Genomic DNA, 69,255 nt, shown 5'->3' with positions numbered 1-69,255 from the left:
TGGGAGTGTTTGATGGGGACAGTGTAGAGGGAGCTTTACTCTGTATCTAACCCTGTGCTGTACCTGTCCTGGGAGTGTTTGATGGGGACATGGTAGAGGGAGCTTTACTCTGTATCTAACCCCGTGCTGTACCTGTCCTGGGAGTGTTTGATGGGGACAGTGTAGAGGGAGCTTTACTCTGTATCTAACCCTGTGCTGTACCTGTCCTGGGAGTGTTTGATGGGGACAGTGTAGAGGGAGCTTTACTCTGTATCTATCCCCGTGCTGTACCTGCCCTGGGAGTATTTGATGGGGACAGTGCAGAGGGAGCTTTACTCTGTATCTAGCACCGTGCTGTACCTGCCCTGGGAGTGTTTGATGGGGACAGTGTAGAGGGAGCTTTACTCTGTATCTAACCCTGTGCTGTACTTGTCGTGGGAGTGTTTGATGGGGACAGTGTAGAGGGAGCTTTACTCTGTATCTAACCCTGTGCTGTACCTGCCCTGGGAGTGTTTGATGGGGACGGTGTAGAGGGAGCTTTACTCTGTATCTAACCCCGTGCTGTACCTGTCCTGGGAGTGTTTGATGGGGACAGTGTAGAGGGAACTTTACTCTGTATCTAACCCTGTGCTGTACCTGTCCTGGGAGTGTTTGATGGGGACAGTGTAGAGGGAACTTTACTCTGTATCTAACCCTGTGCTGTACCTGTCCTGGGAGTGTTTGATGGGGACAGTGTAGAGGGAGCTTTACTCTGTATCTAACCCTGTGCTGTACCTGCCCTGGGAGTGTTTGATGGGGACGGTGTAGAGGGAGCTTTACTCTGTATCTAACCCCGTGCTGTACCTGTCCTGGGAGTGTTTGATGGGGACAGTGTAGAGGGAGCTTTACTCTGTATCTAACCCTGTGCTGTACCTGTCCTGGGAGTGTTTGATGGGGACAGTGTAGAGGGAACTTTACTCTGTATCTAACCCTGTGCTGTACCTGTCCTGGGAGTGTTTGATGGGGACAGTGTAGAGGGAGCTTTACTCTGTATCTAACCCCGTGCTGTACCTGCCCTGGGACTGTTTGATGGGGACAGTGTGGAGGTAGTTTTATCCTTGGAGCATTAGGTCTTAGGAAGAGGGGGAGGCCATTCAGCCCCTCAAGCCTGTTCCTCTGTTCAGTGAAATCCTGGCTGATCTGTGACCTAACTCCACATACCCGCCTTTACCCCATATCAATTAATCCCTTTGGATAACAAAAATCTATCAATCTCTCAATCAATCAATCAATAACAATTGATCTATTGCCATTTGGGGAAGAGAATTCCAAACTTCCCCCACCCTTTGTGTGTAGAAATGTTTCCTAATTTCACTCCTGAAATGTCGGCCTCTCATTTTTAGACTCTGCCCCCAAATCCCAGACTCCCTCCCAACCAACGGAAATAGTTTCTCTCTAACGACCCCGCTCTGTTCCCCATAATATCATCAAAACTTTGATCAAATCCCCTCTTTACCTTCTAAATTCCAGGGAACACAATCCCGAGTTTGTGAAATCTCTCCTTGTAACGTAACCAGTGCTGTGATACGGGGCTGTGTGGTACCACCGGTGTGCACTCTAAGGTCCACAGAGGAACCAGCCATGTCAGACGCAGCCTGTGAGAGGCCCCATGCTGGGAGGGGTGCTGCCATGGATGGGTTATGCGTGTGTCATGCGTGTGCCAGAGCATTAGAAGGGGTCTTTAAAGGGCCAGGCACCAACTTGAGTTGAGGTGACTTTGTTCCTGTTGAGGCAAAGGGAGGTGCTGTGGTTTAGTGGTCGCAAGTATTTTGGGGTTTTGCTGTAAATATTCGGGGAGACAACACCATCTGGGGACCCGCTAACTCTGGACACCATCTGGGGACCCGTTCACTCTGGACACAGCATGAGGGACTGCCTCTGGGTCTGCAACAAGACAGAGGGTCCGAGCGAAAGCGTCAAGAGAGAATCCAACCATCGCCCCTTCACGTTCAATGGCCTCACCATCGCTGAATCCCCCGCTATCAACATCCTGGGTGTTACCATTGACCAGAAACTGAACTGGACTAGCCATATAAATACTGTGGCTACAAGAGCAGGTCAGAGGCTGGGAATCCTGCGGTGAGTAACTCACCTCCTGACTCCCCAAAGCCTGTCCACCATCTACAAGGTACAAGTCAGGAGTATGATGGAATACTCTCCACTTGCCCTGGATGAGTGTAGCTCCCACAACACTCAAGAAGCTTGACACCATCCAGGACAAAGCAGCCCCGCTTGATTGGCACCCCATCCACAAACATTCACTCCCTCCACCACTGACGCACAGTAGCAGCAGTGTGTGTATCATCTACAAGATGCACTGCAGGAATTCACCAAGGCTCCTTAGACAGCACCTTCCAAACCCACGACCTCTACTGCTAGAAGGTCAAGGGCATCAGACACATGGGGAACACCACCACCTGGAAGTTCCCCTCCAAGCCACTCACCATCCTGACTTGGAAACATATCGGCCGTTCCTTCACTGTCGCTGGGTCAAAATCCTGGAGCTCCCTCCCTAACAGCGCTGTGGGTGTACCTACACCACAGGGACTGCAGCGGTTCAAGAAGGCAGCTCACCCCCCACCCTCTCAAGGGCCTGGTTAACAAATGCAGGCCTTGCCAGTGATGCCCACATCCTTTGAAAGAATTTTAAAAAACTGTTTGCTTGAGTGGTAGAGTGCGTCAACAACTGGAAGCCACAGCAGGGTAGGCAGGTGGTGATCTGCACTTACACCCTCTTCCCCTTTGCACCAAGAAGAAGAGATAAGGTTTTGAGACACTGTTTCAGATCCGTGAGATTTCTCTGTGGGCAGTAAGGTGGGCCTTTGACCATCTCCATTCAACCAAAAACCAATGCTAACGCAACACAAATCTCCAACACGAATTGCTGTTGTGATCTGGAAGGCGCTGCCTGAACCTGATTCAACAGGAGCTTTCAAAAGGGGGAGTTGGGCAAATACTAGAAGGGGAAAGAGCAGTGGGGGGGAGAGAGTGGGGGCCAATTGGATTGATCCTTCACAGAGCTGCCACAGGCCCGATGGGCCGAATGGCTGACTCTAAGCCAGCAGGTGTCTAAGAAAGACCATAAAGGTGGGGCTCCTGTTGTTTAATTAGGCATTGAAACACTTCAAACGCCCATGTCATTATCATCTAATCTCATCCCAATCCTCTGTCTATTATAAATGATGTTGTTTGAGGGATAACTTTTGGCCCCAGGACCCCAGGGCAGAACTCCCCCCTGCTCTTCTTCCAAATAGCGGCCGTGGGATTGTTTACATTGACCTGAAAGGGCAGGTAGAGGCCCTATTCAATCTATTGCCCGAAAAGCAGCACTTCCAACAGTGCAGCACTCCCTCAGTACTGACCCTCCGACAGTGCGGCACTCCCTCAGTGCTGACCCTCCGACAGTGCGGCACTCCCTCAGTGCTGACCCTCCGACAGTGCGGCACTCCCTCAGTGCTGACCCTCCGACAGTGCGGCACTCCCTCAGTGCTGACCCTCCGACAGTGCGGCACTCCCTCAGTGGTGACCCTCCGACAGTGCCACACTCCCTCAGTACCAACCCAACCCTCCGACAGTGCAGCACTCCCTCAGTCCTGACCCTCTCACAGTGCAGCCCTCTGTCAGTACTGATCCTCCGACTGTGTAGCTCTCCCTCAGTACTGACCCTCCTACAGTGCAGCACTCCCTCAGTACTGACCCTCCGACAGTTCAGCACTCCCTCAGTACTGACCCTCTGACAGTGTAGCACTCCCTCAGTACTGACCCTCCAACAGTGCGGCACTCCCTCAGTGCTGACCCTCCGACAATGCGGCACTCCCTCAGTACTGACCCTCCGACAGTGCAGCACTCCCTCAGTACTGACCCTCCGACAGTGCAGCACTCCCTCAGTATTGGCCCTCTGACAGTGTAGCACTCCCTCAGTACTGACCCTCCAACAGTGCGGCACTCCCTCAGTGCTGACCCTCCGACAATGCGGCACTCCCTCAGTACTGACCCTCCGACAGTGCAGCACTCCCTCAGTACTGACCCTCCGACAGTGCAGCACTCCCTCAGTATTGGCCCTCCGACAGTGCAGCGCTTCCTCAGTACTGACCCTCCGACGGTGCTGCACTCCCTCTGTACTGACCCTCTGACAGTGCAATACTCCCTAGTATTGATCCTTTGACAGTGCAGCACTTCCTCAGTACTGAACCTCTGAAAGTGCAGCACTCCCTCAGTACTGACCCTTCTACAGTGCATCACTCCTTCAGTACTGACCCTCCGATAGTGCAGCACTCCCTCAGTACTGACCCTCCGACAGTGCAGCACTCCCTTAGTACTGACCATCTGACAGTCAAGCACTCCCTCAGTACTGACCCTCCAAGAGTGCGGCACTCCCTCAGTGCTGACCCTCCAAGAGTGCGGCACTCCCTCAGTGCTGACCTTCCGACAGTGCGGCACTCCCTCAGTGCTGACCCTCCGACAGTGCGGCACTCCCTCAGTGCTGACCCTCCAACAGTGCCGCACTCCCTCAGTACCAACCCTCCAACAGTGCAGCACTCCCTCAGTCCTGACCCTCTCACAGTGCAGCCCTCTGTCAGTACTGATCCTCCGACTGTGTAGCTCTCCCTCAGTACTGACCCTCCTACAGTGCAGCACTCCTTTAGTACTGACCCTCCGACAGTGCAGCACTTCCTCAGTACTGGCCCTCCGACAGTTCAGCACTCCCTCAGTACTGACCCTCTGACAGTGTAGCACTCCCTCAGTACTGACGCTCCAACAGTGCGGCACTCCCTCAGTGCTGACCCTCCGACAATGCGGCACTCCCTCAGTGCTGACCCTCCGACAGTGCAGCACTCCCTCAGTACTGACCCTCTGACAGTGTAGCACTCCCTCAGTACTGACACTCCAACAGTGCGGCACTCCCTCAGTGCTGACCCTCCGACAATGCGGCATTCCCTCAGTGCTGACCCTCCGACAGTGCAGCACTCCCTCAGTACTGGCCATCCGACAGTGCAGCACTCCCTCATTACTCACCCTCCGACAGTGCAGCACTCCTTCAAGTACTGACCCTCCGACAGTGCTGCACTCCCTCAGTACTGACCCTCTGACAGTGTAGCACTCCCTCAGTACTGACTCTCTGACAGTGTAGCACTCCCTCAGTACTGACCCTCCCACAGTGCGGCGCTCCCTCAGTACTGACCCTCTGACAGTGCTGCACTCCCTCAGTACTGACCCTCTGACAGTGTAGCACTCCCTCAGTACTGACTCTCTGACAGTGTAGCACTCTCTCAGTACTGACCCTCCCACAGTGCGGCGCTCCCTCAGTACTGACCCTCTGACAGTGCAGCACTCCCTCAGTACTGACCCTCTGACAATGCAGCGCTCCCTCAGTACTGACCCTCCGACAGTGCAGCACTCTCTCAGTACCAACCCTCCGACAGTGCAGCACTCCCTCAGTACTGACCCTCCGACAGTACAGCGTCCCTCAGTACCGACCCTTCGACAGTGCAGCACTCCCTCAGTACTGACCCTCCGACAGTGCAGCACTCCCTCAGTACTGACCCTCCGACAGTGCAGCACTCCCACAGTACTGACCCTCCGACACTGCAGCACTCCCTCAGTACTGACCCTCCGAAAGTGCAGCATTCCCTCAGTACTGACCCTCCGACAGTGCAGCACTCCCTCAGTACTGACCCTCCGATAGTGCAGCACTCCCTCAGTACTGACCCTCTGACAGTGCAGCACTCCCTCAGTAGTGACCCTCTGACAGTGCAGCACTCCCTCAGTACTGACCCTCTGACAGTGCAGCACTACCTCAGTACTGGCACTGCATGCATCAAGCTGGATTATGGAGCTCTTGACTCTGGAGTGGGATATGAACTCATGACCTCCTGCGTCATAGACTTGAGGCACCCACAGAGCCACAGTGAACACACAGTGGTGGGTCTATAGGCCAGATAGATCACTGAACGGAAGCACTAGCTGCTGCTGTGTCTACCTAGAGAGCAGAGAAAGACGCACATCCTGAGTTCATGCTCATCTGTGCAGACTGGACAGAATCCAGACCCAACGAAACTAATTTTATCGTTTAAAAGTGAGATAAACCCACAGATTATTTAGATATGCACTCATCACACTCACACACTTTCAAACCCATTTGGTTATGTCTGAACAAGATTTTCAGGTTGATATGTCTAATTGCGCATGTTTTAGAGTTTGTGAGAGTTGGGGCGTGTGTGTGTGTGTGTGTGTATATGAGTGCGTACATCTGAGAGTGTGTGGAGAGTGTGTGTGTAAAGGCATGTGTTTGAGGGTGAGTGTGTGGAGAGTGTGTGTGCAAAGGCATGTGTTTGAGGGTGAGTGTGTGCAGAGTGTGTGTGTAAAGGCATGTGTTTGAGAGTGAGTGTGTGGAGTGTGTGTGTGTAAAGGCATGTGTTTGAGGGTGAGTGTGTGGAGAGTGTGTGTGTAAAGGCATGTGTTTGAGGGTGAGTGTGTGGAGAGTGTGTGTGTAAAGGCATGTGTTTGAGGGTGAGTGTGTGGAGAGTGTGTGTGTAAAGGCATGTGTTTGAGGGTGAGTGTGTGGAGAGTGTGTGTGTAAAGGCATGTGTTTGAGGGTGAGTGTGTGGAGAGTGTGTGTGTAAAGGCATGTGTTTGAGGGTGAGTGTGTGGAGAGTGTGTGTGTAAAGGCATGTGTTTGAGAGTGAGTGTGTGGAGTGTGTGTGTGTAAAGGCATGTGTTTGAGGGTGTGTGTGTGTGTAAAGGCATGTGTTTGAGGGTGAGTGTGTGGAGAGAGTGTGTGTAAAGGCATATGTTTGAGAGTGAGTTTGTGGAGTGTGTGTGTGTAAAGGCATGTGTTTTGAGGGTGTGTGTGTGGAGGGTGTGTGTGTAAAGGCATGTTTTGAGGGTGAGTGTGTGAGAGTGTGTGTGTAAAGGCATGTGTTTGAGGGTGAGTGTGTGAGTGTGTGTGACTTGTCCTCATTTGTTCATGGGATATGGGCGTCACTGGCCAAGCCAGGGTTTATTGCTAATCTTCAATCGCTGCTGAATCTTCTTGAAATGCTGCAGTTCATGTGGTGTAGGCACACTCACAGCCCTGTTAGGCTGGGAGTGCCCCTCTGTGTGTGTGAGTGTGTGTGAGAGTGTATGTGAATATGAATCAGTGTGAGTGTGCGTCAGTGTGTGCGAAAGAGTCTGTGTGTGTGTGTGCGTGTGAGAGTGAGAGTGTGTGTGTGCATGTGAGAGTGAGAGTGTGTGTGTGCATGTGAGTGTGTCTGCGTGTGAGTGTGTGTGCGTGTGAGTGTGTGTGTGTGTGTGTGTGAGAGTGTATGTGAATATGAATCAGTGTGTGCGTCAGTGTGTGCGAAAGAGTCTGTGTGTGTGTGTGCGCGTGTGAGTGTGTGTGTGAGAGTGTGTGTCTGCATGTGAGAGTGTGTGTCTGCGTGTGAGAGTGTGAGAGTGTTTCTGCGTGTGAGTGTGCGTGTGAGAGTGTGTGTGTGCGTGTGAGAGTGTGTGTGTGCGTGTGAGAGTGTGTGTGCGTGTGAGAGTGTGTGTGTGTGAGTGTGTGTGTGCATGTGAGAGTGTGTGTGCATGTGAGAGAGTGTGTGTGTGTGTGAGTGTGAGTGTGTGCGTGTGAGAGTGTGTGTGTGTGAGTGTGTGTGTGTGTGTGTGTGTGAGAGAGTGTGTGTGTGCGCGTGAGAGTGTGTGTGCGCGTGTGAAAGTGTGTGTGTGCGTGTGAGAGTGTGTGTGTGCGTGTGAGAGTGTATGTGAATATGAGTCACTGTGAGGGTGCGTCAGTGTGTGTGAAAGAGACTGTGTGTGAGTGTTTGTGAGGGGTTCTGTCAATGTTACCATTATAAAACCCTACTTTAATAACAGGAACTGCTGATGCAATTTTTCACCCTGTAGTTATGTTTTACTTCCACTAGTGGGAGTGTTTGACAGCAGTGTAGAGGGAGCTTTACTCTGTATCTAACCCCGTGCTGTACCTGTTCTGGGGGTGTTTGATGGGGACAGTGTAGAGAGAGCTTTACACTGTATCTAAACCCGTGCTGTACCTGTCCTGGGAGTGTTTGATGGGGGCAGTGTAGAGGGAGCTTTACTCTGTATCTAACCCCGTGCTGTACCTGTCCTGGGAGTGTTTGATGGGGACAATGTAGAGGGAGCTTTACTCTGTATCTAACCCCATGCTGTACCTGTCCTGGGAGTGTTTGATGGGGACAGTGTAGAGGGAGGTTTACTCTGTATCTAACCCCGTGCTGTACCTGTTCTGGGGGTGTTTGATGGGGACAGTGTAGAGGGAGCTTTACTCTGTATCTAACCCCGTGCTGTACCTGTCCTGGGAGTGTTTGATGGGGGCAGTGTAGAGGGAGCTTTACTCTGTATCTAACCCCATGCTGTACCTGCCCTGGGAGTGTTTGATGGGGACAGTGTAGAGGGAGCTTTACTCTGTATCTAACCCCGTGTGGTACCTGTCCTGGGAGTGTTTGATGGGGATGGTGTAGAGGGAGTTTTACTCTGTATCTAACTCCATGCTGTTCCTGCCCTGGGAGTATTTGATGGGGATGGTGTAGAGGGAGCTTTACTCTGTATCTAACCCCATGCTGTACCTGTCCTGGGTGTGTTTGATGGGGACAGTGCAGAGGGAGCTTTACTCTGTATCTAACCCCGTGCTGTACCTGTCCTGGGAGTGTTTGATGGGGACAATGTAGAGGGAGCTTTACTCTGTATCTAACCCCGTGCTGTACCTGTCCTGGGAGTGTTTGATGGGGACAATGTAGAGGGAGCTTTACTCTGTATCTAACCCCGTGCTGTCCCTGTCCTGGGAGTGTTTGATGGGGACAGTGCAGAGGGAGCTCTACTCTGTATCTAACCCCATGCTGTACCTGTCCTGGGAGTGTTTGATGGGGACAGTGTAGAGGGAGCTTTCCTCTGTATCTAACCCCATGCTGTACCTGCCCTGGGAGTGTTTGATGGGGACAGTGTAGAGGGAGCTTCACTCTGTATCTAACCCCGTGCTGTACCTGCCCTGGGAGTGTCTGATGGGGACAGTGTAGAGGGAGCTTTACTCTGTATCTATCCCCGTGCTGTACCTGCCCTGGGAGTGTCTGATGGGGACAGTGTAGAGGGAGCTTTACTCTGTATCTAACCCCGTGCTGTACCTGTCCTGGGAGTGTCTGATGGGGACAGTGTAGAGGGAGCTTCACTCTGTATCTAACCCTGTGCAGTATCTGCCCTGGGAGTGTTTGATGGGGACAGTGTAGAGGGAGCTTCACTCTGTATCTAACCCTGTGCTGTATCTGCCCTGGGAGTGTTTGATGGGGACAGTGTAGAGGGAGCTTTACTCTGTATCTAACCCTGTGCTGTACCTGCCCTGGGAGTGTTTGATGGGGACAGTGTAGAGGGAGCTTCACTCTGTATCTAACCCCATGCTGTACCTGCCCTGGGAGTGTTTGATGGGGACAGTGTAGAGGGAGCTTTACTCTGTATCTATCCCCGTGCTGTACCTGCCCTGGGAGTGTCTGATGGGGACAGTGTAGAGGGAGCTTTACTCTGTATCTAACCCCGTGCTGTACCTGTCCTGGGAGTGTCTGATGGAGACTTGGAAATATATCGGCCGTTCCTTCACCGACGCTGGGTCAAAATCCTGGAACTGTCTCCCTAACAGCACTGTGGGTGTACCTACACCATATGGACAGCAGCGGTTCAAGAAGGCAGCTCACCAGCACCTTCTCCAGGGGCAATTAGGGATGGGCAATAAATGCTGGCCCAGCCAGTGAAGCTCATAGCCTATGAATGAATAAAAAAAAAAAATCACATTACTCTGGGTTTCATGTCACATGTCGACAGAATTCCTTCTCTGAAGGGGTGGTCAGGGGTTTCTGCATTACTAGTCCAGTCAACATTCCCACTCAGCCACCCGCCTGTAGCAACCAGTCATTTCATTTACCGCAGAATGGCTACAGAACAGAAGGAGGCCATTTGGCCAGTCATGTCCATGCTGGCTCTCCGAATGAGCAATTCACCGTGTGTCACTCCCCGCCACCCCACCCCCCTCCCCAACATAACCCTGTACATTCTTCCTTTTCAGATCATAACCCAAATCGCTCTTGACTGCCTCAGTTGAATCTGCCCCCATCACGCCCTCAGGCAGTGCATTCCACACTTGCTGCATTAAACCTTTTCCTCATGTCACCTCATTGCCTCTTTTGCCAATTAATTTAACTCGTTAATCAAACCAATTTAATTGCCATAAACCCAAGCCCTCTTGTACTTGACCTTTCCACCAATGGGAACTGTTTCTCCCTACCTACGCTCATGATTACTAACACCTCTGTCAAATCGCTTCTCAATCTTCTCCTCTCCAAAGAGGACAGTTCCACCTTCTCCAGCGTATCCACGTGGCTGAAGTTCCTCATCCCTGGAACCGTTCTCGTGAATCTTTTCTGCCTCTTCTGTGATGCCTTCACATCTTTCCTAAAGTGTGGTGTCCAAAACTGGACACAGTACTCTGGTTGAGGACCAACGTGTGTTGTATACAAGTTTAACATAACCTCCCTGCTGTTGTACTCTCTGCACCTATTAATAAAGGAGCAGAACACTGTATCCTTTATTAACCTTTCTCTCACCCCATCCGGCCACCTTCAATGATTTATGCACGAATACGCCCACATGTACTGGGTGTGACTTCAACAGAACGCTGAGAGTTTGGTGAGTTGAGGGAGTTCTGTGAGGAGGTGGGGGGGGGGGGAGGTGAGGTGTTCCTTTGCTTTTTGTAACTTTTTCACCCTGTAGGATTCGGTTCCTGCTCTACTAAAGGGTAACAAGCTAGCTAAAATCGAGAGAGAAAATGCTGGAAGAAGTCAGCAGGCCCGGCAGCGTCTGTGGAGAGAGGAACAGAGTTAATGTTTGGAGTCTGTATGACCCTTCTTCAGAGTCCTATGGACTCGAAACGCTAACCCCTGTTTCTCTCTCCAGAGATGCTACCAGGCCTGCTGACTTCTTCCAGCATTTTCTCTCTTGATTTTAACCAGCTTGTTTACCCTTTAGTAGAGCAGGAACCGAATCCTACAGTGCCTGTTTTTTATTTCAGATTTCCAGCATCTGCAGTATTTTGCTTTGATGGAAGGAGCTAGCTGTTTGGTGAATTTCTGGTAAGTATCTGGCCAGCGGTTAAGGCCTTTCTATTCCTAAGGTTTAAAATAGTACAGGAGTTTGCGGTAAGATTAACGAAATACATAAGAGAAGATAAATAATTGAATAATGAAGTAATTAATTCAAACACAGAAGGATGGCAGGGCAGGTGTTGTGCCACGGCTGCAGCATGTGGGAGCTCCTGGATGCTGGTGCGATCCACTACGCCTGTAGTGAGTGTCTGCGGTTTGAGAGGCTTCGACTCAGGGTCTTTGAGCTGGAGGCCGAGCTGCAGACGCTGCGACACATCAGGGAGGGGGGGGGGGGAAAGTTACCCGACGCTTTGTACCAGGAGGCAGTCGTACCCCTTAGGGTAGGGTCTCCCGATTTGGTCAGCGGTCAGGGGGCAGGAGGGTGTGGCTGCCGCTGAGGCAGGGAAGGGGACCCAGGGGGAAGGAGTGCAGGTGTGTCAGCCTCTGCAATTGCCCGACAGGGTTGAGGTTCTCTCGGTTTGTTTGGACGAGAGTGAGGGCTGCAGTGACCTTGGCACCGTGGTACAGGAGGCCATTCAATTTGTGGAGGTGGGGGAGGGGGGGTCGGGGCGCGCGGGGCCCGGTGTGGGGCGGAGCCAGAGCGCACGGGCCCGGTGTGGGGCGGGGTCGGAGCGCGCGGGGCCCGGTGTGGGGCGGAGTCGGGGCGGGCGGGGCCCGGTGTGGGGCGGAGTCGGGGCGCGCGGGGCCCGGTGTGGGGCGGAGTCGGAGCGCGCGGGCCCGAGGGGCGGGGTCGGAGCGTGCGGGGACGGAGGGGCGGAGTCGGAGCGCGCGGGGGGCGGGGTTGGAGCGCGCGGGGAGCGGGCGGGGGGGGGGGGGGGGGGCGGAGTCGGAGCCGGATCGCGCGGGGCCGGGGGGGCGGAGTCGAGGTGGGAGCGCGCGGGGGGCGGGGTTGGAGAGCGCGGGGGGCGGGGTTGGAGGGCGCGGGGGGCGGGGTTGGAGCGCGCGGGGGGCGGGGTGGGAGCGCGCGGGGGGCGGGGTGGGAGCGCGCGACGGCCGGGGGGGCGGAGCCGGAGCTAAGATGGCGGCGCCCGGGCGGCGGTGAAGCGACGGTTGAGATTCGGCCCAAACACAAAGCGGGAGGAAACCGAGTGAAAATCCCGCCCGAGGGGGGACCCGCGGGTGAAGATCCTCAGCCTCGGCCTCGGCCTCGGGTACGGACAGAATCGGAGGTAAATCCCGCCGCGGGAGGAAATCTAGGCGCAGGCTTGGCCCAGGGAGACCAGGCCCCGGCCCCGGGACACCAGGCCCAGGGAGACCAGGCCCCGGCCCCACGGAGACCCCAGGCCCCGGCCCCAGGGAGACCAGGCCCCGGCCCCAGGGAGACCAGGCCCCGGCCCCAGGGAGACCAGGCCCCGGCCCCAGGGAGACCAGGCCCCGGCCCCAGGGAGACCAGGCCCCGGCCCCAGGGAGACCAGGCCCCGGCCCCAGGGAGACCAGGCCCCGGGAGACTCTAACTTATTAAATTTACACCCGTTTCAGAAACGAAACTCATTTTATTTCCACCTCCCAGTTTAACTGGAGCGTCGATACCTTTCAAACCATCAATAATCAGTCATGTTAAACCTGCGATCAACAGTTAGCGAAACTCCTGGAGCGATTTCCCTCTCCGCCCCCCCCTCCCCCCATGTGACTCCCACCCTGGATACTGGGTGTAAATACTCACCTGGGACATTAACCCCCACTCGGGCCCGGCTCCCTGTTTCAGAGATGTGACCTCTGTGGGCTGGGATCTCTGGGGCCTCCCCTCCGCTCACTTGTCCCATCAAACCTCCTCCCACCCGGCCCCCAGGGTTTGTGGGCTCCCAGCTCCACACACCCGGGGACTGGACAGCTTGGGTCAGAAATCCCCAGCTTCTCATGTCCTTTCACTCTGGAGTCCGGCATCTAAACCTCCCTCCCTCCCTCCCTCCCTCCCTCCCTCTCTCCCTCTCTCTCTCTCTCACTCCCTCTCTCTCACTCCCTCTCTCTCTCTGTCTCTCACTCTCTCTCCCCCTCTCTCTCTTCCTCCCTCCCTCTCTCTCCCTCTCCCTCCCTCTCTCTCTCACTCTCTCCCTCCCCCTCTCCCTCCCCCTCTCCCTCCCTCTCTCTCTCTCTTCCTCCCTCTCTCTCCCCCTCTCCCTCTCTCTCTCTCTCTTCCTCCCTCCCTCTCTCCCTCTCTCTCTCTCTCACTTGGTTTGGCTATCTCAGAAGTTCAACTCACCATCAGTGTGGGGACTGGTTTGGGGGGGGGTTGGTGATCAGTGTGGGACTGGTTTTTGGGGGGGGGGTGGTGATCAGTGTGGGACTGGTTTTTGGGGGGGGTGGTGATCAGTGTGGGACTGGTTTTTGGGTGGGGTGGTGATCAGTGTGGGACTGGTTTTTGGGGGGGGGTGGTGATCAGTGTGGGACTGGTTTTGTGGGGGGGCGTGGTGATCAGTGTGGGACTGGTTTTGGGGGGGATGGTGATCAGTGTGGGACTGGTTTTGGGGAGGGGGATGGTGATCAGTGTGGGACTGGTTTTGGGGGGGATGGTGATCAGTGTGGGACTGGTTTTGGGGGGGGGGGTGGTGATCAGTGTGGGACTGGTTTTGGGGGGGGGGTGGTGATCAGTGTGGGACTGGTTTTGTGGGGGGGGATGGTGATCAGTGTGGGACTGGTTTTGGGGGGGATGGTGATCAATGTGGGACTGGTTTTGGGGAGGGGGATGGTGATCAGTATGGGACTGGTTTTGGGGGGATGGTGATCAGTGTGGGACTGGTTTTGGGGGGGGTTGGTGATCAGTGTGGGACTGGTTTTGGGGTGGGGTGGTGATCAGTGTGGGACTGGTTTTGTGGGGGGGGATGGTGATCAGTGTGGGACTGGTTTTGGGGGGGATGGTGATCAGTGTGGGACTGGTTTGGGGAGGGGATGGTGATCAGTATGGGACTGGTTTTGGGGGGGATGGTGATCAGTGTGGGACTGGTTTTGGTGGGGGGGATGGTGATCAGTGTGGGATTGGTTTTGGGGGGGGTTGGTGATCAGTGTGGGACTGATTTTGGGGAGGGGGATGGTGATCAGTGTGGGACTGGTTTTGGGGCGGGAGGGTTGGTGATCAGTGTGGGACTGGTTTTGGGGGGTTGGTGATCAGTGTGGGACTGGTTTTGGGGGGTTGGTGATCAGTGTGGGACTGGTTTTGGGGGGAATGGTGATCAGTGTGGGACTGGTTTTGGGGGGTTGGTGATCAGTGTGGGACTGGTTTTGGAGGGGTTGGTGATCAGTGTGGACTGGTTTTGGGTGGGGGGGGGGAATGGTGTTCAGTGTGGGACTGGTTTTGGGGAGGGGATTGTGTTCAATGTGGGACTGGTTCCTGTTGTGGGGGGTGATCACACTGGGTGCTGGGGTCACTGGTCACTCTGGTACTGGGTCTGTGCGGTGGGGCGTACTAGTCCCTCTGGGTCCGGGGAATAGCGGTCAATCTGGGACTTCTTCTAAGGGGAAGGGGTGCAGTGGTCACTCTGGGTCTTGGTCCTGGGGGCCACTGGTCACTCTGGGACTGGGTCCTGGGGGCCACTGGTCACTCTGGGACTGGGTCCTGGGGGCCACGGGTAACTCTGGAACTGGGTCCTGTGGGGCACTGGTTACCCTGGGACTGGTTCCTGAGGGGCACTGGTCATTCTGGGTACTGGGGGGCACTGGGCACTCTGGACCTGGGTGCGGTGATTGCCCGAGCCTGCGATTGGGACACTCCTGGCCTGCCCTCCCCTCCTGACGCTGTGATTGTTTGTTGACCTCTCTCCACTCCCCTTCCCACAGAACCCCAAACCCCTCGGAAAGATGCGTCTCACCACTGCCCTGTGGATCAGCCATGGCAAGATTGCCCGTCGGATGGGCCTCGGACCCCAATCCCGCCTCAATATGTTACGGAACCTCGTGACTGCGTTAGTCCGGCACGAGAGGATTGAAACCACACTGGCACGGGCCGACGAGGTGAAACCCTACGCTGAGAAGGTAATTCCTCCCCTTGTTCATCTCCAGACGCCCTGCTGTGCGCACAGACTGCAGCTGCTCTCCTCCCCTCCCAACAGCAATATGGTATTTCTCTAGGACCTTGAATTAGTAAAACATCCCAAAAAGCTTCACAGGAGCGATTATCAAACAAAATTTAACCCCGAGTCACGGAAGGAGATATTAGGGACAGGTGACAAAAAGCTGGGTTAAAGAGGGAGGCTTTTGAGCAACATCTTAAGGAGGAGGGAGAGAGAGAAACGGGGTGTTGCGGGATGGAGAGGTTTTGGGAGGGAATTCCAGAGCTCAGGGCCCCCACGCAGCTGAAGGCACGGCCGCCAGTGGTGGAGCGATGGGAATCGGGGGATGGTCAAGAGGCCAGAATTGGACGAGCGCAGAGATCTCGGAGGGTTGTAAGGGGCAGGAGGAGGTTACAGAGAAAAGGAGGGTTGTAGGGACAGGAGGAGGTTACAGAGATAGGAGGTTGTAGGGCCTACAGGAGGTTACAGAGATAGGGAGGGTTGTAGGGGCTGGAGGAGGTTACAGAGATAGGGAGGGTTGTAGGGGCTGGAGGAGGCTACAAAGATAGGGATGGTTGTAGGGGCTGGAAGAGGTTACGGAGATAGGGAGGCTTGTAGGGGCTGGAGGAGGTTACAGAGATAGGGAGGGTTGTAAGGGCTGGAGGAGGTTACAGAGATAGGGAGGGTTGTGGGGGCTGGAGGAGGTTACAGAGATAGGGAGGGTTGTAGGGGCTGGAGGAGGTTGCAGAGATAGGGAGGGTTGTGGGGACTGCAGGAAGTTACAGAGAACTCAGGCGTTGGGCATTATGAGTGTCTTATTTAAAGTAGGGTAAATAAAGATTTCCAGCGGCAGGAGGGTTGGTAACCAGAGGGACACAGATTGAAGAGAATCGGGAAAAGAACCAGAGGGGGAGATGAGGAGAATTTGTTTTTTTACACAGCGAGTTGTTGTGATCTGGAAGGCGCTGCCTGAAAGGGCGGTGGAAGCAGATTCAATAGGAACTTTCAAAAGGGGGAGTTGGAGAAATACTGCAAGGGGGGAGAATTTGCAGGGATATGGGGAGAGAGCAGGAGCGGGTGGCGCAGTGGGACTAGTTAGCGACCTCGTTCAAAGAGCCGATACAGGCACGATGGGCCGAATGTCCTCCTCCTGTGCTGGATGAGTCAATGACTTTAATAAATCACCCCCTCAACCTTCTCTGTTCGAAGGAGAACAGTCCCAGCTTCTCCAGTCTCTCCACGTGAACTGAAGGTGCTTCGAGGCGATTGAAGTCGAGGCCATTGCGCCTGAGGGTGGAGGAAATTAGTCAAACGCTTCGAAGTGGGGGTGGGGTGTGCAAGAGAGTGGGATCAGTTCTGGGATTGCTGTGGGGCAGAGCGAGGGTGGGGCTGATGGGCTGAGTGGCCTCTTTCTGTCAGGGAGAGAGAGAGTGAGGGAGAGGGGGGGAGTTTGCGAATGTTCACTGACCTCCCGTTTTGCTTTCTAGCTGGTGGACTATGCGAAGCGGGGTGACACGGACGACAGGGCCATGAAGATGGCTGACTTCTGGCTGACGGTCAGTATCGCCCCCGCGCGGGGGCGTTGCGAGGTTGGTCCGCGGGGAGCTTGCTGTGTGCAGAATGGCTGCCGTGCTTTCCTGGATGGCCACAGCGACGAGCCTTCACGGAAAGGTGGCCGCCAGGGTGGACGATCCCTGCCGGCTCCGTTCGAGAGGCCGTGCGAGGGTGTGATGCCGCACTTGGAGGATCAGCCGCATGCCATTCCATTTACCCAGGCAGAGCGTGTTCCCCCTCCCTCCCTCAGCACGTCCCAAAGGCTGGGTTGTGACTGGCTTCAACCGGAGGACACTCTCTCTCTCTCTCTCTCTCTCCCCCTACCCTGTCCTGCAGCCATGTGCAGGGGCACGGGGCAGTCCCAGGCTGCTGACCACCCGGGGTAAGTTCCGCGCCGTGTGGGAGGTTTGAAAGCCGTGTCCATGCCAGTGGCTGAGCCGTCCCGCTCTGATTCGGCCTTGGATGGCAGCGAGCGGGACTTTTGAGAGGAGTCAGGATCCCCTGAAGCAGCCTCACAGTCAACGGAGGGTTTTTCGTGGTCACTGGGGCTGGCGATTTATGCACAGCAAGCTCCCACAAACAGCGATGGGACCATAAAGCCCGATCATCTGGTTTTTTTTTTAGTGAGATGGTGATAGGTGTGGGACACTGGAGGGTTGGGGGGGAGGGGATCTTGCTCTGCTGCTCTTCCAAATACTGCCCGTGGGATTGGTTATTTCCACTGAGGCAGCAGCTCGGGGCTTAGTTTAAGGGCACATATTGAAGACTGGCCCTCTCGACAGCGCAGCCCCCCTCCCCCACCCCTGTCTTGCCCTCTGACAGCCCAGCCCCCCACCCCCACCCCGGCTCTTGCCCTCTGACAGCCCAGCCCCCCTCCCCCCGGCTCTTGCCCTCTGACAGCCCAGCCCCCCTCCCCCCGGCTCTTGCCCTCTGACAGCCCTGCCCCTCTATCCCAGCTCTTGCCCTCCGACAGCGCAGCCCCCCTCCCCCGGCTCTTGCCCTCTCGACAGCACAGCCCCCCTCCCCGCGGCTCTTGCCTTCCGACAGCGCAGTGCCCCCACCCCCACCGGCTCCTGCCCTCTCGACAGCGCTGCATTCACTGCATCGTCTCGGTTTGCAGGACTCGAGTCTCGAGCGGGATTTGAATCCACGACTTTCTGACTCGGTTGCGAGAGGAAGAGGGAGAGAGAGGTAGCGAGAGAGAGGGAGAGCGCGCGAGAGAGAGAGCGCGCGAGAGAGAGAGTGCACGCGAGAGAGAGTGCGCGCGAGAGAGAGTGCGCGCGAGAGAGAGTGCGCGCGAGAGAGAGTGCGCGCGAGAGAGAGCGCGCGCGAGAGAGAGCGCGCGCGAGAGAGAGCGCGCGCGAGAGAGAGCGCGCGCGAGAGAGAGCGCGCGCGAGAGAGAGCGCGCGCGAGAGAGAGCGCGCGCGAGAGAGAGCGCGCGCGAGAGAGAGCGCGCGCGAGAGAGAGCGCGCGCGAGAGAGAGCGCGCGCGAGAGAGCGCGCGCGCGAGAGAGAGCGCGCGCGAGAGAGAGCGCGCGCGAGAGAGAGCGCGCGCGAGAGAGAGCGCGCGCGAGAGCAAGAGAGAGAGAGCGCGCGCGAGAGCAAGAGAGAGAGAGCGCGCGCGAGAGCAAGAGAGAGAGAGCGCGCGCGAGAGCAAGAGAGAGAGAGCGCGCGCGAGAGCAAGAGAGAGAGAGCGCGCGCGAGAGCAAGAGAGAGAGAGCGCGCGCGAGAGCAAGAGAGAGAGAGCGCGCGCGAGAGCAAGAGAGAGAGAGCGCGCGCGAGAGCAAGAGAGAGAGAGCGCGCGCGAGAGCAAGAGAGAGAGAGCGCGCGCGAGAGAGAGAGTCAGAGAGCGAGCACTGAACACACTGAACCACGACTGACGCTGCGAAGGAAGTTTTTATTTTAGGCCTGCGTATGGGGTGAGGTGTGTGCTGAGTGGCGTGTTCCTGGGAATAAACCCCTCTCTATTCTCCCGTCAGGAGAAAGATCTCATCCCGAAGCTGTTCCAGGTCTTGGCTCCACGATTCCAGGACCACCAGGGGAGTTACGTTCGGATGATGCAGATCCCGACCCGCCAGAAGGACAGCGCCAAAATGGCGGCCATCGAGTACCGACGCAACCCTCTGCCCCCCCTCATCGCCCGGCGCCCGGGGGCCAACGAGAAGACCCTGGTCAATCAGCTGCTGAAGGGCTACAGGGAGGAGGCGGCGCGGAAGGGGACCTCGGGCACAGGTGAATCCCAGGCCTCCAGTGCAGCCTAGCTGGGAGCTCCAACCGTTAGGGACAGAAGGCAAGGCAATGGATTGCGATCGCTTCCCTGCACCCCAGCCCTTCTCCTCCCGGGGACCATCAACCATTTCAGGCTGCTCGGGGGCATATCTGGGATTGTATTCCCATCGCACTTGGTCTTCTGGGTATCACTGACAGCCTTGGGCATGAACCTGGGCACGACTCTTGGTCACTCAGAGATCTGGCTCGCTTGTAAAAACTGTGTATAATATTAAACCCACAAGGTGTGATTCTCTCTCTCTCTCTCTCTCGTGTCTCCTGGGATCCTTCGGTCTGATCTTGCCCTCCTGTAATTGTCACACTTTATCCGGTCAGACACTCTGGCAGCCTTAACTCCCCTTCAAATTTATAATTAGCCCTGTAATTTATTTGAATTTTCCTGGATATATTTGTCGGCCCACACTGAGCTAGCCGTCCTTACCAGGTTTTTCATTCTTTCGCAGAATGTGGGCATCACTGGCCAGGCCAACATTTATTGCCCATTCCCTAATTGCCCCCTTGAGATGGTGGTGGTGAGCTGCCTCCTTGAACCGCTGCAGTCCCTGCGGTGTAGGTACACCCACAGTGCTGTTAGGGAGGGAGTTCCAGGATTTTGACCCAGCGACAGCGAAGGAACGGCCGATATATTTCCAAGTCAGGATGATGAGTGACTTTGGAGGGGAACTTCCAGGTGGTGGTGTTCCCATCTGTCTGCTGCCCTTGTCCTTCTAGTTGGGAGAGATCGCAGTTTGGAAGGTGCTGTTGAAGGAGTCTTGATGACTTGCTGCAGTGCATCTTGTAGATGGTACACACTGCTGCTACTGTGCGTCGGTGGGGGAAGGAGTGAATGTTTGTGGATGTGGTGCCAATCAAGCGGGGCTGCTTTGACGGTGTCGAGCTTCTTGAGTGTTGTGGGAGCTGCACTCATCCAGGCAAGTGGGGAGTATTCCATCACACTCCTGGTTTGTGCCTTGCAGATGGTGGACAGGCTTTGGGAAGTCAGGAGTTGAGTTAATCGCCACAGGATTCCCAGCCTCTGACCTGCTCTTGTAGCCACAGTATTTATATGGCTAGTCCAGTTCAGTTTCTGGTCAATGATAGCCCCCAGGATGTTGATAGTGAGAGATTCAGTGATGGTAATGCTATTGAATGTCAAGGAGGGATGGTCAGATTTTCTCTTGTTGAAGATGGCACTTGTGTGGCGTGAATGCTTCTTGCCACTTGTCAGCCCAAGCCTGGATATTGTCCAGGTCTTGCTGCATTTACACATGGACTACTTCAGTATCTGAGGAGTCACTAATGGTGCTGAACATTGTGCAATCATCAACGAACATCCCCACTTCTGACCTTATGATGGAAGGAAGGTCATTGATGAAGCAGCTGAAGATGGTTGGGCCGAGGACACTACCCTGAGAAACTCCTGCAGTGATGTCCTGGAGCTGAGATGACTGACCTCCAGCAACCACAACCATCTTCCTTTGTGCTAGGCATGACTCCAACCAGCGGAGAGTTTTCCCCCTGATTCCCATCGACTAGGGCTCCCTGAGTCAAATGCTGCCTTGATGTCAAGGGCAGTCACTCTCCCACCTCACCACCAGTTTGAGAGACGTTGCAAATCACACACGGCAGAAGAGGTCCTTCGGCCCATCGAGTCTGCACCGACACGTGACAAACACCTGACCTACCTACCTAATCCCATTTACCAGCACGTGGCCCATAGCCTTGAATGTTATGAAGTGCCAAGTGCTCATCCAGCTACTTTTTAAAGGATGCGAGGCAACCTGCCTCCACCACCCTCCCAGGCAGTGCATTCCAGGCCGTCACTGCCCTCTGGGTAAAAACGTTTTTCCTCACATCGCCCCTAAACCTCCTGCCCCTCACCTTGAACTTATGTCCTCTCCTGACTGACCCTTCAACTAAGGGGAACAGCTGCTCCCTATCCACCCTGTCCATGCCCCTCATAATCTTGTTCACCTCGATCAGGTCGCCCCTCAGTCTTTCTCTGCTCCAACGAAAACAACCCAAGTCTATCCAACCTCTCTTCATAACTTAAAATGTTTCATCCCAGGCAACATCCTGGTCAATCTCCTCTGCACCCCCTCCAGTGCAAACACATCCTTCCTATAATGTGGCGACCAGAACTGTACACAGTACTCCAGCTGTGGCCTCACCAAGGTTCTATACAACTCCAACATGAGGGTCATGTGGACTCAAAACGTCGACTCTTTTCTCCACCGATGCTGCCAGACCTGCTGAGTTTTTCCAGGTAATTCTGTTTTTGTTTCAAACATGACCTCCCTACTTCTGTAATCTATGCCTCGATTGATAAAGGTAAGTGTCCCATTTGCCTTTTTCACCACCCCACTAACATGCCCCTCTGCCTTCAGAGATCTATGGACACACACGCCAAGGTCCCTTTGTTCCTCAGAACTTCCTAGTGCCATGCCGTTCATTTAATACTTCCTTGTCAAATTACTCCTTCCAAAGTGTATCACCTCACACTTTTCAGGGTTAAATTCCCTCTGACACTTAGCTGCCCATTTGACCATCCCGTTGCATAGCTCAGCTTGGGAGAGATTAATTTCCCCAAGATTGGTCCACCTGGTTCAGCCCGCAGAATCCAGAGTCGGGAGGTCATGACCTGAGATCTGGCTTGAGAACTTTAAAACAATAATAAAAATTCATATGGGGATCATTGGCAAGGCCGACATTTTAATGTCCAGCCCTAGCGGCCCCAGAGAAAGTGGTGGTGAGCCGCCCTCTTGAACTGCTGGTCGTGGTTTAATCCGTCTCAGGACTTCACGTCAGAGGGCAGTTAGGAGGCGACCATGTTGGTGTCGGACAAGTCAAATATGCTGTGGGATCTTGCTGTCTGCAAAATGGCTGCCACTGAATAATTGCATGCAGTGTTGCTGCAGGTTTCAGAGAGGGGTTGTGGATGTGTCCATTTAGCTCATTCTCATCCTGCAGCCTCCCCACCCCCAAGGCCATCGCCGCATTGTCCACGTTTGGCGGCAATGAGCCTGTTGGCTCAGGATAGGACGGCTCTCAGTCGCGAGGCCTACTGCAGTTCAGTTGCCACCCTGCCACAGTCTACCCACCTGGTAAAGGAAGCTGGAACAATGGGAGTTTTGCAGGAGCCTGAGTGAAGCAGGGACGTTTAGACCAGGGGAGGAAGCCATGGCGATGGTCTTTGTGACACTGATCCCACTGCCTCCCCACCCCGTGCCCTCTCCTCTTATCCCTGTGTCTTCCTCGAATTCAAATATCGGGCCAGCTTTCTCTTAAGAATGCAGTAAACCTTGCCTCAGACAAAGCGTGCAATGGTCCAGAATTCCTCTGAGGCTTGCTCTTAACTCACCAGCTCTCGCTGCGCACCACTTTAAAATCGTTCACCATTCAGCGGACAGCATCCCTGAGGAAGCAGGGGAGGAGGCTATTCGGCCCCTCACCTGCTGTTCAATCAGATCTCGGCTGATCTACACCACAGCTCGGTTCCAGCTGACCCCTTCAGCATCCTCAGCCCCTTTTTCTTGGTGGGGTGGGGGGGCGTTGGAAGAGAGTTCCAGAGTTCCACTCCCCGTTGTGTGAAGGAGTGCTTCCTGACATCACCCCCTGAACGGTCTGGCTCGAATTTTAACGTTCCACCCCCTTGTTCTGGACTCTTTCCCCCCACACCCCCCACCAGAGGAAATAGTTTCTCTCTATCGACCCTATTGAATCCTTTGATCATCTTCAACCGCTCGGTTAGTAAACGCAAGCCAACAGGAGCCAAGCTGATGCGATCGATGCGGGGGGGAGAACATTGAGGGTGGGAGCTCCTCAGACTGGAAAAGACAAAGTCTGGTGTATTTTTGCAATTCTTTTTATTGATTTTTTTCCATGAGCTGGTACAGAGAGGTCAGGCCTCGGACACGGAGCAGAGAATGATTCAGCACCATATTAGCTCGGAGGGCTCTCCCCCGCCAAGTGATGAGCTCAGTTTGCGGCGATGATGTCCTGGATCCAGGAGACGTATTTGCAGACCCTGGTGTAGACTCCGGGGTAGCCTTTATCTGCACAGCCGTACCCCCAGGACACGACGCCCTGGAGCACTCCATTACACACGACCGGACCACCCGAGTCTCCCTGTGGAAGAACAGCACATCAAATCCATCAGCAGCTCCGCATGGTGAGGTCAGCGCTTAAAGAGAGTTCTAAACCCGCCTGCTCACCGCAAACACTCAACCACGCCGAATATTGGCCAACCTCCCATGGCACAGCTTCCCCCTGGTTCATCTTGCATTTATATAGCGCCTGTATCATAGTAAAACGTCCCCAAGAAGCTTCGCAGCCACGTTAATCAGACGGCATTTGACATGGAGTCCCGTAAGGAAATATTAGGGACGGGTGATCAGAACCTCGGTCAAAAAGGCTGGAGCGTCTTAAAGGAGGAGAGAGAGAGAGAGAGCACGTGAACAAGAGAGAGACAGAGAGGTGGAGAGGTTTAGGGAGGGAATTCATCAGCTTAACTCCCCAGGCAGCTGAAGGCACGGCCGCCAATGGTTGAGCGATGGGAATTGGGGGATGGCCAAGAGGCCGGAATTGGAGGAGCGCAGAGATCTTGGAGCGTTGTAGGGACTGAGATGGTTACAGAGATAGGGAGGGATGTAGGGGCTGGAGGAGGTTACGGAAATAGGGAGGGATGTAGGGGTTGGAGGAGGTTACAGAGATAGGGAGGGTTGTAGGGGTTGGAGGAAGTTATGGAGATAGGGAGGGATGTAGGGGCTGGAGGAAGTTATGGAGATAGGGAGGATTGTAGGGGCTGGAGGAGGTTACAGAGATAGGGAGGGATGTAGGGGCTGGAGGAGGTTACGGAGATAGGGAGGGTTGTAGGGGCAGGAGGGGGTTATGGAGATAGGGTTGTAGGGGCTGGAGGAGGTTACAGAGTTGGGGTTGCAGGGGCTGGAGGAGGTTACAGAGATAGGGAGGGTTGTAGGGGCTGGAGTAGGTTACAGAGATGGGGAGGGGTGTAGGAGCTGGAGGAGGTTACAGAGATAGGGAGGGGTGTAGGGGCTGGAGGAGGTTAAGGAAATAGGGAGGGGTGTAGGGGCTGGAGGAGGTTACAGAGATAGGGAGGGATGTAGGGGCTGGAGGAGGTTACAGAGATAGGGAGGGGTGTAGGGGCTGTGTCGAGTTCAATGTATCCAACAATAAGTAACATTGGCTGCGCTCCTGTGGGATTTCTGGTGGCGGGTCTGAGGATGAAGGTGTGAAGTGTGGGGTTATTGTCTGTCACCGAAATGGCTGTGGGTCCCCGTAAGGTCAGCATGTCTGCTGTAGGATGGAGCAACAGGTCCCTTGACCAGCTCCTCCAGCTCTCACTCAATGTCCTGCCACGTGTTGGAAATGGGTTTTTGGGGGGGGTGGGGGGTGTGGTTTGAAATTGAATCGGGACATCACACTGAACAACATCCACGGCCACCGTCACCTCGTGAGGGCAGCAGGAGGCTGAATGACCACCCCACTGGGGCCCTGAGGAGCAGTCCGAGCTTACGTACAGACTGCTACCCTAGATCACCTGGTTCAGGACGGCCATTCGCTCCATCCTGTTCATGCTGGCTCTCCCAGGGAGCAATCCAGTTGAGCCCCGCTCTTACTGCCTTTACCCCCCCTCCCCTCCCCGTGATAGGGAGCGGGGGTCCCTCTGGGATGTCCCGTATTGTTCAAGGGCCCGTACCTGGCAAGAGTCCTTCCCGCCATCCAGATAACCGACGCACATCATGTTGTTTGTAATCAGCCCCGGGTAGGAACCTTCACAATCGGCATCACTGAGAACTGGGGCATCCAGGCACTGCAGCTGGTCCCCGCTGACCTCTAAATCAAAGCAAAGGTCAGAGGTTAGAGGGCACGCGAGCTTATCCACACCTACACGGGGGTCAAAACATTCGGTGCTGCACATTCTCACTTCCAACGTACGATCGGGCGTTTCCATAACCCCCTCAGCGCATCTCACAACACCTCACAGCCAGTGACGCACTTTTAATCAAGTCTTGGACGGGGGGGAGACAGAGCAGCTGGTTTGTGCACAGCAAGATCCCGCGAACAGCAAAAGAGACAATTACTGGATGATCTGTTTCGGTGTTGGGGGTGGGGATGCGCATTGGGCCCAGGTCACCGGGCAGAGCTCCCACCCTCTCCTCTCCGAAACGCAGGGGCCGGGAGATCTTTCACACCCGCCTGAGGGGACAGGCGAGGACTGGGCGAGGAAGCGTCTCGCCTGAAAAAGACAGCACCGCTGGGTGGGCAGCGCTCCCTCGGCGCTGACGCCAGGAGTGCTCAGGTTTCTGGAGTGAACCTCAGAGCTGTTTGTGGGATCTTTCTGCGCAGAGTGAGGCAGCTTGCGGCATTTAGCTGGAGGTCGACACGCCCTGCGCCTCAGGGTAATGGGTCGGGTGAAGGGTTGAGGCGCTCGAGGGAGAGAGGCGGGAGTTTGCGCTGCACCAACAGGAAGAGGCGCCGGCCGCCTTCAAGGCGAGGAGCGTCCTTTGCTGATAAATGTCGGCCTGTTGACTGAAGACCCCGTGGGATTATTGCGATCGGTGCAGCTCCGTGTCAGGGCCACCATCTTGCGGCCCATTGCTAAACCCTGACCTCCCTCCCACACACCCCCCCTCCCCCCCCCCCCCCAGCGAGCACTCGCAGTGACCCGGGGCCCGAGTCAACTCCCTCTCTGCCCCTTACCGCTGGATTCGGTCTTTCCCCAGCCGGATATCAGGCAATATTCCCCGGCGGAGGCACAGCTGCTGGGCAGGGCGATGGGCCCCACGTGGTCGTTGAGCGCGGCGGGTTTGGACAGTTTGATCAGCATGACGTCGTTGTCCAGCGTCTTGTGGTTAAACCCGGGGTGTCTGATGACTTTGACGGATTTAATGAATTGCTCGGTGCCCTCTCTGGCCGCGATGTCGTGCTCGCCCAGACGCACCTGGACACGTCTAAGGAACAAGATAGAGAACCAGCTTAGAGCGAGACGGCGGTTGACCGGCGGCCATCTTGCTTCAGCCCTTTGGCGCGCACAGCGCTAACTCGGGTTTTCCCCCCCGTCAGCTCCCTGGGCTGGGAATGACAGGAAAGGGAACGCTAGTCTGTTTTCCACGGGGCAATGAGAAGGCCTCGTGAACACTTGGGAAGACAGGCCTGTTGGGCCTGGTCCTCCATTTTGTTGCCAATGGCGCCTGTTGAGCGCCGGCTTACAGCCCTTGCTCAATATCCCTCAGTTGCTTAACCCCCCCCCCACCCCGCAAGCAAGTTTCATCTCTTGCAGCAATAATTTTTCATCTGAGGGTCCTTTGGGTTCCCCCCCCTTTATGCGGATAGTTGTTCCGGCCTTCCTCCCTTCCAAAAAGGAACCAACGGAATTCCAGGTAGGCCAAAGGCCAGACCCTGAGGCATGCAGTGGTCGAGGGGGTTTGTAGGGGCTGGAGGAGATGGGGATGGTGAGGCTGTGGGATCGGAACACACGTGTTTTAGATTCAATGTGTTACCGGACTGGGAGCCGATGTCGGTCAGTCAGTAACAGGGAGCCATGTGTGAACGGGGCTTGATGCGAGTTAGGATACGGGGGGGGGGGTTGCTGTAGAGTTTTGGATGAGTTGAAGGTCACAGAGAGGGGGGGAGATGGCAGGGCGGCCATTGGAGTGTTGGAACGGTCGAGGCTGAAGGATCATGAAGACATGACGAGGGTTTCTGCAGTCGATCAGCTGAGGCAGGGGTGGGGTGGGCTGATGTTACGGAGGTGGAAATGGGCGGTCTTGGCGATGGGGATGATAGGGGGATGGATGCTCAGCTCAGGGTGAATTGGACAATGAGGGTGAGAATGGTCTGGTCAGATAGTGACCAGGGAGGGGAAGGCGGGGGTATCGGTGACTGGGGATCGGAGTTGCTCACGGGGACCGAAGGCAATGGCTTCGGTCGTCCCAACCCTCCCCACACGATGCAAACCCAATCTTGGGAGGCTCATCGAGAAGCCTGCGAAACTCGAGAACCAAGCTCTGGGTTCGAAGCATCAACTCTCCCTTTGATCGTTGACCCTCTTTTCACGCAGAGCCCTCGGTACTTGCCTCTGAAAGCAGTGAGCGGCGGAGACCACCCATTGGGGGTGGATCAGAGACCCCCCACACATGTGCCATCCCACGTTGAGAGAGACAATCCAAGGCACTGAGTGCTTCGCACACTCGTAACCACCAACAATCTTGTCGTCATCGCGAGGGGCAGCAGCTGTGGTACCAAGAGAAGAGAGATCACCGTTAAACACCGGAGTAAACGGAGGGACAAGCAGCACAGAGAGAGAGAGAGGGAGAGAGACTGAGAGGGACAGAGAGAGAGAGAGAGACGGAGAGATCACCGTTAAACACTGGAGTAAACGGAGGGACAAGCAGCAGAGTGAGAGAGGGAGAGACAGAGAGGGAGAGACAGAGAGGGAGAGAGACAGAGAGAGAGACAGAGAGAGAGACAGAGGGACAGAGAAAGGCAGAGAGAGGGAGAGACAGAGAGAGAGACAGTGAGAGAGAGACAGTGAGTGAGAGAGAGACAGTGAGAGAGAGAGACAGAGAGGGAGAGAGACAGAGAGGGAGAGAGACAGAGGGAGAGAGAGAGGGAGAGACTGCGAGAGAGAGATAGAGAGAGAGACAGCGAGTGAAAGACAGAGAGAGGGAGAGACAGTGAGAGAGAGGGACAGAGAGAGAGAGACAGAGACAAAGAGAGAGACACAGTGAGAGAGAGAGACAGTGAGAGAGAGAGACAGTGAGAGAGAGAGACAGTGAGAGAGAGAGACAGTGAGAGAGAGAGACAGAGGGAGAGAGAGACAGCGAGTCAGAGAGACAGACAGAGAGGGAGAGAAAGAGAGAGAGGGAGAGAGACAGAGAGTGAGAGAGACAGTGAGTGAGAGAGAGGGAGAGACAGCGAGTGAGAGAGACAGAGAGAGAGGGGGAGACCGAATGAGAGAGACAGAGTGAGAGTGAGACAGAGAGGGAGGGAGAGAGAGAGAGAGACAGTGAGTGAGAGAGAGGGAGAGACAGACAGCGAATGAGAGGGGGAGACAGTGAGTGAGAGAGACAGAGTGAGAGACAGAGTGTGAGTGAGAGAGAGGGAGAGACAGCGAGTGAGAGAGAGAGGGAGAGACAGCGAGTGAGAGAGAGAGGGAGAGACAGCGAGTGAGAGAGACAGACAGAGAGGGAGAGAGTGAGAGTGAGTCAGAGAGAGACAGACAGACAGAGCCAGAGAGAGACAGTGAATGAGAGAGTCAGAGAGAGAGGGAGAGAGCCAGGGAGGGAGACAGTGAGTGAGAGAGAGGGAGAGACAGCGAGTGAGAAAGACGGAGAGAGACAGTGAGTGAGAGAGACAGTGAGAGAGAGAGAGGGGGAGACAGCAAGTGAGACAGAGAGGGAGTGAGAGAGAGAGAGAGACAGAGAGTGAGAGAGAGAGAGACAGAGTGGGAGAGAGAGGGACAGAGACAGAGAGTAAGAGACAGAGAGTAAGAGACAGAGAGTGAGAGAGACAGAGAGTGAGAGAGACAGAGAGTGAGAGAGACAGCAAGTCAGAGAGACAGAGGGTGAGAGAGATGGGCTGGGAAAGAGTTCAACAGGAGGAGCAGAGAGAGTGAGAGGAAACCCGAGAGAGCCACGGGGAAGAAAGGAAGTCGGACACGTTTACCAGCAAAGCCCAGTGACACGGCCAGCAGAAGGATCTTCATCGTTGCTTCAGGTTTCACGATGGCTGACTGCAGACAGCAGGGCTGTTTTATAGGCTGTAGGAGCTCTGCTATCAGAGAATGACACCAACACAAGATTCATTAATGATCACAAGTGGGGGATATGTCCTTGGGACCATGAGGAGCAGGTGTGTGTTTCTCAGTTACTTTTCCTGGGCTGTGTATCACACTTAAGCCTGGCTCAGCTCTGGTGGGCTAATCTGTTGGTCGGTTAGCTAAGACCATCAGACCATAAGACATAGGAGCAGAAATTAGGCCATTCGGCCCATCGAGTCTGCTCCGCCATTCAATCATGGCTGATAAGTTTCTCAACCCCATTCTCCCGCCTTCTCCCTATAACCATTGATCCCCTTATCAATCAAGAACCTATCTATCTCAGTCTTACATGCACTCAATGACCTGGCCTCCACAGCCTTCTGTGGCAATGAATTCCATAGACTCACCACTCTCTGGCTAAAGAAGTTTCTCCTCATCTCTGTTCTAAAATGTCTTCCCTTTACTCTGAGCCTGTGCCCTCGGGTCCTAGTCTCTCCTACAAATGGAAACATCTTCCCCACGTCCACTCTATCCAGGCCTTTCAGTATTCTGTAAGTTTCAATCAGATCCCCCCTCATCCTTCTAAACTCCATCGAGTATAGACCCAGAGTCCTCAAACGTTCCTCATATGTTAAGCCTTTCATTCCTGGGATCATTCTCGTGAACGTCCTCTGGACCCTCCAGGGACAGCACATCCTCCCTGAGATACGGGGCCCAAAATTGCTCACAATATTCTAAATGTGGTCTGACCAGAGCCTTATAAAGCATCAGCAGCACATCCCTGCTTTTATATTCTAGTCCTCTCGCAATAAATGCCAACATTGCATTTGCCTTCCTAACTACCGACTCAACCTGCAAGTTAACCTTAAGAGAATCCTGGACTAGGACTCCCAAGTCCCTTTGCACTCCAGATTTTTGAATTCTCTCCCCATTTAGAAAATAGTCTATGCCTCTATTCTTCCTACCAAAGTGCATGACCTCACACTTCCCCACGTTGTATTCCATCTGCCACTTCTTTGCCCATTCTCCTAACCTGTCCAAATCGTCCTGCAGCCTCCCCGCCTCCTCAATACTACCTGTCTCTCCCCCTACCTTTGTATCATCTGCAAACTTAGCCAGGATGCTCTCAGTTCTTTTGTGCAGAATTTCATTACTTGGGGCTGTTTTCTCTGGGTGAGCGAGGGCCGAAAGGTGCTCATATACCTTAATTTGAAAGTAGAGTCCGTGTCCAATTTGGGGTCAACGATACAAAATGGTGGTGTAGTGTGACATCACTCAGGGAATCCGAGCTGCTATGGCAATGCACTTTTACACGCATGTTGCAACCTAGAGCTATGGATAGTAATGCAAGAGGCACCAATTTCTTTCACATGGCTGGAATCTCTCCCACTCTTACTGTCTGCCATTGCCATGTGTTGGAAGGGTTTACAACTTGATACTCAACCTGTTTGGCTGCAGTATAAACGCACCCTTCTTGGCCATCAACTCCTGGAGTGGGACTCAAACCCGGAGCTTCTGGCTCAGAGGTTACCCACCGCTCCACAAGACCTCTCCCAATATGAGACAGTCACCAATAAATCCAACGGGGAATTCAGGAGAAACTTCTTTACCCAGAGAGTTGGGGAGAATGTGGAACTTGCTCCCACAGGGAGTGATGGAGGTGAATAGTGTCGATGCATTTAAGGGGGAAGCTGGATAAACACATGAGGGAGAGAGGAATAGAAGGATAGGGTGATGGGGTGAGATGAAGAGGGGGTGGGAGGAGGCGCGTGTGGAGCAGAAACACCAGCACAGAGCAGATGGGCCAAATGGCCTGTTGCTATGCTGGGAATTCTGTGGAATTCAGTGAAAGAATTCTCTAAATTTAGAGTGTAAAATAACCCTTAACAATTGAGTAAGAATGGACAGGGATATAATGTGGGAAGTGTAAGATTCTTCACTTTGGCAAGTGAATTTAGAAATGCAAAATATTTTTTAAAAGGCTTGAAACTTTGAGATGTTGATGTTCAGAGGGACTTGGCTGTACTCATGCAAGGAACACAGCAAGTTCACACACAACTAGCAATTAGAAAGGCAAATGGTGTGCTGGCCTTTATAGCAATGGGACTGGAGTACTAGAATAAAAAAGACTAGCGATGGTTGTACAGGGTTTTGGTGAGGCCACACCTGGAGTACTGTGTGCAGTTTTGGTCTCCATATTTAAGAAGGGAAGGATAAGTTCCAAAGAAGAGTCATATTGGACGAAGGGGTTAGATATAGTTCTTGGGGCGAAAGGGATCAAAGGGTATGGGGAGAAAGCGGGAGCAGGCTATTGAGTTGGATGATCAGCCACGATCAGAATGAATGGCAGAGCAGGTTCGAAGGGCCGAATGGCCTACTCCTGCTCCTAGTTTCTATGGACTCGAAACGTTAATGTGTTTCTCTCCACAGATGCTGCTGGATCTGCTGGGTATTTCCAGCACTTACTGTTTTCATTTCAGATTGCCAAAACTGCACACACTACACCAGGTGTGGTCTCGCCAAAACCCTGTGCAACCATAGCAAGAATTCTTTATTCTAGTACTCCAGTCCCATTGCAATAAAGGCCAGCACACCATTTGTCTTTCTAATTGCTAGTTGTGTGTGAACTTTCTGTGTTCCTTGCATGAGTACACCCAAGTCCCTCTCAACATTAAGATCTCAAAGTTTCACGCCTTTTTGCTTTTACTTAAGGAAGGCTCTAGATGCACTGGAGGTGGTACAGCAAAGGTTCACTAGGGTGTCACTGGGATGAGGGGGTTTGTTCTATGATGAGGAGCTGAGTAATTGGGTCCATGTTCTCTGGAGTTTAGAAGAATGAGAGACAATCTCATTGTAACCTACAAGATTCTGAGGGGGTTTGACAGGGTGGACACTGAGAGATTGTCTCCGCTGGTCGGAGAATCTAAAACTCGGGGGCACAGTCTCAGGATAAGGGGCCGATCATTTAGGGCTGAGATGACAAATGACTTCATTCAGAGGGTTGTGAATCTTTGGAATTCTCTACCCCAGGGGTTTGTGGATGCTCCGTGGGTGAACACATTTATGGATGGGACAGGCAGATTTTTGGTCTCTCAGGTAATCAATGGACATGGGGGAGCGGGCGGGAAAATGGAGCTGAAGTCCAAGGTCGGTCACGATTGCATTGAAGGCTGGAGCAGGCTCGATGGGCCGAATGGTCTACTCCTGCTCCTCGTTCTTATGCTCCTGGGGGTCCACTTGTTGAAGGTGTCGGGAGTGGTTCACTGGCTGACACTCTCACTTCTGAGGGAGGGTTCACTTCTCACCCCAGAGGCTGGAGCACAGGGCCTGGTCCGATGCTCCAGGCCAGTGCTGAGGGAGTGCTGTGGTGCACACTCAGTAGGTCTCATGGAGAGTTTCTGAGCCTTGCAGGGTTAAACGTTAAGTGTTTACTGATAACGGATAGCTATGTACATTTATACAGGGTATAGTCCAAGCCAGGCGCTAAATCAATGCTGGCTTCTACACTCGTCTCTGTCCAGCACACAACACTGGCCAGACTCTGACCATGTGACTCCTTACTTCACACTGTGGGCAGGACTGTTCCCAGTCCCACATTAACCCTTGCTGTACCAGATACCCTTGTATTACATGCTGCCCCATCAGGGGTGCAGTCACTAGGGTATTAAAGCATTTTCTCTCTCAAGTGGACGTACAAATTCCAACGAGTATTTGGAAGCAGAGCAGGGGAGCTCTCCCTTGTATCCTGGCCCCTCTCCCCCTTACTCTCAGTTTTGAAACTTTCAATTGACCCCTCCCAGCCTCAATGCTTTTTTGCGGGAGTGGGGTGGGTGGGGAGAGTTCCAGATTTCCACCCCACCCACTTTGTGTGAAGACTGTGCTTCCCGACATCACCCCCTGAACGGCCTGGCTCCAATTTTAAGATTCTGCCCCCCTGTTCTGGACTCCCCCCTCCTCCCCCAACACCACCTCCCCCCAAACACCAACCTGAGGAAATAGCTTCTCCCTATCGAGAATTCTTTAATATCAGTGAAAAAGTCCTGAATCCGATCACCACCTTAAGCATCATAACTCAGAAGGAGACCAGAAAACAATCCTTATAATTTAACTCTTTGTGTCCCAGTGTAATGTTGGGGAATCAGGAGTGTCATTCAGTGCATGGAAGGATCCCATTCTTATTGTTAAAGTCTCTCGTTCCGCAGTCTGGGAAAGGAAAATTATTTAACCCAACTGTAGTTCTAAACCTACCTAAATTGTAAAACTTCTCGCACCCAAAGATTTACCCACATGAACTGTGACCTGATTGAACTCTTAAACAACCCAGGAAAAGTAACTGAGAAACACACACCTGTTCCTCATGGTCCCAAGGACATATCCCCCACTTGTGATCATTAATGAATCTTGTGTTCGTGTTATTCTCTGATAGCAGAGCTCCTACAGCCTATAAAACAGCCCTGCTGTCTGCAGTCAGTCATCGTGAAACCTGAAGCAACGATGAAGATCCTTCTGCTGGCCGTGTCACTGGGCTTTGCTGGTAAACGTGTCCCACTTCCTTTCTTCCCCGTGGCTCTCTCGGGTTTCCTCTCACTCTCTCTGCTCCTCCTGTTGAACTCTTTCCCAGCCCATCTCTCTCACCCTCTGTCTCTCTGACTTGCTGTCCCTCCCTCTCTCTCTGTCTCTCCCACTCTCTCTGTCTCTCTCTCCCTCTCAGTCTCTCTCTCTCTATCGCTCTACCTTTCTCTGTCTCTCTCCCTCTCTGTCTCTCTCTAGTCCGAATTCCTGGCGTTGTCTCTAGCCCAAACAGCTCCAGGTCTCTCTAGTCCAAACTCCTCCAGTTCTCTCTAGCCCAAACACCTCCAGGTCTCTCTAGTCCAAACACCTCCAGGTCTCTCTAGTCCAAACACCTCCAGGTCTCTCTAGTCCAAACACCTCCAGTTATCTCTAGTCCAAACACCTCCAGGTCTCTCTAGTCCAAACTCCTCCAGTTCTCTCTAGTCCAAACTCCTCCAGCTCTCTCTAGTCCAAACACCTCCAGGTCTCTCTAGTCCAAATACCTCCAGGTCTCTCTAGTCCAATCTCCTCCAGTTCTCTCTAGTCCAAACACCTCCAGGTCTCTCTAGTCCAAACTCCTCCAGTTCTCTCTAGCCCAAACACCTCCAGGTCTCTCTAGTCCAAACTCCTCCAGTTCCCTCTAGCCCAAACACCTCCAGGTCTCTCTAGTCCAAACACCTCCAGGTCTCTCTAGTCCAAACACCTCCAGGTCTCTCTAGTCCAAACACCTCTAGGACTCTCTAGTCTAAACACCTACAGTTCTCTCTAGCCCAAACACCTCCAGCTCTCTCTAGTCTAAACACCTCCAGTTCTCTCCAGTCCAAACACCTCCAGTTCTCTCCAGTCCAAACACCTCCAGTTCTCTCTAGTCCAAACACCTCCAGCTCTCTCTAGTCCAAACACCTCCAGTTCTCTCTAGTCCAAACACCTCCAGCTCTCACTAGTCCAAACACCTCCAGTTCTCACCATTCCAAACACCTCCAGTTCTCTCCATTCCAAACACTTCCAGTTCTCTCCATTCCAAACACTTCCAGTTCTCTCCATTCCAAACACCTCCAGTTCTCTCCATTCAAAACACCTCCAGTTCTCTCCGGTCCAAACTCCTGCAGGTGTCTCCAGTCCAAACACCTGCAGTCTCTCTAGCCAAAACACATCCTGTTCTCTCTAGTCCAAACTCCTACAGGTCTCTCTAGCCCAAACACCTCCAGGTGCCTCTAATCCAAACTCCTCCAGTTCTCTCTAGTCCAAACTTCTCCAGTTCTCTCTAGTCCAAACACTTCCAGGTCTCACTAGTCCAAACTCCTCCAGTTCTCTCTAGCCCAAACACCTCCAGCTCTCTCTAGTCCAAACACCTCCAGGTCTCTCTAGTCCAAACACCTCCAGGTCTCTCTCGTCCAAACACCTCCGGTTCTCTCTGGTCCAAACACCTCCTGGTCTCTCTAGTCCAAACACCTCCAGTTGTCTCTAGTCCAGCACCACCAGTTCCCTCTAGTCCAAACACCTCCAGGTCTCTCTAGTCCAAGCACCTGCAGCTCTCTCTAGTTCATACACCTCCCGGTGTCTCTAGTCCAAACTCCTCCAGGTCTCTCTCGTACAAAATCCTCCAGTTCCCTCTAGCCCAAACATCTCCAGGTCTCTCTAGTCCAAACACCTCCAGGTCTCTCTAGTCCAAACACCTCTAGGACTCTCTAGTCTAAACACCTCCAGTTCTCTCTAGCCCAAACACCTCCAGCTCTCTCTAGTCTAAACACCTCCAGTTCTCTGCAGTCCAAACACCTCCAGTTCTCTCCAGTCCAAACACCTCCAGTTCTCTCTAGTCCAAACACCTCCAGCTCTCTCTAGTCCAAACACCTAAGTTCTCTCTAGTCCAAACACCTCCAGTTCTCTCTAGTCCAAACACCTCCAGCTCTCAGTAGTCCAAACACCTCCCGTTCTCTCCATTCCAAAAACCTCCAGTTCTCTCCATTCCAAACACTTCCAGTTCTCTCCATTCCAAACACTTCCAGTTCTCTCCATTCCAAACACCTCCAGTTCTCTCCATTCAAAACACCTCCAGTTCTCTCCAGTCCAAACTCCTACAGGTGTCTCCAGTCCAAACACCTCCAGTCTCTCTAGCCAAAACACATCCTGTTCTCTCTAGTCCAAACTCCTACAGGTCTCTCTAGCCCAAACACCTCCAGGTGTCTCTAGTCCAAACTCCTCCAGTTCTCTCTAGTCCAAACACCTCCAGGTCTCTCCAGCCCAAACACCTCCAGGTCTCTCTAGCCCAAACAGCTCCAGTTCTTACTTGTCCAAACTCCTTCTGTTCTCTCTCGTCCAAACAACTCCATGGCCCTCTAGTCCAAACACCTCCAGTTTTCTCTAGCCCTAACACCTCTAGGTGTCTCTATTCCAAACTTCTCCAGTTTTCTCTAGCCCTAACACCTCTAGATGTCTCTAGTCCAAACTTCTCCAGTTCTCTCTAGTCCAAACACTTCCAGGTCTCTCTAGTCCAAACTCCTCCAGTTCTCTCTAGCCCAAACACCTCCAGTTCTCTCTAGCCCAAACACCTCCAGTTCTCTCTAGCCCGAACACCTCCAGTTCTCTCTAGCCAAACACCTCCAGTTCTCTCTAGCCCAAACACCTCCAGCTCTCTCTAGTCCAAACACCTCCAGGTCTCTCTAGTCCAAACACCTCCAGGTCTCTCTCGTCCAAACACCTCCGGTTCTCTCTGGTCCAAACACCTCCTGGTCTCTGTAGTCCAAACACCTCCAGTTGTCTCTAGTCCAGCACCACCAGTTCCCTCTAGTCCAAACAGCTCCAGATCTCTCTAGTCCAAGCACCTGCAGCTCTCTCTAGTTCATACACCTCCAGGTGTCTCTAGTCCAAACACCTCCAGGTCTCTCTCGTCCAAACTCCTCCAGTTCCCTCTAGCCCAAACACCTCCAGGTCTCTCTTGTCCAAACACCTCCAGGTCTCTCTAGTCCAAACACCTCTAGGACTCTCTAGTCTAAACAGCTCCAGTTCTCTCTAGCCCAAACACCTCCAGCTCTCTCTAGTCTAAACACCTCCAGTTCTCTCCAGTCCAAACACCTCCAGTTCTCTCCAGCCCAAACACCTCCAGGTCTCTCTCGTCCAAACTCCTCCAATTCTCACTAGTCCAAACTCCTCCAGTTCACTCTAGTCCAAACTCCTCCAGTTCACTCTAGTCCAAACTTCTCCAGCTCTCTCTAGTCCAAACAACTCCAGTTCTCTCTAATCCAAACACCTCCAGTTCTCTCTAGCCCAAACACCTCCAGTTCTCTCTAGCCCAAACACCTCCAGTTCTCTCTAGCCCAAACACCTCCAGTTCTCTCTAGTCCAAACACCTCCAGTTCTCTCTAGCCCAAACACCTCCAGTTGCTTCTAGACAAAACACATCCTGTTCTCTCTAGTCCAAACTCCTACAGGTCTCTCTAGCCCAAACACCTCCAGGTCTCTGTCGTCCAAACACCTCCGGTTCTCTCTGGTCCAAACACCTCCTGGTCTCTGTAGTCCAAACACCTCCAGTTGTCTGTAGTCCAGCACCACCAGTTCCCTCTCCAAACACCTCCAGGTCTCTCTAGTCCAAGCACCTCCAGCTCTCTCTAGTCCATACACCTCCAGGTCTCCCTAGTCCAAACACCTGCAGGTCTCTCTCGTCCAAACACGTCCAGTTCTCTCTAGTCCAAACACCTCTAGGTGTCTCCAGTCCAAACTTCTCCAGGTCTCTCTAGTCCAATCACCTCCAGGTCTCTCTACTCCAAGCACCTCCAGCTCTCTCTAGTCCAAACACCTCCAGGTCTCTCTAGTCCAAACTCCTCCAGTTCTCAATAGACCAAACACCTCCAGTTCTCCCTAGTCCAAACACCTCCAGTTCTCACTACTCCTAACACCTCCAGTTCTCTCTAGTCAAACGTCTCCAGTTCTCTCTAGTCCAAAATCCTCCAGTTCTCTCTAGACCAAACTTCTCCAGCTCTCTCTAATCCAAACACCTCCAGGTCGCTCTAGTCCAAACAATTCCAGTTCTCTCTAGTCCAAACACCTCTAGGTCTCTCTAGTCCAATAACCTCCAGTTCTCTCTAGTCCAAACACCTCCAGTTCTCTTTAGTCCAAACACCTCCAGTTCTCTCTAGTCCAAACACCTCCAGTTCTCTCTAGTCCAAACACCTCCAGCTCTCAGTAGTCCAAACACCTCCCGTTCTCTCCATTCCAAAAACCTCCAGTTCTCTCCATTCCAAACACCTCCAGTTCTCTCCATTCGAAACACTTCCAGTTCTCTCCAGTCCAAACACCTCCAGTCTCTCTAGCCAAAACACATCCTGTTCTCTCTAGTCCAAACTCCTACAGGTCTCTCTAGCCCAAACACCTCCAGGCGTCTCTAGTCCAAACTCCTCCAGTTCTCTCTAGTCCAAACACCTCCAGGTCTCTCCAGCCCAAACACCTCCACGTCTCTCTAGCCCAAACACCTCCAGTTCTTACTCGTCCAAACTCCTTCTGTTCTCTCTCGTCCAAACAACTCCATTGTCCTCTAGTCCAAACACCTCCAGTTTTCTCTAGCCCTAACACCTCTAGGTGTCTCTATTCCAAACTTCTCCAGTTTTCTCTAGCCCTAACACCTCTAGGTGTCTCTAGTCCAAACTTCTCCAGTTCTCTCTAGTCCAAACACTTCCAGGTCTCTCTAGTCCAAACTCCTCCAGTTCTCTCTAGCCCAAACACCTTCAGTTCTCTCTAGCCCAAACACCTCCAGTTCTCTCTAGCCCGAACACCTCCAGTTCTCTCTAGCCCAAACACCTCCAGTTCTCTCTAGCCCAAGCACCTCCAGGTCTCTCTAGTCCAAACACCTCTAGGTCTCTCTCGTCCAAACACCTCCGGTTCTCTCTGGTCCAAACACCTCCTGGTCTCTCTAGTCCAAACACCTCCAGTTGTCTCTAGTCCAGCACCACCAGTTCCCTCTAGTCCAAACAGCTCCAGGTCTCTCTACTCCGAGCACCTGCAGCTCTCTCTAGTTCATACACCTCCAGGTGTCTCTAGTCCAAACACCTCCAGGTCTCTCTCGTCCAAACTCCTCCAGTTCCCTCTAGCCCAAACACCTCCAGGTCTCTCTTGTCCAAACACCTCCAGGTCTCTCTAGTCCAAACACCTCTAGGACTCTCTAGTCTAAACAGCTCCAGTTCTCTCTAGCCCAAACACCTCCAGCTCTCTCTAGTCTAAACACCTCCAGTTCTCTGCAGTCCAAACACCTCCAGTTCTCTCCAGCCCAAACACCTCCAGGTCTCTCTCGTCCAAACTCCTCCAATTCTCACTAGTCCAAACTCCTCCAGTTCACTCGAGTCCAAACTCCTCCAGTTCACTCTAGTCCAAACTTCTCCAGCTCTCTCTACTCCAAACAACTCCAGTTCTCTCTAATCCAAACACCTCCAGTTATCTCTAGTCCAAACTCCTCCAGTTCTCTCTAGCCCAAACACCTCCAGTTCTCTCTAGCCCAAACACCTCCAGTTCTCTCTAGCCCAAACACCTCCAGTTCTCTCTAGCCCAAACACCTCCAGTTCTCTCTAGTCCAAACACCTCCAGTTCTCTCTAGCCCAAACACCTCCAGCTCTCTCTAGTTCAATCATGCCCAGTTCTCTCTAGTCCAAACACCTCCAGGTCTCTCTCATCCAAATACCTCCAGTTCTCTCTAGTCCAAACACTTCCAGGTCTCTCTAGTCCAAACACCTCCAGTTGTTTCTTGACAAAACACCTCCAGTTCCCTTAGTCCAAACACCTTCAGGTCTCTCTAGTCCAAACACCTCCAGTTCTCTCTAGTCCAAACACCTCCAGTTCTCACTAGTCCAAACTTCTCCAGTTGTCTCTGGTCCAAACACCTCTAGGTGTCTCCAGTCCAAACTTCTCCAGTTCTCTCTAGTCCAAACACCTCCAAGTCCCTCTAGTCCAAGCACCTCCAGCTCTCTCTAGTCCAAACACCTCCAGGTCTCTCTAGTCCAAACTGCTCCAGTTCTCACTAGTCCAAACTCCTCCAGTTCACTCTGGTCCAAACTCCTCCAGCTCTCTCTAGGCCAAACACCTCCAGTTCTCTCTAGGCCAAACACCTCCAGTTCTCTCTACTCCAAACTCCTCCAGTTCTCTCCATTCAAAACACATCCAGTTCTCTCCATTGAAAACACCTCCAGTTCTCTCCATTCAAAACACCTCCAGTTCTCTCCAGTCCAAACTCCTACAGGTGTCTCCAGTCCAAACACCTCCAGTCTCTCTAGCCAAAACACATCCTGTTCTCTCTAGTCCAAACTCCTACAGGTCTCTCTAGCCCAAACACCTCCAGGTCTCTCTCGTCCAAACACCTCCGGTTCTCTCTGGTCCAAACACCTCCTGGTCTCTGTAGTCCAAACACCTCCAGTTGTCTGTCGTCCAGCACCACCAGTTCCCTCTCCAAACACCTCCAGGTCTCTCTTGTCCAAGCACCTCCAGCTCTCTCTAGTCCAAACACCTCCAGGTCTCTCTCATCCAAATACCTCCAGTTCTCTCTAGTCCAAACACTTCCAGGTCTCTCCAGTCCAAACACCTCCAGTTGTTTCTAGACAAAACACCTCCAGTTCCCTCTAGTCCAAACACCTCCAGGTCTCTCTAGTCCAAACACCTCCAGTTCTCTCTAGTCCAAACACCTCCAGTTCTCACTAGTCCAAACTTCTCCAGTTGTCTCTGGTCCAAACACCTCTAGGTGTCTCCAGTCCAAACTTCTCCAGTTCTCTCTAGTCCAAACACCTCCAAGTCCCTCTAGTCCAAGCACCTCCAGTTCTCTCTAGTCCAAACACCTCCAGGTCTCTCTAGTCCAAACTGCTCCAGTTCTCACTAGTCCAAACTCCTCCAGTTCACTCTAGTCCAAACTCCTCCAGCTCTCTCTAGGCCAAACACCTCCAGTTCTCTCTAGGCCAAACACCTCCAGTTCTCTCGACTCCAAACTCCTCCAGTTCTCTCCATTCAAAACACATCCAGTTCTCTCCATTCCAAGCACCTCCAGTTCTCTCCATTCAAAACACCTCCAGTTCTCTCCAGTCCAAACTCCTACAGGTGTCTCCAGTCCAAACACCTCCAGTCTCTCTAGCCAAAGCACATCCTGTTCTCTCTAGTCCAAACTCCTACAGGTCTCTCTAGCCCAAACACCTCCAGGTCTCTCTCGTCCAAACACCTCCGGTTCTCTCTGGTCCAAACACCTCCTGGTCTCTGTAGTCCAAACACCTCCAGTTGTCTGTAGTCCAGCACCACCAGTTCCCTCTCCAAACACCTCCAGGTCTCTCTAGTCCAAGCACCTCCAGCTCTCTCTAGTCCATACACCTCCAGGTCTCTCTAGTCCAAACACCTGCAGGTCTCTCTAGTCCAAGCACCTATAGGTGTCTCCAGTCCAAACTTCTCCAGGTCTCTCTAGTCCAATCACCTCCAGGTCTCTCTACTCCAAGCACCTCCAGCTCTCTCTAGTCCAAACACCTCCAGGTCTCTCTAGTCCAAACTCCTCCAGTTCTCAATAGACCAAACACCTCCAGTTCTCCCTAGTCCAAACACCTCCAGTTCTCACTACTCCTAACACCTCCAGTTCTCTCTAGTCAAACGTCTCCAGTTCTCTCTAGTCCAAAATCCTCCAGTTCTCTCTAGACCAAACTTCTCCAGCTCTCTCTAATCCAAATACCTCCAGGTCGCTCTAGTCCAAACACTTCCAGTTCTCTCTAGTCCAAACACCTCTAGGTCTCTCTAGTCCAATAACCTCCAGTTCTCTCTAGTCCAAACACCTCCAGTTCTCTTTAGTCCAAACACCTCCAGGCCTCTATAGTTCAAACACCTCCAGGTCTCTATAGTCCAAACACCTCCAGGTCTCTCTAGTCCAAACACCTAAGTTCTCTCTAGTCCAAACACCTCCAGCTCTCACTAGTCCAAACTCCTCCAGTTCTCTCCATTCAAAACACCTCCAGTTCTCTCCATTCCAAGCACCTCCAGTTCTCTCCATTCCAAACACTTCCAGTTCTCTCCATTCCAAACACCTCCAGTTCTCTCCATTCAAAGCACCTCAAGTTCTCTCCAGTCCGAACTCCTACAGGTGTCTCCAGTCCAAACACCTCCAGTCTCTCTAGCCAAAACACATCCTGTTCTCTCTTGTCCAAACTCCTACAGGTCACTCTAGGCCAAACACCTCCAGGTGCCTCTAGTCCAAACTCCTCCAGTTCTCTCTAGTCCAAACACCTCCAGGTCTTTCCAGCCCAAACACCTCCAGGTCTCTCTAGCCCAAACACCTCCAGTTCTCACTCGTCCAAACTCCTTCAGTTCTCTCTCGTCCAAACACCTCCAGGTCTCTCTAGTCCAAACACCTCCAGGTTTCTCTAGCCCAAACACCTCCAGTTTTCTCTAGCCTTAACACCTCTTGGTTTCTCTAGTCCAAACTTCTCCAGTTTTCTCTAGCCCTAACACCTCTAGGTATCTCTAGTCCAAACTTCTCCAGTTCTCTCTAGTCCAAACACTTTCAGGTCTCTCTATTCCAAACTCCTCCAGTTCTCTCTAGCCCAAACACCTCCAGTTCTCTCTAGTCCAAACACCTCCAGCTCTCTCTAGTCCAAACAGTTAAGTTCTCTCTAGTCCCAACACCTCCAGATCTCTCAAGCCCAAACACCTCCAGCTCTCTAGTCCAAACACCTCCAGGTCTCTGTAGTCCAAACTCCTCCAGGTCTCTCTCGTCCAAACACCTCCAAGTCTCTCTCGTCCAAACACCTCCAGTTGTTTCTAGACCAAACACCTCCAGTTCCCTCTAGTCCAAACACCTCCAGGTCTATCTTGTCCAAACACCTCCAGTTCTCACTAGTCCAAACTTCTGCAGTTGTCTCTGGTCCAAACACCTCAAGGTGTCTCCAGTCCAAACTTCTCCAGTTGTCTCTGGTCCAAACACCTCCAGGTCCCTCTAGTCCAAGCAACTCCAGCTCTCTCTAGTCCAAACACCTCCAGGTCTCACTAGTCCAAACTGCTCCAGTTCACTCTAGTCCAAACTGCTCCAGCTCTCTCTAGTACAAACACCTCCAGTTCTCTCTAGGCCAAACACCTCCAGTTCTCTCTAGTCCAAACTCCTCCATTTCTCTCTAGACCAAACTCCTCCAGCTCTCTCTAGTCCAAACACCTCCAGGTCTCTCTAGTCCAAACACCTCCAGTTCTCTCTAGTCCAAACACCTCCAGTTCTCTCTAGTCCAAAAACCTCCAGTTCTCTCTAGTCCAAAGACGTCCAGGCCTCTATTCTCCAAACACCTCCAGGTCTCTATAGTCCAAAAACCTCCAGGTCTCTCTAGTCCAAACACCTCCAGGACTCTCTAGTCCAAACACCTCCAGGTCTCTCTAGCCCAAAGACCTCCAGGTCTCTGTAGCCCAAACACCTCCAGTTCTCACTAGTTCAAACTTCTCCAGTTCTCTGTGGTAGAAACACCTCTAGGTGTCTCCAGTACAAATTTCTCCAGTTCTCCCTAGGCCAAACACCTCCAGGTCTCACTAATCCAAGCATCTACAGCTCTCTCTAGTCCAAACACATCCAGGTCTCTCTCGTCCAAACTCCTCCATTTCTCACTTGTCCAAACTCCTCCAGTTCACTCTAGTCCAAACTCCTCCAGTTCACTCTAGTCCAAACTTCTCCAGCTCTCTCTAGTCCAAACAACTCCAGTTCTCTCTAATCCAAACACCTCCAGTTCTCTCTAGACCAAACTCCTCCAGTTCTCTCTAGACCAAACTGCTCCAGGTCTCTCTATTCCAAACTCCTCCAGTTCTCTCTAGCCCAAACACCTCCAGCTCTGCCTAGTCCAAACACCTCCAGTTCTCTCTAGCCCAAACACCTCCAGTTCACTCTAGTCCAAACATCTCCAGCTCTCTCTAGTCCAATCACCCCCAGGTCTCTCTAGTCCAAACACCTCCAGGTCTCTCTCATCCAAATACCTCCAGTTCTCTCTAGTCCAAACACCTCCAGGTCTCTCTAGTCCAAACACCTCCAGTTGTTTCTAGACCAAACACCTCCAGTTCCCTCTAATCCAAACACCTCCAGGTCTCTCTAGTCCAAACACCTCCAGTTCTCTCCAGTCCAAACACCTCCAGTTCTCTCTAGCCCAAACACCTCCAGCTCTCTCTAGTCCAATCACGCCCAGGTCTCTCTAGTCCAAACACCTCCAGGTCTCTTTCATCCAAATACCTCCAGTTCTCTCTAGTCCAAACACTTCCAGGTCTCTCTAGTCCAAACACCTCCAGTTGTTTCTAGACCAAACACCTCCAGTTCCCTCTAGTCCAAACACCTCCAGGTCTCTCTAGTCCAAACACCTCCAGTTCTCCCTAGTCCAAACACCTCCAGTTCTCACTAGTCCAAACTTCTCCAGTTGTCTCTGGTCCAAACACCTCTAGGTGTCTCCAGTCCAAACCTCTCCAGTTCTCTCTAGTCCAAACCCCTCCAAGTCCCTCTAGTCGAAGCACCTACAGCTCTCTCTAGTCCAAACACCTCCAGGTCTCTCTAGTCCAAACTGCTCCAGTTCTTACTAGTCCAAACTCCTCCAGTTCACTCTAGTCCAAACTCCTCCAGCTCTCTCTAGGCCAAACACCTCCAGTTCTCTCTAGGCCAAACACCTGCAGTTCTCTCTACTCCAAACTCCTCCAGTTCTCTCCATTCAAAACACATCCAGTTCTCTCCATTCCAAACACCTCCAGTTCTCTCCATTCAAAACACCTCCAGTTCTCTCCAGTCCAAACTCCTACAGGTGTCTCCAGTCCAAACACCTCCAGTCTCTCTAGCCAAAACACATCCTGTTCTCTCTAGTCCAAACTCCTACAGGTCTCTCTAGCCCAAACACCTCCAGGTCTCTCTCGTCCAAACACCTCCGGTTCTCTCTGGTCCAAACACCTCCTGGTCTCTGTAGTCCAAACAACTCCAGTTGTCTGTAGTCCAGCACCACCAGTTCCCTCTCCAAACACCTCCAGGTCTCTCTAGTCCAAGCACCTCCAGCTCTCTCTAGTCCATACACCTCCAGGTCTCTCTAGTCCAAACACCTGCAGGTCTCTCTCGTCCAAACACGTCCAGTTCTCTCTAGTCCAAACACCTCTAGGTGTCTCCAGTCCAAACTTCTCCAGGTCTCTCTAGTCCAATCACCTCCAGGTCTCTCTACTCCAAGCACCTCCAGCTCTCTCTAGTCCAAGCACCTCCAGCTCTCTCTAGTCCAAACACCTCCAGTCTCTCTAGCCAAAACACATCCTGTTCTCTCTTGTCCAAACTCCTACAGGTCACTCTAGGCCAAACACCTCCAGGTGCCTCTAGTCCAAACTCCTCCAGTTCTCTCTAGTCCAAACACCTCCAGGTCTTTCCAGCCCAAACACCTCCAGGTCTCTCTAGCCCAAACACCTCCAGTTCTCACTCGTCCAAACTCCTTCAGTTCTCTCTCGTCCAAACACCTCCAGGTCTCTCTAGTCCAAACACCTCCAGGTTTCTCTAGCCCAAACACCTCCAGTTTTCTCTAGCCTTAACACCTCTTGGTTTCTCTAGTCCAAACTTCTCCAGTTTTCTCTAGCCCTAACACCTCTAGGTATCTCTAGTCCAAACTTCTCCAGTTCTCTCTAGTCCAAACACTTTCAGGTCTCTCTATTCCAAACTCCTCCAGTTCTCTCTAGCCCAAACACCTCCAGTTCTCTCTAGTCCAAACACCTCCAGCTCTCTCTAGTCCAAACAGTTAAGTTCTCTCTAGTCCCAACACCTCCAGATCTCTCAAGCCCAAACACCTCCAGCTCTCTAGTCCAAACACCTCCAGGTCTCTGTAGTCCAAACTCCTCCAGGTCTCTCTCGTCCAAACACCTCCAAGTCTCTCTCGTCCAAACACCTCCAGTTGTTTCTAGACCAAACACCTCCAGTTCCCTCTAGTCCAAACACCTCCAGGTCTATCTTGTCCAAACACCTCCAGTTCTCACTAGTCCAAACTTCTGCAGTTGTCTCTGGTCCAAACACCTCAAGGTGTCTCCAGTCCAAACTTCTCCAGTTGTCTCTGGTCCAAACACCTCCAGGTCCCTCTAGTCCAAGCACCTCCAGCTCTCTCTAGTCCAAACACCTCCAGGTCTCACTAGTCCAAACTGCTCCAGTTCACTCTAGTCCAAACTGCTCCAGCTCTCTCTAGTACAAACACCTCCAGTTCTCTCTAGGCCAAACACCTCCAGTTCTCTCTAGTCCAAACTCCTCCATTTCTCTCTAGACCAAACTCCTCCAGCTCTCTCTAGTCCAAACACCTCCAGGTCTCTCTAGTCCAAACACCTCCAGTTCTCTCTAGTCCAAACACCTCCAGTTCTCTCTAGTCCAAAAACCTCCAGTTCTCTCTAGTCCAAAGACGTCCAGGCCTCTATTCTCCAAACACCTCCAGGTCTCTATAGTCCAAAAACCTCCAGGTCTCTCTAGTCCAAACACCTCCAGGACTCTCTAGTCCAAACACCTCCAGGTCTCTCTAGCCCAAAGACCTCCAGGTCTCTGTAGCCCAAACACCTCCAGTTCTCACTAGTTCAAACTTCTCCAGTTCTCTGTGGTACAAACACCTCTAGGTGTCTCCAGTACAAATTTCTCCAGTTCTCCCTAGGCCAAACACCTCCAGGTCTCACTAATCCAAGCATCTACAGCTCTCTCTAGTCCAAACACATCCAGGTCTCTCTCGTCCAAACTCCTCCATTTCTCACTTGTCCAAACTCCTCCAGTTCACTCTAGTCCAAACTCCTCCAGTTCACTCTAGTCCAAACTTCTCCAGCTCTCTCTAGTCCAAACAACTCCAGTTCTCTCTAATCCAAACACCTCCAGTTCTCTCTAGACCAAACTCCTCCAGTTCTCTCTAGACCAAACTGCTCCAGGTCTCTCTATTCCAAACTCCTCCAGTTCTCTCTAGCCCAAACACCTCCAGCTCTGTCTAGTCCAAACACCTCCAGTTCTCTCTAGCCCAAACACCTCCAGTTCACTCTAGTCCAAACATCTCCAGCTCTCTCTAGTCCAATCACCCCCAGGTCTCTCTAGTCCAAACACCTCCAGGTCTCTCTCATCCAAATACCTCCAGTTCTCTCTAGTCCAAACACCTCCAGGTCTCTCTAGTCCAAACACCTCCAGTTGTTTCTAGACCAAACACCTCCAGTTCCCTCTAGTCCAAACACCTCCAGGTCTCTCTAGTCCAAACACCTCCAGTTCTCTCCAGTCCAAACACCTCCAGTTCTCTCTAGCCCAAACACCTCCAGCTCTCTCTAGTCCAATCACGCCCAGGTCTCTCTAGTCCAAACACCTCCAGGTCTCTCTCATCCAAATACCTCCAGTTCTCTCTAGTCCAAACACTTCCAGGTCTCTCTAGTCCAAACACCTCCAGTTGTTTCTAGACCAAACACCTCCAGTTCCCTCTAGTCCAAACACCTCCAGGTCTCTCTAGTCCAAACACCTCCAGTTCTCCCTAGTCCAAACACCTCCAGTTCTCACTAGTCCAAACTTCTCCAGTTGTCTCTGGTCCAAACACCTCTAGGTGTCTCCAGTCCAAACCTCTCCAGTTCTCTCTAGTCCAAACCCCTCCAAGTCCCTCTAGTCGAAGCACCTACAGCTCTCTCTAGTCCAAACACCTCCAGGTCTCTCTAGTCCAAACTGCTCCAGTTCTTACTAGTCCAAACTCCTCCAGTTCACTCTAGTCCAAACTCCTCCAGCTCTCTCTAGGCCAAACACCTCCAGTTCTCTCTAGGCCAAACACCTGCAGTTCTCTCTACTCCAAACTCCTCCAGTTCTCTCCATTCAAAACACATCCAGTTCTCTCCATTCCAAACACCTCCAGTTCTCTCCATTCAAAACACCTCCAGTTCTCTCCAGTCCAAACTCCTACAGGTGTCTCCAGTCCAAACACCTCCAGTCTCTCTAGCCAAAACACATCCTGTTCTCTCTAGTCCAAACTCCTACAGGTCTCTCTAGCCCAAACACCTCCAGGTCTCTCTCGTCCAAACACCTCCGGTTCTCTCTGGTCCAAACACCTCCTGGTCTCTGTAGTCCAAACAACTCCAGTTGTCTGTAGTCCAGCACCACCAGTTCCCTCTCCAAACACCTCCAGGTCTCTCTAGTCCAAGCACCTCCAGCTCTCTCTAGTCCATACACCTCCAGGTCTCTCTAGTCCAAACACCTGCAGGTCTCTCTCGTCCAAACACGTCCAGTTCTCTCTAGTCCAAACACCTCTAGGTGTCTCCAGTCCAAACTTCTCCAGGTCTCTCTAGTCCAATCACCTCCAGGTCTCTCTACTCCAAGCACCTCCAGCTCTCTCTAGTCCAAGCACCTCCAGCTCTCTCTAGTCCAAACACCTCCAGTCTCTCTAGCCAAAACACATCCTGTTCTCTCTTGTCCAAACTCCTACAGGTCACTCTAGGCCAAACACCTCCAGGTGCCTCTAGTCCAAACTCCTCCAGTTCTCTCTAGTCCAAACACCTCCAGGTCTTTCCAGCCCAAACACCTCCAGGTCTCTCTAGCCCAAACACCTCCAGTTCTCACTCGTCCAAACTCCTTCAGTTCTCTCTCGTCCAAACACCTCCAGGTCTCTCTAGTCCAAACACCTCCAGGTTTCTCTAGCCCAAACACCTCCAGTTTTCTCTAGCCTTAACACCTCTTGGTTTCTCTAGTCCAAACTTCTCCAGTTTTCTCTAGCCCTAACACCTCTAGGTATCTCTAGTCCAAACTTCTCCAGTTCTCTCTAGTCCAAACACTTTCAGGTCTCTCTATTCCAAACTCCTCCAGTTCTCTCTAGCCCAAACACCTCCAGTTCTCTCTAGTCCAAACACCTCCAGCTCTCTCTAGTCCAAACAGTTAAGTTCTCTCTAGTCCCAACACCTCCAGATCTCTCAAGCCCAAACACCTCCAGCTCTCTAGTCCAAACACCTCCAGGTCTCTGTAGTCCAAACTCCTCCAGGTCTCTCTCGTCCAAACACCTCCAAGTCTCTCTCGTCCAAACACCTCCAGTTGTTTCTAGACCAAACACCTCCAGTTCCCTCTAGTCCAAACACCTCCAGGTCTATCTTGTCCAAACACCTCCAGTTCTCACTAGTCCAAACTTCTGCAGTTGTCTCTGGTCCAAACACCTCAAGGTGTCTCCAGTCCAAACTTCTCCAGTTGTCTCTGGTCCAAACACCTCCAGGTCCCTCTAGTCCAAGCACCTCCAGCTCTCTCTAGTCCAAACACCTCCAGGTCTCACTAGTCCAAACTGCTCCAGTTCACTCTAGTCCAAACTGCTCCAGCTCTCTCTAGTACAAACACCTCCAGTTCTCTCTAGGCCAAACACCTCCAGTTCTCTCTAGTCCAAACTCCTCCATTTCTCTCTAGACCAAACTCCTCCAGCTCTCTCTAGTCCAAACACCTCCAGGTCTCTCTAGTCCAAACACCTCCAGTTCTCTCTAGTCCAAACACCTCCAGTTCTCTCTAGTCCAAACACCTCCAGGACTCTCTAGTCCAAACACCTCCAGGTCTCTCTAGCCCAAAGACCTCCAGGTCTCTGTAGCCCAAACACCTCCAGTTCTCACTAGTTCAAACTTCTCCAGTTCTCTGTGGTACAAACACCTCTAGGTGTCTCCAGTACAAATTTCTCCAGTTCTCCCTAGGCCAAACACCTCCAGGTCTCACTAATCCAAGCATCTACAGCTCTCTCTAGTCCAAACACATCCAGGTCTCTCTCGTCCAAACTCCTCCATTTCTCACTTGTCCAAACTCCTCCAGTTCACTCTAGTCCAAACTCCTCCAGTTCACTCTAGTCCAAACTTCTCCAGCTCTCTCTAGTCCAAACAACTCCAGTTCTCTCTAATCCAAACACCTCCAGTTCTCTCTAGACCAAACTCCTCCAGTTCTCTCTAGACCAAACTGCTCCAGGTCTCTCTATTCCAAACTCCTCCAGTTCTCTCTAGCCCAAACACCTCCAGCTCTGTCTAGTCCAAACACCTCCAGTTCTCTCTAGCCCAAACACCTCCAGTTCACTCTAGTCCAAACATCTCCAGCTCTCTCTAGTCCAATCACCCCCAGGTCTCTCTAGTCCAAACACCTCCAGGTCTCTCTCATCCAAATACCTCCAGTTCTCTCTAGTCCAAACACCTCCAGTTCTCTCTAGTCCAAACACCTCCAGTTGTTTCTAGACCAAACACCTCCAGTTCCCTCTAGTCCAAACACCTCCAGGTCTCTCTAGTCCAAACACCTCCAGTTCTCTCCAGTCCAAACACCTCCAGTTCTCTCTAGCCCAAACACCTCCAGCTCTCTCTAGTCCAATCACGCCCAGGTCTCTCTAGTCCAAACACCTCCAGGTCTCTCTCATCCAAATACCTCCAGTTCTCTCTAGTCCAAACACTTCCAGGTCTCTCTAGTCCAAACACCTCCAGTTGTTTCTAGACCAAACACCTCCAGTTCCCTCTAGTCCAAACACCTCCAGGTCTCTCTAGTCCAAACACCTCCAGTTCTCCCTAGTCCAAACACCTCCAGTTCTCACTAGTCCAAACTTCTCCAGTTGTCTCTGGTCCAAACACCTCTAGGTGTCTCCAGTCCAAACCTCTCCAGTTCTCTCTAGTCCAAACCCCTCCAAGTCCCTCTAGTCGAAGCACCTACAGCTCTCTCTAGTCCAAACACCTCCAGGTCTCTCTAGTCCAAACTGCTCCAGTTCTTACTAGTCCAAACTCCTCCAGTTCACTCTAGTCCAAACTCCTCCAGCTCTCTCTAGGCCAAACACCTCCAGTTCTCTCTAGGCCAAACACCTGCAGTTCTCTCTACTCCAAACTCCTCCAGTTCTCTCCATTCAAAACACATCCAGTTCTCTCCATTCCAAACACCTCCAGTTCTCTCCATTCAAAACACCTCCAGTTCTCTCCAGTCCAAACTCCTACAGGTGTCTCCAGTCCAAACACCTCCAGTCTCTCTAGCCAAAACACATCCTGTTCTCTCTAGTCCAAACTCCTACAGGTCTCTCTAGCCCAAACACCTCCAGGTCTCTCTCGTCCAAACACCTCCGGTTCTCTCTGGTCCAAACACCTCCTGGTCTCTGTAGTCCAAACAACTCCAGTTGTCTGTAGTCCAGCACCACCAGTTCCCTCTCCAAACACCTCCAGGTCTCTCTAGTCCAAGCACCTCCAGCTCTCTCTAGTCCATACACCTCCAGGTCTCTCTAGTCCAAACACCTGCAGGTCTCTCTCGTCCAAACACGTCCAGTTCTCTCTAGTCCAAACACCTCTAGGTGTCTCCAGTCCAAACTTCTCCAGGTCTCTCTAGTCCAATCACCTCCAGGTCTCTCTACTCCAAGCACCTCCAGCTCTCTCTAGTCCAAGCACCTCCAGCTCTCTCTAGTCCAAACACCTCCAGTCTCTCTAGCCAAAACACATCCTGTTCTCTCTTGTCCAAACTCCTACAGGTCACTCTAGGCCAAACACCTCCAGGTGCCTCTAGTCCAAACTCCTCCAGTTCTCTCTAGTCCAAACACCTCCAGGTCTTTCCAGCCCAAACACCTCCAGGTCTCTCTAGCCCAAACACCTCCAGTTCTCACTCGTCCAAACTCCTTCAGTTCTCTCTCGTCCAAACACCTCCAGGTCTCTCTAGTCCAAACACCTCCAGGTTTCTCTAGCCCAAACACCTCCAGTTTTCTCTAGCCTTAACACCTCTTGGTTTCTCTAGTCCAAACTTCTCCAGTTTTCTCTAGCCCTAACACCTCTAGGTATCTCTAGTCCAAACTTCTCCAGTTCTCTCTAGTCCAAACACTTTCAGGTCTCTCTATTCCAAACTCCTCCAGTTCTCTCTAGCCCAAACACCTCCAGTTCTCTCTAGTCCAAACACCTCCAGCTCTCTCTAGTCCAAACAGTTAAGTTCTCTCTAGTCCCAACACCTCCAGATCTCTCAAGCCCAAACACCTCCAGCTCTCTAGTCCAAACACCTCCAGGTCTCTGTAGTCCAAACTCCTCCAGGTCTCTCTCGTCCAAACACCTCCAAGTCTCTCTCGTCCAAACACCTCCAGTTGTTTCTAGACCAAACACCTCCAGTTCCCTCTAGTCCAAACACCTCCAGGTCTATCTTGTCCAAACACCTCCAGTTCTCACTAGTCCAAACTTCTGCAGTTGTCTCTGGTCCAAACACCTCAAGGTGTCTCCAGTCCAAACTTCTCCAGTTGTCTCTGGTCCAAACACCTCCAGGTCCCTCTAGTCCAAGCACCTCCAGCTCTCTCTAGTCCAAACACCTCCAGGTCTCACTAGTCCAAACTGCTCCAGTTCACTCTAGTCCAAACTGCTCCAGCTCTCTCTAGTACAAACACCTCCAGTTCTCTCTAGGCCAAACACCTCCAGTTCTCTCTAGTCCAAACTCCTCCATTTCTCTCTAGACCAAACTCCTCCAGCTCTCTCTAGTCCAAACACCTCCAGGTCTCTCTAGTCCAAACACCTCCAGTTCTCTCTAGTCCAAACACCTCCAGTTCTCTCTAGTCCAAAAACCTCCAGTTCTCTCTAGTCCAAAGACGTCCAGGCCTCTATTCTCCAAACACCTCCAGGTCTCTATAGTCCAAAAACCTCCAGGTCTCTCTAGTCCAAACACCTCCAGGACTCTCTAGTCCAAACACCTCCAGGTCTCTCTAGCCCAAAGACCTCCAGGTCTCTGTAGCCCAAACACCTCCAGTTCTCACTAGTTCAAACTTCTCCAGTTCTCTGTGGTACAAACACCTCTAGGTGTCTCCAGTACAAATTTCTCCAGTTCTCCCTAGGCCAAACACCTCCAGGTCTCACTAATCCAAGCATCTACAGCTCTCTCTAGTCCAAACACATCCAGGTCTCTCTCGTCCAAACTCCTCCATTTCTCACTTGTCCAAACTCCTCCAGTTCACTCTAGTCCAAACTCCTCCAGTTCACTCTAGTCCAAACTTCTCCAGCTCTCTCTAGTCCAAACAACTCCAGTTCTCTCTAATCCAAACACCTCCAGTTCTCTCTAGACCAAACTCCTCCAGTTCTCTCTAGACCAAACTGCTCCAGGTCTCTCTATTCCAAACTCCTCCAGTTCTCTCTAGCCCAAACACCTCCAGCTCTGTCTAGTCCAAACACCTCCAGTTCTCTCTAGCCCAAACACCTCCAGTTCACTCTAGTCCAAACATCTCCAGCTCTCTCTAGTCCAATCACCCCCAGGTCTCTCTAGTCCAAACACCTCCAGGTCTCTCTCATCCAAATACCTCCAGTTCTCTCTAGTCCAAACACCTCCAGGTCTCTCTAGTCCAAACACCTCCAGTTGTTTCTAGACCAAACACCTCCAGTTCCCTCTAGTCCAAACACCTCCAGGTCTCTCTAGTCCAAACACCTCCAGTTCTCTCCAGTCCAAACACCTCCAGTTCTCTCTAGCCCAAACACCTCCAGCTCTCTCTAGTCCAATCACGCCCAGGTCTCTCTAGTCCAAACACCTCCAGGTCTCTCTCATCCAAATACCTCCAGTTCTCTCTAGTCCAAACACTTCCAGGTCTCTCTAGTCCAAACACCTCCAGTTGTTTCTAGACCAAACACCTCCAGTTCCCTCTAGTCCAAACACCTCCAGGTCTCTCTAGTCCAAACACCTCCAGTTCTCCCTAGTCCAAACACCTCCAGTTCTCACTAGTCCAAACTTCTCCAGTTGTCTCTGGTCCAAACACCTCTAGGTGTCTCCAGTCCAAACCTCTCCAGTTCTCTCTAGTCCAAACCCCTCCAAGTCCCTCTAGTCGAAGCACCTACAGCTCTCTCTAGTCCAAACACCTCCAGGTCTCTCTAGTCCAAACTGCTCCAGTTCTCACTAGTCCAAACTCCTCCAGTTCACTCTAGTCCAAACTCCTCCAGCTCTCTCTAGGCCAAACACCTCCAGTTCTCTCTAGGCCAAACACCTGCAGTTCTCTCTACTCCAAACTCCTCCAGTTCTCTCCATTCAAAACACATCCAGTTCTCTCCATTCCAAACACCTCCAGTTCTCTCCATTCAAAACACCTCCAGTTCTCTCCAGTCCAAACTCCTACAGGTGTCTCCAGTCCAAACACCTCCAGTCTCTCTAGCCAAAACACATCCTGTTCTCTCTAGTCCAAACTCCTACAGGTCTCTCTAGCCCAAACACCTCCAGGTCTCTCTCGTCCAAACACCTCCGGTTCTCTCTGGTCCAAACACCTCCTGGTCTCTGTAGTCCAAACAACTCCAGTTGTCTGTAGTCCAGCACCACCAGTTCCCTCTCCAAACACCTCCAGGTCTCTCTAGTCCAAGCACCTCCAGCTCTCTCTAGTCCATACACCTCCAGGTCTCTCTAGTCCAAACACCTGCAGGTCTCTCTCGTCCAAACACGTCCAGTTCCCACTAGTCCAAACACCTCTAGGTGTCTCCAGTCCAAACTTCTCCAGGTCTCACTAGTCCAATCACCTCCAGGTCTCTCTACTCCAAGCACCTCCAGCTCTCTCTAGTCCAAGCACCTCCAGCTCTCTCTAGTCCAAACACCTCCAGTCTCTCTAGCCAAAACACATCCTGTTCTCTCTTGTCCAAACTCCTACAGGTCACTCTAGGCCAAACACCTCCAGGTGCCTCTAGTCCAAACTCCTCCAGTTCTCTCTAGTCCAAACACCTCCAGGTCTTTCCAGCCCAAACACCTCCAGGTCTCTCTAGCCCAAACACCTCCAGTTCTCACTCGTCCAAACTCCTTCAGTTCTCTCTCGTCCAAACACCTCCAGGTCTCTCTAGTCCAAACACCTCCAGGTTTCTCTAGCCCAAACACCTCCAGTTTTCTCTAGCCTTAACACCTCTTGGTTTCTCTAGTCCAAACTTCTCCAGTTTTCTCTAGCCCTAACACCTCTAGGTATCTCTAGTCCAAACTTCTCCAGTTCTCTCTAGTCCAAACACTTTCAGGTCTCTCTATTCCAAACTCCTCCAGTTCTCTCTAGCCCAAACACCTCCAGTTCTCTCTAGTCCAAACACCTCCAGCTCTCTCTAGTCCAAACAGTTAAGTTCTCTCTAGTCCCAACACCTCCAGATCTCTCAAGCCCAAACACCTCCAGCTCTCTAGTCCAAACACCTCCAGTTCTCACTAGTTCAAACTTCTCCAGTTCTCTGTGGTACAAACACCTCTAGGTGTCTCCAGTACAAATTTCTCCAGTTCTCCCTAGGCCAAACACCTCCAGGTCTCACTAATCCAAGCATCTACAGCTCTCTCTAGTCCAAACACATCCAGGTCTCTCTCGTCCAAACTCCTCCATTTCTCACTTGTCCAAACTCCTCCAGTTCACTCTAGTCCAAACTCCTCCAGTTCACTCTAGTCCAAACTTCTCCAGCTCTCTCTAGTCCAAACAACTCCAGTTCTCTCTAATCCAAACACCTCCAGTTCTCTCTAGACCAAACTCCTCCAGTTCTCTCTAGACCAAACTGCTCCAGGTCTCTCTATTCCAAACTCCTCCAGTTCTCTCTAGCCCAAACACCTCCAGCTCTGTCTAGTCCAAACACCTCCAGTTCTCTCTAGCCCAAACACCTCCAGTTCACTCTAGTCCAAACATCTCCAGCTCTCTCTAGTCCAATCACCCCCAGGTCTCTCTAGTCCAAACACCTCCAGGTCTCTCTCATCCAAATACCTCCAGTTCTCTCTAGTCCAAACACCTCCAGGTCTCTCTAGTCCAAACACCTCCAGTTGTTTCTAGACCAAACACCTCCAGTTCCCTCTAGTCCAAACACCTCCAGGTCTCTCTAGTCCAAACACCTCCAGTTCTCTCCAGTCCAAACACCTCCAGTTCTCTCTAGCCCAAACACCTCCAGCTCTCTCTAGTCCAATCACGCCCAGGTCTCTCTAGTCCAAACACCTCCAGGTCTCTCTCATCCAAATACCTCCAGTTCTCTCTAGTCCAAACACTTCCAGGTCTCTCTAGTCCAAACACCTCCAGTTGTTTCTAGACCAAACACCTCCAGTTCCCTCTAGTCCAAACACCTCCAGGTCTCTCTAGTCCAAACACCTCCAGTTCTCCCTAGTCCAAACACCTCCAGTTCTCACTAGTCCAAACTTCTCCAGTTGTCTCTGGTCCAAACACCTCTAGGTGTCTCCAGTCCAAACCTCTCCAGTTCTCTCTAGTCCAAACCCCTCCAAGTCCCTCTAGTCGAAGCACCTACAGCTCTCTCTAGTCCAAACACCTCCAGGTCTCTCTAGTCCAAACTGCTCCAGTTCTCACTAGTCCAAACTCCTCCAGTTCACTCTAGTCCAAACTCCTCCAGCTCTCTCTAGGCCAAACACCTCCAGTTCTCTCTAGGCCAAACACCTGCAGTTCTCTCTACTCCAAACTCCTCCAGTTCTCTCCATTCAAAACACATCCAGTTCTCTCCATTCCAAACACCTCCAGTTCTCTCCTTTCAAAACACCTCCAGTTCTCTCCAGTCCAAACTCCTACAGGTGTCTCCAGTCCAAACACCTCCAGTCTCTCTAGCCAAAACACATCCTGTTCTCTCTAGTCCAAACTCCTACAGGTCTCTCTAGCCCAAACACCTCCAGGTCTCTCTCGTCCAAACACCTCCGGTTCTCTCTGGTCCAAACACCTCCTGGTCTCTGTAGTCCAAACAACTCCAGTTGTCTGTAGTCCAGCACCACCAGTTCCCTCTCCAAACACCTCCAGGTCTCTCTAGTCCAAGCACCTCCAGCTCTCTCTAGTCCATACACCTCCAGGTCTCTCTAGTCCAAACACCTGCAGGTCTCTCTCGTCCAAACACGTCCAGTTCCCACTAGTCCAAACACCTCTAGGTGTCTCCAGTCCAAACTTCTCCAGGTCTCACTAGTCCAATCACCTCCAGGTCTCTCTACTCCAAGCACCTCCAGCTCTCTCTAGTCCAAGCACCTCCAGCTCTCTCTAGTCCAAACACCTCCAGTCTCTCTAGCCAAAACACATCCTGTTCTCTCTTGTCCAAACTCCTACAGGTCACTCTAGGCCAAACACCTCCAGGTGCCTCTAGTCCAAACTCCTCCAGTTCTCTCTAGTCCAAACACCTCCAGGTCTTTCCAGCCCAAACACCTCCAGGTCTCTCTAGCCCAAACACCTCCAGTTCTCACTCGTCCAAACTCCTTCAGTTCTCTCTCGTCCAAACACCTCCAGGTCTCTCTAGTCCAAACACCTCCAGGTTTCTCTAGCCCAAACACCTCCAGTTTTCTCTAGCCTTAACACCTCTTGGTTTCTCTAGTCCAAACTTCTCCAGTTTTCTCTAGCCCTAACACCTCTAGGTATCTCTAGTCCAAACTTCTCCAGTTCTCTCTAGTCCAAACACTTTCAGGTCTCTCTATTCCAAACTCCTCCAGTTCTCTCTAGCCCAAACACCTCCAGTTCTCTCTAGTCCAAACACCTCCAGCTCTCTCTAGTCCAAACAGTTAAGTTCTCTCTAGTCCCAACACCTCCAGATCTCTCAAGCCCAAACACCTCCAGCTCTCTAGTCCAAACACCTCCAGGTCTCTGTAGTCCAAACTCCTCCAGGTCTCTCTCGTCCAAACACCTCCAAGTCTCTCTCGTCCAAACACCTCCAGTTGTTTCTAGACCAAACACCTCCGGTTCCCTCTAGTCCAAACACCTCCAGGTCTATCTTGTCCAAACACCTCCAGTTCTCACTAGTCCAAACTTCTGCAGTTGTCTCTGGTCCAAACACCTCAAGGTGTCTCCAGTCCAAACTTCTCCAGTTGTCTCTGGTCCAAACACCTCCAGGTCCCTCTAGTCCAAGCACCTCCAGCTCTCTCTAGTCCAAACACCTCCAGGTCTCACTAGTCCAAACTGCTCCAGTTCACTCTAGTCCAAACTGCTCCAGCTCTCTCTAGTACAAACACCTCCAGTTCTCTCTAGGCCAAACACCTCCAGTTCTCTCTAGTCCAAACTCCTCCATTTCTCTCTAGACCAAACTCCTCCAGCTCTCTCTAGTCCAAACACCTCCAGGTCTCTCTAGTCCAAACACCTCCAGTTCTCTCTAGTCCAAACACCTCCAGTTCTCTCTAGTCCAAAAACCTCCAGTTCTCTCTAGTCCAAAGACGTCCAGGCCTCTATTCTCCAAACACCTCCAGGTCTCTATAGTCCAAAAACCTCCAGGTCTCTCTAGTCCAAACACCTCCAGGACTCTCTAGTCCAAACACCTCCAGGTCTCTCTAGCCCAAAGACCTCCAGGTCTCTGTAGCCCAAACACCTCCAGTTCTCACTAGTTCAAACTTCTCCAGTTCTCTGTGGTACAAACACCTCTAGGTGTCTCCAGTACAAATTTCTCCAGTTCTCCCTAGGCCAAACACCTCCAGGTCTCACTAATCCAAGCATCTACAGCTCTCTCTAGTCCAAACACATCCAGGTCTCTCTCGTCCAAACTCCTCCATTTCTCACTTGTCCAAACTCCTCCAGTTCACTCTAGTCCAAACTCCTCCAGTTCACTCTAGTCCAAACTTCTCCAGCTCTCTCTAGTCCAAACAACTCCAGTTCTCTCTAATCCAAACACCTCCAGTTCTCTCTAGACCAAACTCCTCCAGTTCTCTCTAGACCAAACTGCTCCAGGTCTCTCTATTCCAAACTCCTCCAGTTCTCTCTAGCCCAAACACCTCCAGCTCTGTCTAGTCCAAACACCTCCAGTTCTCTCTAGCCCAAACACCTCCAGTTCACTCTAGTCCAAACATCTCCAGCTCTCTCTAGTCCAATCACCCCCAGGTCTCTCTAGTCCAAACACCTCCAGGTCTCTCTCATCCAAATACCTCCAGTTCTCTCTAGTCCAAACACCTCCAGGTCTCTCTAGTCCAAACACCTCCAGTTGTTTCTAGACCAAACACCTCCAGTTCCCTCTAGTCCAAACACCTCCAGGTCTCTCTAGTCCAAACACCTCCAGTTCTCTCCAGTCCAAACACCTCCAGTTCTCTCTAGCCCAAACACCTCCAGCTCTCTCTAGTCCAATCACGCCCAGGTCTCTCTAGTCCAAACACCTCCAGGTCTCTCTCATCCAAATACCTCCAGTTCTCTCTAGTCCAAACACTTCCAGGTCTCTCTAGTCCAAACACCTCCAGTTGTTTCTAGACCAAACACCTCCAGTTCCCTCTAGTCCAAACACCTCCAGGTCTCTCTAGTCCAAATACCTCCAGTTCTCTCTAGTCCAAACACCTCCAGGTCTCTCTAGTCCAAACTGCTCCAGTTCTCACTAGTCCAAACTCCTCCAGTTCACTCTAGTCCAAACTCCTCCAGCTCTCTCTAGGCCAAACACCTCCAGTTCTCTCTAGGCCAAACACCTGCAGTTCTCTCTACTCCAAACTCCTCCAGTTCTCTCCATTCAAAACACATCCAGTTCTCTCCATTCCAAACACCTCCAGTTCTCTCCATTCAAAACACCTCCAGTTCTCTCCAGTCCAAACTCCTACAGGTGTCTCCAGTCCAAACACCTCCAGTCTCTCTAGCCAAAACACATCCTGTTCTCTCTAGTCCAAACTCCTACAGGTCTCTCTAGCCCAAACACCTCCAGGTCTCTCTCGTCCAAACACCTCCGGTTCTCTCTGGTCCAAACACCTCCTGGTCTCTGTAGTCCAAACAACTCCAGTTGTCTGTAGTCCAGCACCACCAGTTCCCTCTCCAAACACCTCCAGGTCTCTCTAGTCCAAGCACCTCCAGCTCTCTCTAGTCCATACACCTCCAGGTCTCTCTAGTCCAAACACCTGCAGGTCTCTCTCGTCCAAACACGTCCAGTTCTCTCTAGTCCAAACACCTCTAGGTGTCTCCAGTCCAAACTTCTCCAGGTCTCTCTAGTCCAATCACCTCCAGGTCTCTCTACTCCAAGCACCTCCAGCTCTCTCTAGTCCAAGCACCTCCAGCTCTCTCTAGTCCAAACACCTCCAGTCTCTCTAGCCAAAACACATCCTGTTCTCTCTTGTCCAAACTCCTACAGGTCACTCTAGGCCAAACACCTCCAGGTGCCTCTAGTCCAAACTCCTCCAGTTCTCTCTAGTCCAAACACCTCCAGGTCTTTCCAGCCCAAACACCTCCAGGTCTCTCTAGCCCAAACACCTCCAGTTCTCACTCGTCCAAACTCCTTCAGTTCTTTCTCGTCCAAACACCTCCAGGTCTCTCTAGTCCAAACACCTCCAGGTTTCTCTAGCCCAAACACCTCCAGTTTTCTCTATTCTTAACACCTCTAGGTGTTTCTAGTCCAAACACCTCCAGGTTTCACTAGCCCAAACACATTCAGTTTTCTCTAGCCCTAACACCTCTTGGTTTCTCTAGTCCAAACTTCTCCAGTTTTCTCTAGCCCTAACACCTCTAGGTGTCTCTAGTCCAAACTTCTCCAGTTCTCTCTAGTCCAAACACTTCCAGGTCTCTCTATTCCAAACTCCTCCAGTTCTCTCTAGCCTAAACACCTCCAGTTCTCTCTAGTCCAAAAACCTCCAGTTCTCTCTAGCCCAAACACCTCCAGTTCTCTCTAGCCCAAACACCTCCAGCTCTCTCTAGTCCAAACACCTCCAGGTCTCTGTAGTCCAAGTACCTCCAGCTCTCTCTACTCCATACACCTCCAGGTCTCTCTAGTCCAAACACCTGCAGGTCTCTCTCGTCCAAACACGTCCAGTTCTCTCTAGTCCAAACACCTCTAGGTCTCTCTAGTCCAATAACCTCCAGTTCTCTCTAGTCCAAACACCTCCAGTTCTCTTTAGTCCAAACACCTCCAGGCCTCTATAGTTCAAACACCTCCAGGTCTCTATAGTCCAAACACCTCCAGGTCTCTCTAGTCCAAACACCTAAGTTCTCTCTAGTCCAAACACCTCCAGCTCTCACTATTCCAAACTCCTCCAGTTCTCTCCATTCAAAACACCTCCAGTTCTCTCCATTCCAAGCACCTCCTGTTCTCTCCAGCCCAAACACCTCCAGCTCTCTAGTCCAAACACCTCCAGGTCTCTGTAGTCCAAACTCCTCCAGGTCTCTCTCGTCCAAACACCTCCAAGTCTCTCTCGTCCAAACACCTCCAGTTGTTTCTAGACCAAACACCTCCAGTTCCCTCTAGTCCAAACACCTCCAGGTCTATCTTGTCCAAACACCTCCAGTTCTCACTAGTCCAAACTTCTGCAGTTGTCTCTGGTCCAAACACCTCTAGGTGTCTCCAGTCCAAACTTCTCCAGTTGTCTCTGGTCCAAACACCTCCAGGTCCCTCTAGTCCAAGCACCTCCAGCTCTCTCTAGTCCAAACACCTCCAGGTCTCTCTCGTCCAAACTCCTCCAGTTCTCACTAGTCCAAACTCCTCCAGTTCTCACTAGTCCAAACTGCTCTAGTTCACTCTAGTCCAAACTGCTCCAGCTCTCTCTAGTACAAACACCTCCAGTTCTCTCTAGGCCAAACACCTCCAGTTCTCTCTAGTCCAAACTCCTCCATTTCTCTCTAGACCAAACTCCTCCAGCTCTCTCTAGTCCAAACACCTGCAGGTCTCTCTAGTCCAAACACCTCCAGTTCTCTCTAGTCCAAACACCTCCAGTTCTCTCTAGTCCAAAAACCTCCAGTTCTCTCTAGTCCAAAGACCTCCAGGCCTCTATACTCCAAACACCTCCAGGTCTCTATAGTCCAAAAACCTCCAGGTCTCTCTAGTCCAAACACCTCCAGGACTCTCTAGTCCAAACACCTCCAGGTCTCTCTAGCCCAAAGACCTCCAGGTCTCTGTAGCCCAAACACCTCCAGTTCTCACTAGTTCAAACTTCTCCAGTTCTCTGTGGTAGAAACACCTCTAGGTGTCTCCAGTACAAATTTCTCCAGTTCTCCCTGGTCCAAACACCTCCAGGTCTCACTAATCCAAGCATCTACAGCTCTCTCTAGTCCAAACACATCCAGGTCTCTCTCGTCCAAACTCCTCCATTTCTCACTTGTCCAAACTCCTCCAGTTCACTCTAGTCCAAACTCCTCCAGTTCACTCTAGTCCAAACTTCTCCAGCTCTCTCTAGTCCAAACAACTCCAGTTCTCTCTAATCCAAACACCTCCAGTTCTCTCTAGACCAAACTCCTCCAGTTCTCTCTAGACCAAACTGCTCCAGGTCTCTCTATTCCAAACTCCTCCAGTTCTCTCTAGCCCAAACACCTCCAGCTCTGTCTAGTCCAAACACCTCCAGTTCTCTCTAGCCCAAACACCTCCAGTTCACTCTAGTCCAAACACCTCCAGTTCTCTCTAGCCCAAACACCTCCAGCTCTCTCTAGTCCAATCACCCCCAGGTCTCTCTAGTCCAAACACCTCCAGGTCTCTCTCATCCAAATACCTCCAGTTCTCTCTAGTCCAAACACCTCCAGGTCTCACTAGTCCAAACACCTCCAGTTGTTTCTAGACCAAACACCTCCAGTTCCCTCTAGTCCAAACACCTCCAGCTCTCTCTAGTGCAAACACCTCCAGTACTCTCCAGTCCAAACACCTCCAGTTCTCACTAGTCCAAACTTCTCCACTTGTCTCTGGTCCAAACACCTCTAGGTGTCCCCAGTCCAAACTTCTCCAGTTCTCTCTAGTCGAAACACCTCCAGGTCCCTCTAGTCCAAGCACCTCCAGCTCTCTCTAGTCCAAACACCTCCAGGTCTCTCTAGTCCAAACCCCTCCAGTTCTCATTAGTCCAAACTCCTCCAGTTCACTCTAGTCCAAACTCCTCCAGCTCTCTCTAGTCCAAACACCTCCAGTTGTCTCTAGGCCAAACACCTCCAGTTCTCTCTACTCCAAACTCCTCCAGTTCTCTCTAGACCAAACTCCTCCAGCTCTCTCTAGTCCAAACACCTCCAGGTCCCTCTAGTCCAAACACCTCCTGTTCTCTCTAGCCCAAACACCTCCAGCTCTCTCTAGTCCAATCACGCCCAGGTCTCTCTAGTCCAAACACCTCCAGGTCTCTCTCATCCAAATACCTCCAGTTCTCTCTAGTCCAAACACTTCCAGGTCTCTCTAGTCCAAACACCTCCAGTTGTTTCTAGACAAAACACCTACAGTTCCCTCTAGTCCAAACACCTCCAGGTCTCTCTAGTCCAAACACCTCCAGTTCTCCCTAGTCCAAACACCTCCAAGTCCCTCTAGTCGAAGCACCTCCAGCTCTCTCTAGTCCAAACACCTCCAGGTCTCTCTAGTCCAAACTTCTCCAGTTCTTACTAGTCCAAACTTCTCCAGTTGTCTCTGGTCCAAACACCTCTAGGTGTCTCCAGTCCAAACCTCTCCAGTTCTCTCTAGTCCAAACACCTCCAAGTCCCTCTAGTCGAAGCACCTCCAGCTCTCTCTAGTCCAAACACCTCCAGGTCTCTCTAGTCCAAACTGCTCCAGTTCTTACTAGTCCAAACTCCTCCAGTTCACTCTAGTCCAAACTCCTCCAGCTCTCTCAAGGCCAAACACCTCCAGTTCTCTCTAGGCCAAACACCTCCAGTTCTCTCTACTCCAAACTCCTCCAGTTCTCTCCATTCAAAACACATCCAGTTCTCTCCATTCCAAACACCTCCAGTTCTCTCCATTCAAAACACCTCCAGTCTCTCTAGCCAAAACACATCCTGTTCTCTCTAGTCCAAACTCCTACAGGTCTCTCTAGCCCAAACACCTCCAGGTCTCTCTCGTCCAAACACCTCCGGTTCTCTCTGGTCCAAACACCTCCTGGTCTCTCTAGTCCAAACACCTCCAGTTGTCTGTAGTCCAGCACCACCAGTTCCCTCTCCAAACACCTCCAGGTCTCTCTAGTCCAAGCACCTCCAGCTCTCTCTAGTCCATACACCTCCAGGTCTCCCTAGTCCAAACACCTGCAGGTCTTTCTCGTCCAAACACGTCCAGTTCTCTCTAGTCCAAACACCTCTAGGTGTCTCCAGTCCAAACTTCTCCAGGTCTCTCTAGTCCAATCACCTCCAGGTCTCTCTACTCCAAGCACCTCCAGCTCTCTCTAGTCCAAACACCTCCAGGTCTCTCTAGTCCAAACTCCTCCAGTTCTCAATAGACCAAACACCTCCAGTTCTCCCTAGTCCAAACACCTCCAGTTCTCACTACTCCTAACACCTCCAGTTCTCTCTAGTCAAACGTCTCCAGTTCTCTCTAGTCCAAAATCCTCCAGTTCTCTCTAGACCAAACTTCTCCAGCTCTCTCTAATCCAAACACCTCCAGGTCGCTCTAGTCCAAACAATTCCAGTTCTCTCTAGTCCAAACACCTCTAGGTCTCTCTAGTCCAATAACCTCCAGTTCTCTCTAGTCCAAACACCTCCAGTTCTCTTTAGTCCAAACACCTCCAGGCCTCTATAGTTCAAACACCTCCAGGTCTCTATAGTCCAAACACCTCCAGGTCTCTCTAGTCCAAACACCTAAGTTCTCTCTAGTCCAAACACCTCCAGCTCTCACTAGTCCAAACTCCTCCAGTTCTCTCCATTCAAAACACCTCCAGTTCTCTCCATTCCAAGCACCTCCAGTTCTCTCCATTCCAAACACTTCCAGTTCTCTCCATTCCAAACACTTCCAGTTCTCTCCATTCCAAACACCTCCAGTTCTCTCCATTCAAAACACCTCAAGTTCTCTCCAGTCCGAACTCCTACAGGTGTCTCCAGTCCAAACACCTCCAGTCTCTCTAGCCAAAACACATCCTGTTCTCTCTTGTCCAAACTCCTACAGGTCACTCTAGGCCAAACACCTCCAGGTGCCTCTAGTCCAAACTCCTCCAGTTCTCTCTAGTCCAAACACCTCCAGGTCTTTCCAGCCCAAACACCTCCAGGTCTCTCTAGCCCAAACACCTCCAGTTCTCACTCGTCCAAACTCCTTCAGTTCTCTCTCGTCCAAACACCTCCAGGTCTCTCTAGTCCAAACACCTCCAGGTTTCTCTAGCCCAAACACCTCCAGTTTTCTCTAGCCTTAACACCTCTAGGTGTTTCTAGTCCAAACACCTCCAGGTTTCACTAGCCCAAACACATTCAGTTTTCTCTAGCCCTAACACCTCTTGGTTTCTCTAGTCCAAACTTCTCCAGTTTTCTCTAGCCCTAACACCTCTAGGTGTCTCTAGTCCAAACTTCTCCAGTTCTCTCTAGTCCAAACACTTCCAGGTCTCTCTAGTCCAAACTCCTCCAGTTCTCTCTAGCCCAAACACCTCCAGTTCTCTCTATTCCAAACACCTCCAGCTCTCTCTAGTCCAAACACCTAAGTTCTCTCTAGTCCCAACACCTCCAGATCTCTCAAGCCCAAACACCTCCAGCTCTCTAGTCCAAACACCTCCAGGTCTCTCTAGTCCAAACAACTCCAGGTCTCTCTAGTCCAAACACCTCTAGGACTCTCTAGTCTAAACACCTCCAGTTCTCTCTAGCCCAAACACCTCCAGCTCTCTCTAGTCCAAACACCTCCAGTTCTCTCCAGTCCATACACCTCCAGTTCTCTCCAGTCCAAACACCTCAAGTTCTCTCTAGTCCAAACACCTCCAGCTCTCTCTAGACCATACACCTAAGTTCTCTCTAGTCCAAACTCCTCCAGTTCTCTCTAGCCCAAACACCTCCAGTTCTCTCTCGTCCAAACACGTCCAGTTCTCTCTAGTCCAAACACCTCTAGGTCTCTCTAGTCCAATAACCTCCAGTTCTCTCTAGTCCAAACACCTCCAGTTCTCTTTAGTCCAAACACCTCCAGGCCTCTATAGTTCAAACACCTCCAGGTCTCTATAGTCCAAACACCTCCAGGTCTCTCTAGTCCAAACACCTAAGTTCTCTCTAGTCCAAACACCTCCAGCTCTCACTATTCCAAACTCCTCCAGTTCTCTCCATTCAAAACACCTCCAGTTCTCTCCATTCCAAGCACCTCCTGTTCTCTCCAGCCCAAACACCTCCAGCTCTCTAGTCCAAACACCTCCAGGTCTCTGTAGTCCAAACTCCTCCAGGTCTCTCTCGTCCAAACACCTCCAAGTCTCTCTCGTCCAAACACCTCCAGTTGTTTCTAGACCAAACACCTCCAGTTCCCTCTAGTTCAAACACCTCCAGGTCTATCTTGTCCAAACACCTCCAGTTCTCACTAGTCCAAACTTCTGCAGTTGTCTCTGGTCCAAACACCTCTAGGTGTCTCCAGTCCAAACTTCTCCAGTTGTCTCTGGTCCAAACACCTCCAGGTCCCTCTAGTCCAAGCACCTCCAGCTCTCTCTAGTCCAAACACCTCCAGGTCTCTCTCGTCCAAACTCCTCCAGTTCTCACTAGTCCAAACTCCTCCAGTTCTCACTAGTCCAAACTGCTCTAGTTCACTCTAGTCCAAACTGCTCCAGCTCTCTCTAGTACAAACACCTCCAGTTCTCTCTAGGCCAAACACCTCCAGTTCTCTCTAGTCCAAACTCCTCCATTTCTCTCTAGACCAAACTCCTCCAGCTCTCTCTAGTCCAAACACCTGCAGGTCTCTCTAGTCCAAACACCTCCAGTTCTCTCTAGTCCAAACACCTCCAGTTCTCTCTAGTCCAAAAACCTCCAGTTCTCTCTAGTCCAAACACCTCCAGGTCTCTCTAGTCCAAACACCTCCAGGACTCTCTAGTCCAAACACCTCCAGGTCTCTCTAGCCCAAAGACCTCCAGGTCTCTGTAGCCCAAACACCTCCAGTTCTCACTAGTTCAAACTTCTCCAGTTCTCTGTGGTAGAAACACCTCTAGGTGTCTCCAGTACAAATTTCTCCAGTTCTCCCTGGTCCAAACACCTCCAGGTCTCACTAATCCAAGCATCTACAGCTCTCTCTAGTCCAAACACATCCAGGTCTCTCTCGTCCAAACTCCTCCATTTCTCACTTGTCCAAACTCCTCCAGTTCACTCTAGTCCAAACTCCTCCAGTTCACTCTAGTCCAAACTTCTCCAGCTCTCTCTAGTCCAAACAACTCCAGTTCTCTCTAATCCAAACACCTCCAGTTCTCTCTAGACCAAACTCCTCCAGTTCTCTCTAGACCAAACTGCTCCAGGTCTCTCTATTCCAAACTCCTCCAGTTCTCTCTAGCCCAAACACCTCCAGCTCTGTCTAGTTCAAACACCTCCAGTTCTCTCTAGCCCAAACACCTCCAGTTCACTCTAGTCCAAACACCTCCAGTTCTCTCTAGCCCAAACACCTCCAGCTCTCTCTAGTCCAATCACCCCCAGGTCTCTTTAGTCCAAACACCTCCAGGTCTCTCTCATCCAAATACCTCCAGTTCTCTCTAGTCCAAACACCTCCAGGTCTCACTAGTCCAAACACCTCCAGTTGTTTCTAGACCAAACACCTCCAGTTCCCTCTAGTCCAAACACCTCCAGCTCTCTCTAGTGCAAACACCTCCAGTACTCTCCAGTCCAAACACCTCCAGTTCTCACTAGTCCAAACTTCTCCACTTGTCTCTGGTCCAAACACCTCTAGGTGTCCCCAGTCCAAACTTCTCCAGTTCTCTCTAGTCGAAACACCTCCAGGTCCCTCTAGTCCAAGCACCTCCAGCTCTCTCTAGTCCAAACACCTCCAGGTCTCTCTAGTCCAAACCCCTCCAGTTCTCATTAGTCCAAACTCCTCCAGTTCACTCTAGTCCAAACTCCTCCAGCTCTCTCTAGTCCAAACACCTCCAGTTGTCTCTAGGCCAAACACCTCCAGTTCTCTCTACTCCAAACTCCTCCAGTTCTCTCTAGACCAAACTCCTCCAGCTCTCTCTAGTCCAAACACCTCCAGGTCCCTCTAGTCCAAACACCTCCTGTTCTCTCTAGCCCAAACACCTCCAGCTCTCTCTAGTCCAATCACGCCCAGGTCTCTCTAGTCCAAACACCTCCAGGTCTCTCTCATCCAAATACCTCCAGTTCTCTCTAGTCCAAACACTTCCAGGTCTCTCTAGTCCAAACACCTCCAGTTGTTTCTAGACAAAACACCTACAGTTCCCTCTAGTCCAAACACCTCCAGGTCTCTCTAGTCCAAACACCTCCAGTTCTCCCTAGTCCAAACACCTCCAAGTCCCTCTAGTCGAAGCACCTCCAGCTCTCTCTAGTCCAAACACCTCCAGGTCTCTCTAGTCCAAACTTCTCCAGTTCTTACTAGTCCAAACTTCTCCAGTTGTCTCTGGTCCAAACACCTCTAGGTGTCTCCAGTCCAAACCTCTCCAGTTCTCTCTAGTCCAAACACCTCCAAGTCCCTCTAGTCGAAGCACCTCCAGCTCTCTCTAGTCCAAACACCTCCAGGTCTCTCTAGTCCAAACTGCTCCAGTTCTTACTAGTCCAAACTCCTCCAGTTCACTCTAGTCCAAACTCCTCCAGCTCTCTCAAGGCCAAACACCTCCAGTTCTCTCTAGGCCAAACACCTCCAGTTCTCTCTACTCCAAACTCCTCCAGTTCTCTCCATTCAAAACACATCCAGTTCTCTCCATTCCAAACACCTCCAGTTCTCTCCATTCAAAACACCTCCAGTCTCTCTAGCCAAAACACATCCTGTTCTCTCTAGTCCAAACTCCTACAGGTCTCTCTAGCCCAAACACCTCCAGGTCTCTCTCGTCCAAACACCTCCGGTTCTCTCTGGTCCAAACACCTCCTGGTCTCTCTAGTCCAAACACCTCCAGTTGTCTGTAGTCCAGCACCACCAGTTCCCTCTCCAAACACCTCCAGGTCTCTCTAGTCCAAGCACCTCCAGCTCTCTCTAGTCCATACACCTCCAGGTCTCCCTAGTCCAAACACCTGCAGGTCTCTCTCGTCCAAACACGTCCAGTTCTCTCTAGTCCAAACACCTCTAGGTGTCTCCAGTCCAAACTTCTCCAGGTCTCTCTAGTCCAATCACCTCCAGGTCTCTCTACTCCAAGCACCTCCAGCTCTCTCTAGTCCAAACACCTCCAGGTCTCTCTAGTCCAAACTCCTCCAGTTCTCAATAGACCAAACACCTCCAGTTCTCCCTAGTCCAAACACCTCCAGTTCTCACTACTCCTATCACCTCCAGTTCTCTCTAGTCAAACGTCTCCAGTTCTCTCTAGTCCAAAATCCTCCAGTTCTCTCTAGACCAAACTTCTCCAGCTCTCTCTAATCCAAACACCTCCAGGTCGCTCTAGTCCAAACACTTCCAGTTCTCTCTAGTCCAAACACCTCTAGGTCTCTCTAGTCCAATAACCTCCAGTTCTCTCTAGTCCAAACACCTCCAGTTCTCTTTAGTCCAAACACCTCCAGGCCTCTATAGTTCAAACACCTCCAGGTCTCTATAGTCCAAACACCTCCAGGTCTCTCTAGTCCAAACACCTAAGTTCTCTCTAGTCCAAACACCTCCAGCTCTCACTAGTCCAAACTCCTCCAGTTCTCTCCATTCAAAACACCTCCAGTTCTCTCCATTCCAAGCACCTCCAGTTCTCTCCATTCCAAACACTTCCAGTTCTCTCCATTCCAAACACTTCCAGTTCTCTCCATTCCAAACACCTCCAGTTCTCTCCATTCAAAACACCTCAAGTTCTCTCCAGTCCGAACTCCTACAGGTGTCTCCAGTCCAAACACCTCCAGTCTCTCTAGCCAAAACACATCCTGTTCTCTCTTGTCCAAACTCCTACAGGTCACTCTAGGCCAAACACCTCCAGGTGCCTGTAGTCCAAACTCCTCCAGTTCTCTCTAGTCCAAACACCTCCAGGTCTTTCCAGCCCAAACACCTCCAGGTCTCTCTAGCCCAAACACCTCCAGTTCTCACTCGTCCAAACTCCTTCAGTTCTCTCTCGTCCAAACACCTCCAGGTCTCTATAGTCCAAACACCTCCAGGTTTCTCTAGCCCAAACACCTCCAGTTTTCTCTAGCCTTAACACCTCTAGGTGTTTCTAGTCCAAACACCTCCAGGTTTCACTAGCCCAAACACATTCAGTTTTCTCTAGCCCTAACACCTCTTGGTTTCTCTAGTCCAAACTTCTCCAGTTTTCTCTAGCCCTAACACCTCTAGGTGTCTCTAGTCCAAACTTCTCCAGTTCTCTCTAGTCCAAACACTTCCAGGTCTCTCTAGTCCAAACTCCTCCAGTTCTCTCTAGCCCAAACACCTCCAGTTCTCTCTAGTCCAAACACCTCCAGCTCTCT

The 69,255-nt window shown here is 51.9% G+C and overlaps 2 protein-coding genes across 2 annotated transcripts; one reads left to right on the top strand and one right to left on the bottom strand.

The window, feature by feature from the left end:
- Positions 1–12,172: 12,172 nt before the first annotated feature.
- Positions 12,173–19,247, top strand: mrpl17 (mitochondrial ribosomal protein L17). Its single transcript, XM_078535313.1, has 4 exons — positions 12,173–12,352; positions 14,955–15,149; positions 16,654–16,722; positions 18,699–19,247. Exons 2-4 carry the CDS (start codon positions 14,976–14,978, stop codon positions 18,978–18,980), a joined length of 525 nt encoding a protein of 174 aa, XP_078391439.1. The 5' UTR covers positions 12,173–12,352; positions 14,955–14,975; the 3' UTR covers positions 18,981–19,247.
- A 3,620-nt stretch (positions 19,248–22,867) lies between these two features.
- Positions 22,868–28,717, bottom strand: LOC144673552 (trypsin-like). Its single transcript, XM_078535315.1, has 5 exons — positions 28,678–28,717; positions 27,087–27,243; positions 25,711–25,961; positions 24,707–24,843; positions 22,868–23,115 (listed from the first exon to the last, which is right to left on the bottom strand). Exons 1-5 carry the CDS (start codon positions 28,715–28,717, stop codon positions 22,966–22,968), a joined length of 735 nt encoding a protein of 244 aa, XP_078391441.1. The 3' UTR covers positions 22,868–22,965.
- Between the last annotated feature and the right edge of the window lie 40,538 nt (positions 28,718–69,255).

This window comes from Cetorhinus maximus, unplaced genomic scaffold (assembly GCF_964194155.1).
Source record: "Cetorhinus maximus unplaced genomic scaffold, sCetMax3.hap1.1 HAP1_SCAFFOLD_382, whole genome shotgun sequence".
Taxonomy (NCBI): domain Eukaryota; kingdom Metazoa; phylum Chordata; class Chondrichthyes; order Lamniformes; family Cetorhinidae; genus Cetorhinus; species Cetorhinus maximus.
The sequence above is the reverse complement of the archived record's forward strand: the minus strand, read 5'-3'. Positions and strand labels throughout refer to the sequence as shown.

What these genes read in the sequence shown, in the direction of transcription:
- mrpl17 (XM_078535313.1), top strand. Translation starts at nt 14,976, where the DNA reads ATGCGTCTCACCACTGCCCTGTGGATCAGCCATGGCAAGATTGCCCGT. An exon ending in TGAAACCCTACGCTGAGAAG is followed by an intron (nt 15,150 to 16,653) that starts GTAATTCCTCCC and finishes TTTGCTTTCTAG; the next exon opens with CTGGTGGACTATGCGAAGCG. An exon ending in TGGCTGACTTCTGGCTGACG is followed by an intron (nt 16,723 to 18,698) that starts GTCAGTATCGCC and finishes TTCTCCCGTCAG; the next exon opens with GAGAAAGATCTCATCCCGAA.
- LOC144673552 (XM_078535315.1), bottom strand. Translation starts at nt 28,717, where the DNA reads ATGAAGATCCTTCTGCTGGCCGTGTCACTGGGCTTTGCTG. An exon ending in GCCGCTCACTGCTTTCAGAG is followed by an intron (nt 25,962 to 27,086) that starts GCAAGTACCGAG and finishes CTTGTTCCTTAG; the next exon opens with ACGTGTCCAGGTGCGTCTGG. An exon ending in GCGGGAAGGACTCTTGCCAG is followed by an intron (nt 23,116 to 24,706) that starts GTACGGGCCCTT and finishes GTTCTTCCACAG; the next exon opens with GGAGACTCGGGTGGTCCGGT.